Raw genomic sequence first — 72089 nt, 5'->3', positions numbered from 1 at the left:
CACTGAAGCTGAATATAGGGCTTTAGCACAAACTGCCACAGAAGTGGCTTGGTTACAGAGTATGTTTTTTGAGTTGGGAATTCCTGTCCACACCAAACCTGTGATTTGGTGTGATAACATTAGTGCAGTAGCTTTGGACTCTAATCCGGTGTTTCATGCACGAACCAAACACATCGAAATAGATACACATTATATCCAAGAGTAAGTACTAGCCAATAAGGTTGTCATTCAATATGTACCCTCTAACCTTCAAATAGCTGATGTCTTAACTAAAGCATGGTCTGCTTCACAATTTGCTGAACTAAGGCAGAAATTGACAGTTGTGAACAGAGCAGAGTTGTGAGCAGTAAGTCTTCATAATCTGCTTAGAAAACGATAGTTGTGAGAAGAGCAGAGTTGTGAGTAGTAAGTCTTCTTAATCTGCTTAGTTTTGTGGCTGCTTATTGACAGTTATGAGCATTCAGTTGCATTATTTGCTTATTGACAGTTATGAGCAGTAAGTCTTCATAATCTGCTTGTTGACAGTTGACAGCTGTGATTTTAGTTCAGTTGCTTAGTTTTGTGAATCATACAGATGATTGTTGTAGTTTGACAGTTGATAGTTGTGTTTTTAATTCAGTTGCTTAATTTTTTTAATCATACAGATGATTGTTGTAGTTTGAAAAATGCACAAAGGAGAATGCAGTTCTGTGGTATTTCAGTCAGACATTTCAGTTTAGCTATACTTTGCTGTGTTGTAGTATTTCAGTTGGACATTTCAGTTCAGCTGTACTTGGCTGTGTTGTGGTATTTGTAGTTTGAAAAATGCACCAAGGAGAATGCAGTTCTGTGGTATTTCAGTTGGACATTTTAGTTCAACTGTACTTGGCTGTGTTGTGGTATTTGTAGTTTGAAAAATGCACCAAGGAGAATGCAGTTCTGTGGTATTTCAGTTCGACATTTCAGTTCAGCTGTATTTGGTTGTGTTGTGGTATTTCAGTTGGACATATTCAGTTTAGCTGTACCTGGCTGTGTTGTGGTTTTTGTAGTTTTGAAAAATTCAGAAAAGAGAATGCAGTTCTGTGGCATTTCAGTTGGACATTTCAGTTCAATTGTACTTTGCTGTGTTGTGGTATTTTAGTTAGACATATTTAGTTCAACTGTACTTGGCTGTGTTGTGGTTTTTGTAGTTTTGAAAAATTCAAAAAGGGGAATGCAGTTCTGTGGCATTTCAGTTGGACATTTTAGTTCAACTGTACTTTGCTGTGTTGTGGTATTTCAATTGGATTTTTCAACTCAACTGTACTTTGTTGTGTATTTTTAAAAGTGCACAAAGGAGAAAGCTGTGTTTCAGATTAGTTTGTGACATTTCAGCACAGTAATGGACATTTCAATTTAGTTGTAATCTATTGTGTATTTTGAAAGGTGGAGCAGTTCGAAAAGAAGAATGTTGTGTTTCAGATCTGTTTATTTTATTGGAGCACAAAGGTGCAACAGTTCAGTTTTTTTTTTCTTGATGCAAAAAGAAGCTCAACACTTAGTGCAATACAACAGTTTTGCTGCAAACAGTTAGTGTTTGGTTACTGCAAAAAGAAGAAGCATTTCTTTTAAAATGCTGCAAATGTACAATACAACAGTTTTATGTTGCTGCAAACAGGGACAAAAGCATCTTTCTGTATCAGGATCCCTCTCACAGCCTTCTGGAACTTGATTTGAAGGGGAATATTGACTAGATTTGTTCAGAATTGCTCTCACTACTTAATGGAGCTTGGTTTGAGGGGGAATGTTGACTAATGTGTCAAGAGGTTACAATTGTAATTTGAACAACTTTGGCTACAATTGTAATAGTGTGTCGTTTTACTCTTTCATTACTTAGCTAAAGTAACTTTACTCTTTCAGTGTTACTTTACTCTTTCATTACAGATTCATATATAGCGATATTGCTGTACTTATTCATTTTAAATGAAAAACAGTCTCTATAGACCGTCTGCTCTAAATTCACTCTCTCAAATTTCATCTTCTCATTTGTTCTTTGTTATTTCGACACTTTTTATGTTCCTAAATAAAACTAGTAGGAAGAAGCATCATTTCATTGAAGATTCTTCATTCTTTAAGAAATTTGAGTTTCTGAAATATAATATTTAAAATTATTTTTTAAATAAAATAGAAATAAGTATATTTCAAATTTGCAGGATTTGCTGTTCCAACCGATAAGGTTGTGGCGTTGGCTTCAGCAGGTTGACCATTTTTGCTCTAATGTTTAATACAAAGTCATTATTGTGGTGTTTTTATTTAACAAAGATATGAAATGGTTTTATGATATTTATAAGAAATAGATAAGATGTCATGCAATTGAATATTTCTATAAAAATATTAATTAACTGGTTTAGGGTAAGATCTATAAATCAATACTAGTTTGAGAACAGATTTATTTGATTGGAAGGTTGGTGGTACAACTGAGTTTAGACCTGGTTTTTTGCACTTCTCTATTGTTAGAACTCAATAGAATAAAGAATTAGTTCTTTGAGGGAACTAGACCTCCTAAGAAGAGTGTTTTTAACAAAATCGTTCAATGCCTTTTATTATCGAAGTCTTGATTTATATAAACAAGAGTTACAACGTTAAAAAACAAACTTCTTACTATAAAGGAAAAAAAAATTATTATTGTTTAATTACATTATCACTTATCAAATATAAGATAATAGTCTAATTCAAAAGTTAAAAATTGAATTTGGTAATCAAGGATTTTTTGCTCTAATCGACGGCATATTTTGAGGTGTATCGGATTCTGAGACTGGGATTGGGACAGCGGGACTATTTGAATCTCCTGCATTCATAGTAAAATCAGCGGGACTAGGACTAGGATAATAGTTTTCTTCCTCATTGAAATTGATGGGAGAGAAATATCTATCCATTGTAGACTTGTAGTTGAAAAAAAAAATGATGTAGAAGAAATAAAAATTAAAGAAAGAGAATTGGAATATGGAAATTGGAATTTGGAAAATTGGAAATATGAATTGAAAATTGCAAAAACTAATAAAAATTAAAATAAGAGCAAATTGATAACAAAAATATTAAGAGAATAAATGAATAATTGAGAGAATAGAGATTAGAGAATATGAGAGAATGAGAGAATTTGAGTTGTGAGAAAAATATGAGAGTTTAGGACCAATTTATAGAAAAAAATAGGGAAAGAAAATGACGAAAAAGACCCCTCCAACGGCTATAAAACGGCTATATTTCAAGGGTAAAAGTGTAATTGAAAAAAATAAAAAAGATTTACATTTTTTTTTTTTTGGGCCAACCCGGCGGGTTGGCCATTGGCAACAGCCAACCCGCCAGCAACCCGCCGGGTTGCGGGCCTCTTGCAAAGAGGACAAATTAGCAACCCGCGGGCTGCCGGGTTACCATTGTGCAACCCGGCCCGCCCGTGGGTTGCTGGCGGGTTGGGCTAAGGCGGGCCGGTTTGAGCCCTCTTTTTTACGGGCCGGGTTAGGGTTGGCCCGCCTAACCCGGCCCATTTTTTCCACCTCTAATCCCTATTAATTAGGGATTTTATTCTATCATAAACAATAAACAATAAATAATAAATAAATAAAATCCTAATTTCGTGCAAAATGTAATCTTCATTAAATCAATTCTATTTAATTTTAGCCATTTAGAATTTAAATATAGATCAAAATCTGATCTTACCCCTTGCAATTTTCATAAAATTTACACTATAAAATTTCAAGTTATGGAAACTCTCACAAAAGCCCCAAAACTTTCAATTTTGTTAAACAGCCCCTTGGATGAATTAACAAGACAATTTTCCAAGGGCTGTGTGTTTTGGCCAAAAATCAACCTTCCCGATATTGGATTGAGCAAAAATTTCATCAACATGTTAGCAAAATTCAGGAAAAAACATCATCCATAAATTTTAACATTAAGGGCATCAAGTAACCAAAACACAGAACATGGTTACAGAGGGTCCCAAAACGTCATTAAACCCTTATTAGCATTAAAACATCATAATCAACGGGTCTGATACCACTATTGGGAAACTTTGTGAGGATTCAACAAGGAGAAATGAATAGCAAAAGCGTCGGTAACTTTTTCTTACTCACTCTTATTTTGTATTTCGTGTTCTTTATATTCATATATGATTTGTGGAATTGTTTTTTGATATATATATACATGCATGTGTTATTTGTATAAAAAAAACAATAACACATCATATATGAATATAAAAAACACGGAATACAAAATAAGAGTGAGTAAGAAAAAGTTACAGACTCTTTTGCTATTTCTTTCTTCTCGTTGAATCCTCAGAGTACCCCAAGTGTGGTACCTCTAAATCAATACACACAGGATCTCACACTGATGGGAATTATCCCACTACAATGGAATCAAGAAAACTTCTACCTTGGGATGGTAGAGAATATTGGTGGTTAGGATTTTCTTATAATTTTTCTCTTTTAATCTTACGTATAATGAACCCTTAAGCCTCCTTTAAATAGCCACTCAATATTGGATTAGTAGGTTGTCCCTGAAATATCTTATTCCAGTTTATGCTATTCTCTGATTAATAAACTAATAACGAAACATAGGCCCATTTGAGTGCTAACCTAATTTGAGTCCAAGTTCAATTATTAAATCCACTTATAAAGCCTCCTTATTTGGACCTAATTTTTAATTAATTAATTAAATTAATTGATCAACAATTAATTAATTTATCCAATTACAAAAAAATACCATTTTCTCAAAATCTTTGAAAATAAAATTCTTTCAAGAACAAGTTCAGGGATATATGTAATTTAATTAAATATAGATGACTTAAAGTAGTGTAGAATAATCGTCATTTTATTAATGATAAAACATTATAAAGTTTATATAAATAAATATTGCCTTAAACCTTACCTCTATCATTGATTTTAGAGCACATACACTAATTGACAAGTCTAACTTAAACACTACTGTCCCCACCAGGTGGTGAATTTTGAAAGGTCCATAATATCTCGTTGAAAGTTTATTTTGCCTCCTTGATATGGATAGTTGCCGATAAGCTTGCCATCATACACCTTTTTCATTCTAGATTGAGTCCACTGGACGCTTTCCTCGATCTCATTAATTACTTTTCTCTTGCTAATTGCCTTGGTTGTCCTAGGAATATAGGTTAGAAGAGTGGGGGTGGGGGTTGTTGGGGACTTCTACCATACATCATTTCAAAAGGACCATGCTTAATTGTTGAGTGCCAACTAGTATTGTAACAATATTTCATCCATGTGAGCCATTTGAACCACTGTTTTGGCCGAGAGCTAGTAAAACAACATAGTTACATCTCTAAGGTTCTGTTGACACCTCACTTTGTCTATCGTTTTGCGGGTGGTGGCTTAAGCTGAAGTTAAAGGATGTGCCATTCAACCTGAATAGTTCCTTCCAAAATAAGCCTGTAAAAGTTGGATCTCATATACCATATAACTGAAAATTATTATCAAAGAATACTTTTGCAACTCTACAATGGTATATAAGATTTACATGGAATTTTATAAATTAACCAAAAGAAAAGATAAAAACACTGCAGTTTTGAAAAGTTAACCTCGATTAAAATTGTAATTTCGTTATTATCCTCACCACTTTATTACTTCTTGATATTGTCATACATCTTCCAAAGGAAATAATGTAAATCCAAATAACATGGAAAAACAGAAAAGTAAATGAAAATGAAAAATCAAATCAATAAATGAAATCTTTTAAGCAGTAGCAACACTGTGGAGGACGATTGTCTCAACAGTAAGTCCGGGTCCGAATCCAAAGAGAACTCCCCATTCAAGACCTTCTCCTGTGGTCTTTAATCCACTTTCAGTTGATTTCCTTCTCATTTCGTCCAAAATAAACAAGACACAGGCGCTTGACATGTTACCGTACTCGGAAAGCACATGTCTTGTGGCACCTAACTTCTCTTCCTTAAGGCCCAATTTGATTTCAACTTGATCCAAAATTGCCGGACCACCAGGGTGTGCAATCCAGAAAAGTGAGTTCCAATCTGAGATACCCAAAGGCTTGAATGCCTCAACCAAACTCTTCTCAATGTTCTTTGAAATAAGCCCGGGAACATCTTTCAAAAGGTGAAATGTAAGCCCAACTTCACGGAGATGCCCATCAATAGCCCCATCGCTATCAGGCAAAATTGTTTGAGCCGTAGAGACTAATTCAAACAGGGGTTTCTCGACTCCAGGCACTGGGTCCGAGCCGACAATGACAGCAGCTGCACCATCGCCAAACAAAGCTTGACCCACAAGACTGTCAAGGTGGGTGTCACTAGGACCACGGAAAGTAACAGCAGTAATTTCGGAGCACACAACAAGGACACGAGCACCTTTGTTGTTCTCGGCCAAGTCTTTGGCAAGGCGAAGAACCGTGCCACCAGCAAAGCAGCCTTGTTGGTACATCATGTAACGTTTAACAGACGGACGAAGGCCTAAGAGCTTGGTGAGTTGGTAGTCAGCACCAGGCATGTCAACACCACTAGTTGTGCAAAACACCAAGTGGGTGATTTTGGATTTGGGCTGACTCCATTCTTTGATGGCCTTGGTGGCTGCTTCTTTGCCTAGCTTTGGGACCTCAACCACCACCATATCTTGCCTGGCATCCAATGATGGTGCCATGTATTCACAAACACTTGGGTTTTCTTTCAAAATCTCCTCAGTCAAGTACATGTATCGCTTCTTGATCATGGATTTTTCACCTGAAATATATGACAAAACAAGATCAATTGAAATGTGTTGAATTCTAATTTTACTAGGTTGGTGTTATGCTGGTATCTGGAAAAGGTTAAAATAATTTTATATAAAGTAATAAGTGTAGCTGTATAGTTTCCGTCATCGTAAGTGGGTGACAATAATCTGTCCATATGTTTTCAATTTGTTTTGAGCGAATATTGGGTTAGATATGAGAATTATCCCTATCCAAAGTACATTAACCAAAAAAAAAAAAAAAAAAAAAAAATCCTTTGCCTATTTTAGTAGATTCAACTACCTAGCTCATTTATATTATAATCTTCTCAAACAATTATTTCAGTGTATTTTGTCCTTTCTCGAAAAACTAATCATAAAATTGACTAAAAGAGATTAAAAAGGAGAGAGCCAAAAAAACCCTCAAAGATCTTATATCAATCTCTCTACTATATGCATGCAAACGTGCAAAAGCAAATTAATAAGGAAATGATGGAGAAATTATAAGGTCTGATAACTTACACATGCGTTTGAATTTCTCTTTAAGCTCGGTCTTGTGCTCACTATTGGTGATGTGGAAGTAATAATCAGCATAGGTGCTTTGATCAACACAGTTCGAAGGAGTTGCAGTTCCGATTGCCATGACGGTGGCCGGACCTTCCGCACGTTGAGCCTTGCGAACATTATCAACGCTCACCATTTTCACTTTCAGGTAAGCTAGGGAAAGGACTCAGTATTCTGCTAATTTGCTAAGGAAATTAATAAAAATGAGTGTTGTGTGTCAAATGCTGTTAATTTTGTGAGTATTTATAAGAAGGGGAGAAGGGTTGGTAGCTGAGTATTACGTAATATTTCTCCAGTCTTGTTTGCCGCTCTCAAACTATTTCATATGTTAAGGTCATCAACGGCAACTGGATAAAAGACCCAGCAAAAGGCTTGTGACTTATCCCATTAAAATCCTAATATGAAACAGGTATATGATTCAAAGAATTGGTCAGACTCAGCCATAGATGTCAATTCCAAAATTGCATTAATTACATGTGGTTCTGTCATACTATTAATTTATGGGTTTAAGAGAAGGTATTCCTTGTTACAATTTGACTATTTGACTCGTAAGCAAGAAGACAACTGGATCATTTATTCATGTTTTTAAATAAAATAGTAGGATGAAGCATCACTTCATTGAAGATTCCAGAGTGTATAAGAAATTTGAGTTCCTAAAATATTAATATTTTTTAGATAAAATAGTAATTTGCTGTTCCAACCGTGAAAGTTCTGGCATTGGCTTCGACAGGTTGACCTTTGAGGCATTGGCAGTGTCTCTGGATCTCTCGTCCATGATGTACTTACCTCAATCTCCTCTTTCATATATAGTTTTATATTTTAGGCTGTTTGAGATTGTTTTAAAATTAAATGTCATTTCTTTTATATTTTGGATTAAAAATATGTGCAGCCACATGCGCTCAATTGATTATTTTATAATATTTTTGAAGCTTTTCAAATATTGGTTGCTTCAAATTTTTGTAAGTATGTATATTTATTACGCTTATTTATTAAATGAGTGTGATCACAATAAAGGTTGGACTGGAAACGCGTTTTTGACAGAAGAAAGGACAAGGACAGACAGAGAGTGCGTCGGGAACTGAAACGGCGTCTGATGGCGCCGTTTCAGCTTTGAAGGATGTGAATTATTCCAGAGAGACGCCCGCTGGCTATGGTGAATGAAAGTGAAGAAATATGGCGGAAAAAAAAAATGGAAAAATCAAAATAAATGAAAATTAGGGGAAAAGAAAAAGAATAAAAGGCTGGTGGAGCTGAATGATTTTAGTGACCGACAAGTGAACAAAGATGACTATCGTTTAGACAATTGCTGATATCATTTTGGCGACTGGTAACGAAGAATGATTGAATTTACTTACGTGATGGAGATTAAGGCCTTGTTTGGGGCTAATTGTTTTGTTCATTGTCGGATTAATTTCCCTAAATAGTTTATGTAGATACGATCTCCAGCACATTGACGGCAAATTGACGACGTGGTATTCATATGGCATGTTGTATACATATTTTTTTAATTTATTTTAATATTTTTTATTGCAATAATTTGTATAAAGATGTATGAATAGATAATGATAAAATCACATTAAGTTATTGTTGATGCAAAAATACACAAACTTGAGTGATCCGATCGACCTTTGTCGGAATCACAATTGATGTGTGCGTGATTAGAGATAACTAGCAATATGTAAATGAAAAATGTAGTAAAATGAATGGCAAGAAAGTTTTTAAAGTGGTTTGGCGAGTTGCACTTTTAAGCCTACGTCCACTGTTTTTGTATTTGCTGTGAGAGTTTACAATGATAGTCCTAGAATAATTTGCTAACCCCTTTCTCATCATTGGAGGAGGTTTATATATAGATTTCGTACAAAGGAAAGAGCAAAAATAAAGGGATTACAAATAAGTTTGAAATGCAACTCCGATATTCTCGCGAATGGGCACTATGATTGTGCAAAGACTATTGTCAATCTGATCCTTTCCGAGATACTCGGGATCTGAAGTTATCTGTAAATTGGTTGAATAACTATAAGGATTGGTCGTGACTCGCTTGTGCTAGGTCGAGCTACAACTCGACGAGCTTATGTTAGGTCGAACAATCGGTAGAGTCGAGCTGATTCTGGATCGAGCTATAATCTCACAATTCTCCAAGCTTGAAGGGAAAATCATACATAACAGTTACTTATACCGGTATAAGGTAAAAATACATCAAAAAAAATTATATCCAATTCTATAGAATGATCTAAACACTAATACCAACAATCAAAAACTTAATTTTACTATAGTTCCATAAAAGATTTCCAAGTCAAGTATGTCTCATTGATTTTCATAAATTATTAGTATAGTTTTAAATCTATAAAATATATAAAAAAAAAAACCCATATATATATATATATAAACACGAGCAAGGGTTTTTCAATTATTGCATCCATCCAGTTATATCTTTGCCTTGTTAGTAAGATTGGTTCCTTTGGAGTGAGGATGCTTGGACTTGGGAGGAACTTAACATGTGTCGAATTAGTCTTCTCTTGGCTCATTGCAGAGGCTGGGCGAGGTAGAGTGTCGACCACTAAATTCTTCTCCCTTGGAATTTGATAAATTGTGCAGGATTTGAACTGTTGATTTCACTTGCCGGAGATAGGATATCATTCTGTCCTCATTTGCTTGATATTCCTCGGTAATCTAGTGGACTACAAGCTGGGAGTCACTATAAATCTTGATGGACTCTGTCCCTATTTTCTTGGCGAGGCGAATCCCCATGAGCAATGCCTCGTTCTAGCCTCTTGTTGGAGGCGGCAAACCTGAACCTGACTGCGACCTTGATCGGGTTTCCTTTGGGACTTTTGAGCAAGAGCCCAGCTCCTGCCCCCTTCTCATTTGATGACTCATCTATATACAGAATCCATTGCCATAGACCGTCAAGCTTTGACTTCTACTGTTCGCTTTTCGCTAAGGTGCTTGCCCTTGGCGAGCTTACTTCTCCTTTTGGCTGATAGGAGAATTCTAAAATTAAGTTCGCTAAAGCTTGACCTTTTATTGCTATTCTCGGGATGTACTTGATATCATGCTGACTCATTTCCATCGTCCATTGGATCAATTTGCCCGATGCTTCGGGCTTTTGCATTATCTTCCTCAATGGAAAGTTTGTCAACACATGTATAGAGTGCACCTGAAAATAGGACCGTAGCTTCCTAGCGGCGATGACAAGTGCATAGGCGAGCTTCTCCATCTTGGGGTATCTTGTCTCTGTGTTGAGTAATCTCTTGCTCACATAATATATCATCCATTGCACTCTCATTTCCTCACGTACTAGAGCCGTGTTGATCGCTAACTTAGATACTGATAAATATAGTAGCAGCGGCTCGCCCTGGACAGGCTTTGATAACAAAGGAGGTTGTCCCATATTTCTTCAATTCCTATAAGGCTTTCTCGCACTTCTCTGTCCACTTGAAACCCTTCTTCCCCTTCAGGGTCTCAAAGAATGGTAAACAACTGTCTATGGCTCAAGAAACAAACCTGCTAAGTGCGGCCACGCGCCATATCAAGCTCTGAACGTGCCTTATGCTGGTTAGGCTTTCCATGTCTAGGAAAGCTTGGATCTTCTCTGGGTACTGATTGACCAGGAATCCCAAAAACTTTCCCGAGCTTACTCCAAAAGCACACTTCAGAGGATTCAGTTTCATTTTGTATTTTCTAAGGATGTCAAACATTTCCCCAAGGTGCACAATGTGACTTTCAGCGACTTTTGATTTGATGAGCATGTCATCGATGTACACCTCCATTGTCTTACCGATTTGTTTGGCAAATATCTTATTCACCAAACGCTGGTAAGCCGCTCTAGCGTTCTTCAAGCCAAACGGCATAACCCTATAACACCCCTCGATTAGTAATAAATGAGTTATGTTCTTCATTGGGCTGATACATCGGAATTTGGTTATATCCCGAATATGAATCCATAAAGTTGAGTAGTATGTTCCCATCTGTCGCATCTACTAACTGGTCAATTTGGGACAGCAGAAAGTTGTCTTTGGGACAGGCTTTATTTAAATTTGTGAAGTTGACACAAGTTTGCCACTTGCTATTCGACTTTTTCACTAAGACTAGGTTGGCGAGCCAGTCTGGGCATTTCGCTTCCCTGATAAAGTTGATGTTCAGAAGTTTGTCAACTTCATCTTTGAGCGCTTTAGAGCGCTCTGCGTCCATAGATCTTATCTTTTGTCAGATTGGTCGAGCTGTTGGGTCGATATTCAACCTATGACACATTACCTCAAAGCTGATCCCCACCATATCGCGTGTACCCATGCGAATACGTCGAGTTTTTTTTTTTTTTTTTTTTTTAGAAATCCCACCAGACCGTTGGCCAATTCTCTAATCAGACTGCTGCCAATCTTTAAAACACGAGTTGGGTCTTCCTTGTTGACAGATATTTCTCGCAACTTTTCTGTTGGCCCTATTGCAGGCTCTTCTCTATGGATACGAGGATCTAGTATCCTCGAGAGATCCGCATGCGGCTCGGACTCTACAATGACCATGGTTCTCGGGAGCGGCCATTTTAGTGCAGCATTAATGACCCAGTTGTAACATTCCCAATATTCTTTTCTACAGCTTCTGATCATCGCAACCCACCTAGAGTCAAGAACCTCATTGCTTGGCAATGCACTGAAGTGATTGCACTCAAATTATCTAGGATCGGTCTTCCGAGGATGACATTGTATGTGGTCGGGTAGTCCACCATTAAGAATTCTGCCATCACCATCATGACCTTTGGTTCCTCCCCCAAGGTCATGGGCAGGCTGATTGTTCGCTTAGGAACTAGGTTGTCCATGGTGAATCCATAGAGCAGCGATGAGCACGCCCTTAAGTCTTTCTCTGTGAACCTCATTTCTTGGAAGGCTCCCAAGAAGATAATGTTCATTGCACATCCATTATCGACCATCACCCTTAGTACTTTGGCGTTGCCGATCATGACTGTGATTACAATTGTATCATGATTGTGGCGAGGAGATTCTTCACACTTTGCCACTGTGAATCCTATCACCTCGCTCTCTTGTAAGGGTCACTTCAACGACTTCTGTTCACGGCTCATTACTTGGGGGACCGAGTCTGTTCTAACCTCTCAAGCATATTGCTCGTGAGAGCGCCTTAAGTTCCCTGCTCTGTCGGGACCTTGTAGATCATGCCTACTAGAACTTCATTGTTGGTGTTGGTCGGGGCTTGCTAGATCTGGTTATTCTACTCGCCAGTACTTTCGTGAGCTTGTGCCTCCTTAAAAAATTCTTTTAAGTGACCCCTTTGGATCAGATCCTCGATGACATCTTTTAAAACCCAACACTCATTAGTGTTGTGTCGGATGTCTCGATGGTATCGACAATCTTTTTGTTGATCTATTCTACATGGGGCCCCACTCATTCTTTTTGGAGTGGGCAGTCTCTTAGCCTCAAGGGACACTTCATATATGTGAGCTATGTCGTGTGTGAGGGGGTGTATTCTGCGTACCGCAGAAAAGGGTGCCTTTCCCCACGATTTTCTGTCTTCTACCCCTTGTGGAACTTGTTTCGATCCCGATCATTATGATCTTAGCCTCTTCATTTATCTGATAGGCAATTTTGTTGCCTATCCGGGGCTTTTTGTGACAAACTTCTGGCTAGGGTAGCTAGTGAGCTTTCTACTCGCTGATGCTTTGCAGCCATTTGGTAAAACTTTACAAGGCTCACATGATCTTCACTTTGGAGCTCTTTCCACAGCTCCATTTGCGGCCTTATGCCTATGATTAGCAAAGTCTGGATTGACTCTTTGGGTGCATCCGCGAACTTTGCTTGCTTTTTCTAGAACCTCGTTAAAGCCGAGGTCAGTGTTTCATCTCTTTCCTAATAAATGTTGCTCAAGTAGTTGAGCGGTATTGTAAACTGTCTCTTTGCATGAAATTGTTGTAGATGCAACGAGGAGAATTGTTGCCAAGAACTAATGGAGTTTGCCTTTAGTCGTTTGTACCACTTCTTGGCATCCCTAACCAATGTGACCGCAAAGTAGCAACACTTTGCTAAATTATAGACCTGGTGCAGTTCCATCAGGTCATTAAAAGTGTTGAGGTGGTCTTTGGGATCTCCTTTCCCATCAAACTTACTTTTTGGTGCCTTGAATCCTTGGAGAAGTGGGCTTGGCGAACTTCCTTTGTGAATGGGGGGCTCACTATCTCTTCTACAGCATTGTTCTGGCTGCCTCTTAGATCATCAAGCATCTTTTGTACCTGATCTAAGTCTTCGTTGTGAGGATTGCCCTGACTAGCTCTGTTAAGTCTTACCTTGAGCAAGTGAGTTTGCAAATCCGTTGCTTACGAGCCCCTTCCGTTATGCATATTGATGTGCAAAGTTGAGTCATGATGGTTGGGTTGGTAGGTGCTATCAAGCTAGTCAATGCGCTGTTTACGACGTTGGTTATAATCGGAATGTCGGTCATTTCCAGATTGGCGCAAATGACTCACCTCGTGAGCTTGCGAGGTCTGAGCCTACCTTGGGCATGGGTTAAAACCGGCACGCTAACTCTAGGGATACCACCAGGCAGGTTGAGCGTTTTGTGGGCGACCATTACCATCATTTTTCCCTTTAGCTGTTTTCCTGGTTGCCTCCCGAGGTTAGTTTGCCTGCAGGACTTACACTCGTGAGTGTGGTGTACTCTGTGATGTTGGGGGTGTCGGTTGCCCCTCGATGTCGATGAACCAGACCGGTCGCCGACTGAATTTTGACTTGTCGGGGTGATATTTGTGAAGCGTCGCTGGTCAAGGTCATATGAGTTGGTTACTGATTTCTTAGCTCAGTCATGTTTTGTTGCACCGCCTATGCAATCATTGTTTTGATTATTTCCACCAATTGGTCGTTCTCGGGATTTATTGCCCCTACTCCCTGGTTATTTGTGGCTTGTTGAGTTGGCGGTACTGGTGGTCGACGCCTAGAAACATCTTGTTGCACTTCCTGGTAGGTGGTTTCCATGTTGTCGTGGTTTTCGATATTGCATGCACCATTGTGGTCTTGGAGTGATCGGGTTACTATGATTGCTTGCCGAAAATTCTGAGATTTTGGTGGAGGCCTTCCTTCTAGTGCCAAAATATTGATGCAAAAATACACTGACTTGATTGATCCGATCGACCTTTGTCCGGATCGAAACTAATGTTTGTGTGATTAAGGATAACCAACAATAGGTAAATTGAAAATACAGTAAAATAAATGGCAAGAAAGTTTTTAAAGTGGTTCGGCGAGTTGCACTCTTAAGCCTACATCCACTATTTTCGTATTTGCTGTGAGAGTTTAAAATGATAGTCTTAGAATAATTTGCTAACCCCTTTCTCAACGTTGGAGGGGGTTTATATATAGATTTTGTACAAAGGAAAGGGCGAAAATAAAAGGATTACAAAAAAGTTTGAAATGCAACTCTAATATTATTGTGATTGGGCACTGTGCTTGCGCAAAGACTGCTGTCGATCTGATCCTTTCCGAGATACTTGGGATCTGAAGTTATCTGTGAATTGGTTTAACAACTATAAGGATTGGTCGCGACTAGCTTGTGCTAGGCCAAGCTACAACTCAACGAGCTTATGCTAGGTCGGATAATTGGTAGAGTCGAGCTAATTCTGGATTGAGCTATAACCTCGCAGTTCTCCGAGCTTGAAGGAAAAATCACACACAACAAGTACTTATACTGGTATAAGGTAAAAATACATCAAACAAAATTATATGCAATTCTATAGAGTGATCTAAACACTAATATTGACACTCAAAAATCAAAAACTTAATTTTGCTATAGTTCCTCAAAAGATAGCCAAGTCAAATATGTCTCAATGATTTTCATAAATTACTAATATAGTTTTAAATCTATAAAATATGAAAAAACCCATATATATATATATATAAACACGAGCAAGGGTTTTCAGCGTTTAAAAACCCGATCTGATCCAACCCGACCCTACCTGACCGATTGATCTGGTTCAACCGGGACCCGAGCCTTCTCTGGGTCGAGTTACAAATTTTCCTATTCATTGAAAACCTTAGAAATTAGGGCATCGATCCGTGAACAATTGAAGGCAAGAATGTTAGGGGTTTTGAAGAGTAAGTACTAATGAGTGGAATGGTGGCGATGGAGGTGATTTTCGGTGAATGAATCGACCAAAAATTGCAAAACTATGTCACTGGAAAAAGCCCGTTGTTGCTGATGATTGGAGAGACGAATGAGGGAGGTGTGAGATGAGTTTTGGTTAGGAGGCTAAGGGGAGTGTTTTTGTGGTGATGTGAAGTGTTGTAATTGCTGGAAACATGCTCAATTTGCTAAAGCTAACGATGGTGTTTGGGGTGTTTTTGCAAGATTTCAAACTTATATGGACTTATAGAATTTTAAGGGGTATTTTTGTTAGATTTCAAACATTTAGACACCAATTTGACCCACCAGTCAAACTAGTTAAACCGGTAAACCCACGACCCGGCCACTTTATCGGGTTTTACCCTGGGTTGGTTTTTAAAACACTAGAGTTTTTAACATTTTTCTAAAATTATATTATATTCTTTGACAGAATTATATATGTAAAGTTGTGACGTATTATTAGACGTAAATAGTCAGACGTCCCTACGTTATGCCTCTAATAATTCAGAATATGTGAGCGTTGCTTAAGAATTGTTACACGAAATTAATTGTTTGGTGTTATTTCACAACAGAATCATTGACATAGAGAAACTTTGAAACTATACAAGAAAGATATAGAAGTAGAACATGTATAGAGAAACTTTGAAACTATGTAAGTAAGATATAGGGTGAATAATGAATTATTATATGGCTGTGTTTGCTTACGTTTTTATTTTCACTTACTGGTTTTCATTTTCTCATGATTGATGGTTATCAGTTGTGTAGGTTGTGGGTTTTGTTATTTTCATTTATTCTTTTGTGTTTTCCAACAAATATGCTTAACACGATTTTAATTTCCAATTTTTAAAGTATTGTTTTTCTGACAAGCATATCAAACATATTTTCATTTTTTGAATATAATCGAAATAAATTATTTTAAACATTTTCAAGAAAGAAAACATAAAAGCCAAATTAATAATAATAATAATAATAAAAAACACATTATTAATGACTTGTTTGTTTTGGAATTAACTATTGAGTAATACACTTCAGCCCAAATACTTATTTTAAATTTTTTATCCCAAATGATATGCTATCATATATGCTTTCACATGTAATCAATTTATTTACATGTCACTTGAATATAAATTTTGGGATGAGTTTTGACAAGAGTAGTATTACTGATTAACTATTACTGTTTATGTATTGTTTTATTTATCATCTAATTTTATTACATGGGCGTTTCATACAATGGCTGTGTTCAATTATAATGCATCAATTTACAATTCTAGTAACCTTGTCGCGCTGATGTGTGGGAAAAGTGAACCCCCTCAAGGTGATAAGTGAAGATGGATTGGAGAAGGTCAATGCTAACTAGGTGTGGAATGTAATTAGGCCATGTCAACACATTCGTTATATTTCAATCTGGAGGCCAATATTAATTGAGTAATACTGTTTAAATCTACATCTCAAATCATGTTTTATCTTATTTGAAAATTTTATGTTATTCACCAACTCAACACTTCATTTAAATCTCAACACCATATGAAATTGCATATCAAAATTTTGAGATAATTTTGGGATGAATAATATAATTGATAATAATTTAGCACTACAATTCATTTGTCATAATTTTAAGGATACAAGGCAAGATCATTAAATTGTTTTAGTGTTTATTCCTTGAAATTAAAAATTAAGCTACCAATATATAAGTTTAAATTTTAACCAAAAGAAAAGAAAAAACACTGGCATTTTGATGCCATGATGAAAATAATTCAGTCATTAAGATTACAATTTCATTATTGGTTTTAGTAGAGGGAAATAACATAGACAATAAAAAACTCAAGGATAACGAAAAATTAAATAAACAATAGAAATCTTTAAGCGGTAGCAACGCTGTGGAGGACGATTGTCTCAACAGTAAGTCCAGGCCCGAATCCGAAGAGAACTCCCCATTCAAGACCTTCTCCTGTGGTCTTTAATCCATTTTCAGTTGATTTCCTTCTCATTTCGTCCAAAATAAACAAGACACAGGCGCTTGACATGTTACCGTATTCGGAAAGCACATGTCTTGTGGCACCTAACTTCTCTTCCTTAAGGCCCAGTTTGATTTCAACTTGATCCAAAATTGCCGGACCACCAGGGTGTGCAATCCAGAAAAGTGAGTTCCAATCTGAGATACCCAATGGTTTGAATGCCTCAACCAAACTCTTCTCAATGTTCTTTGAAATAAGCCCGGGAACATCTTTCAAAAGGTGAAATGTAAGCCCAACTTCACGAAGATGTCCATCAATAGCCCCATCACTGTCAGGCAAAATTGTTTGAGCCGTAGAGACTATTTCAAACATTGGCTTCTCAACTCCGGGAACTGGATCAGAACCAACGATGACAGCAGCTGCACCATCACCAAACAAGGCTTGACCCACAAGACTGTCAAGGTGGGTGTCACTAGGACCACGGAAAGTAACAGCAGTAATTTCTGAGCAGACAACAAGGACACGAGCACCTTTGTTGTTCTCTGCTAAATCTTTGGCAAGGCGAAGAACCGTGCCACCAGCAAAGCAACCTTGTTGGTACATCATGTAACGCTTAACAGAAGGACGAAGACCCAAGAGCTTGGTGAGCTGGTAGTCAGCACCAGGCATGTCAACACCACTGGTGGTGCAAAACACCAAGTGGGTGATTTTGGATTTGGGCTGACCCCATTCCTTAATAGCCTTGGTGGCTGCTTCTTTGCCTAGCTTTGGTACCTCGACCACCACCATATCTTGCCTGGCATCTAGTGAAGGTGCCATGTATTCGCAAACTTTGGGGTTTTCTTTCAAAATCTCCTCATTCAAGTACATGTATCGCTTCTTGATCATGGATTTTTCACCTGAAATATATGATAAAACAAGATCAATTGAGATAATTTTATGGAAATTATTGTAAGTGGGTGGCAAAAGAAGATCAATAAAAATATATTGGATTTTAGTCTTATGAAGTTATAAATTTATGGAAATTGTTTTAGTCTCATTATCATGACAGATCATCGTAAGTGTAGCTGTATATTCTTTTTCAACTAAGTGGGTGACAATAATCTGTACACATTTATTATGTCCAAATGTTTTCACTGTAAACTCTAGAGTTTCAAGTGATGGGTTAGATATGACAGAAAAAGATTATTTTGCCTAGTTTAGTGGATCCAACAGTCTACCTCATTATTTCATTCCAATGATAATTCTTCTCAAATTATTATTTCCCAACAATCTTCCTTCAGTTATTTCCAAAAGAGACTTAAAAAAGAAAAAGAAAAAGAAAAACCCTCAAAGATCTTATATCAAACTCTCCAGTATATTCATGCAGACGTAAGAAAGCAAACTAATAACAAGATGATGGATAAAGTATAAAGTCTGATGACTTACACATGCGCTTGAATTTCTCTTTAAGCTCAGTTTTGTGCTCACTGTTGGTAATACGGAAGTAATAGTCAGGGTAAGTGCTTTGATCAACACAGTTGGGAGGAGTTGCTGTTCCGATAGCCATGACGGTGGCTGGACCTTCGGCACGTTGAGCCTTGAGAACTTCATTAACGGTCACCATTTTTCTCTTTCTCGTATTATATTTGCTAAGGAAATAAAATGAGTGTTTGTGTTGAATGCTGTTAGTTTGGTGAGTATTTATAAGAAGGGGAGAAGAGTTGGTAGCCGAGTATTACGTGATATTTTATCTCCAGTCTTGTTTGCCGTTTTGACACTATTTTAATTAAATGAAACATTTTTTTTTTAATAAAGAATAATGAATTGTTGAATGACATTTGTTTGAACATTTCAGACTTTTATAAGATTCCAAGGACATATATATATATGCTTTTTCAATAAAAGAACAAGCACAAGTTTGGTGACTTATTCCAATAAAATCCCAAATGATAAGAGGTAGATGTTTCAAGGGTGAATTTAAAGAATTAGTCAAACTCAACCTTATATATATGTCAGGTGAGACCTAAAATTTATTTAATTAGTAAACTAAATTCTAAAATTACATTAATTTCAGACTGGATTTCTTCGAGATGAGTATTTCATTCAAATTGGCTATTGACTGTAACGAAAAATTGGTAGGTGGTAAAGAGTTTGCGATTTAAATTGGTTACATTCAATGCACCTATTCTATCGTACTACATAAAAAATTATTGTTAAATAAAAAATTATTTAGATTTTTTAACTTCTTTTGTTTTTTTTCTTTTTTTAAAAGATTAAAATGATTAATGGCTCGAGTCAACTTGTGGATTTGATTGGACTAAATTAGTCGGCATAGAGCCGACAAATTGGTTAGTTCTTTCATACTATTAATTTATGGGTTTAGGACAAGGTCTTCATTTCTAAATTGGCGATGATAATTTGACTCGTAACTACAAGAAGACAGCGAGATCTTTTTATGTTCCTAAATAAACTAGTTGGATGAAGCATAACTTCATTGAATATTCCCGGTGTATAAGAAATTTGGTGGATTTGCTGTTCCAGCCTTGAAAGTTGTGGCATTGGCTTCAGCACGTTGCGTTAAAAAGTCAGTTGTTAACGCAAAGATTAATAGGTTGTCATGAATGACGAAGACTTGAGGCAGTTGTTAAGTTTTAGTGGTAGTGGATTCACTATAATTTTTCTCTCCGTGAAAACAAGAACTTTCAATATGTTTAATATGAAGGGAATTTTTGTAATTATGTTAAAAATAAATTCTTATTTAACCAACCTAGTGTTACGTTCACATGGAATATAAGGATGGATAAGCAATATCATCGACCCCTTAGATTGACCAAAGGGTTATGTTGACTACTAAAATGGGCCGATTAATAGTCCTCATCGTCATCTGGACTCCCCAAAGGGATAAGGTGGTCCCAAAATGCATATAGACTACTAAAATGGACTCAAATGGTTCAACTTAAAAACCGAGAAAGGTGTGTCTATTTGGAGAAGGCGCCTTCACGATAAGCCATATTAATTTCGAGTTGGATTAGGTTTCTTGATGTCTTTTTTATGGCTTTCATTTTTTCCTCTTATGTTTACTTGTTTGTTGTGGAGTGGATATTTCATTATGACCGAAAAGAAAAAAAGTGTTTGAGCCAACTGTTGGGTTCTAACTCGTCCTGATTTGTCATGCGGCTTCCTCAAGGGTATAAGATTATCCCACATGGGTTAGGTTCACCACTAAAGTGGGCCGTTTTAAAAACCGGCTAAGCTGTGAGTTGGGCCAAACACGAGGTTTTAATTCATCATATGAGCTCCCCAAAGAGGTGAGATGGTCCCACAATGCACGTGGACTACTATATGGGCCACCTTAGAAATTGGCCAAGGTGTGAGTTGGGCCAATTGTGGGGCCCTAAGTAGGGCTGGACGAGTTTGGGTACCTACCAAAAATTGAAGGAATCGAAACCGAAACTAAAACCAGAACTAGCCGGTTCCTTCAATTTGGAATCAAAACTAGAACTGATGGTTTCGGTTCCTAATTATTTGGAACCGGAACTTGTGTTACAGGTTTCGGTTCCACGTATTCAGGAAAATTACATGGTACCCCCTACTAGTTCAAAAAATGACAAAAAAACCATTAAAAGTTACAAATACCCCCACTTGCCAACTAAGAAATCTTTATTTGCCCCTTCTTTTTCTCTTAACAGCAACTAATAAATCTTGAGAATACATGGAAGTATTATTATATGTTACCCCCTACTAGTTTAAAAATGACAAAAAAACCATTAAAAGTTACAAATACCCCCACTTGCCAACTAAGAAATCTTTATCTGCCCTTTTTTTCTCTTAACAGCAACTAATAAATCTTGAGAATACATGGAAGTATTATTAATAAAATTGATAAATTTTTAATAATTCTTTTTGTATCTTCATTTTCTCGAAATTTTTAACATCTTTGTGACCTTACCATGTGTGTTTACAAATAAATATTGGAAAAAACATGAGAAAAACTTCCAATCAAATCAAATTATATATATATCTTAGTTATTAAAATTGAGGAAAAATTAATTAATTAATATATATATATATATATATACAACATTATTTATTAAACATTACGTGGTACTAGATCTTTCTTAGAAAAATTCTTATTTTTAGAAAAATAAATAAATATTTAGATATCAACATGATTAGTAATCTCACAATTTTATTTAAGACAAAATCCAAAGTGAATTATTTTTATCTTGAGAAAATGTATAATATGTAATATGACTGTCATGCAGTCATTAGAGATTTGGGAAGGTTAGGGGGAGGATTAGTGGTAAGAGAGATAAGGGAGCACGCACAATGCATTTTGTTTATATGACATGGAAAATTACCAAAAAAAAAAAAACCCACTCTTTAATGTTTTTCAAGTTAGTCCTAGTTCTTAGTTTCGATTCAGGTTCTTGACTACAGGAACTAGAATCGGAACCGCACAGTGCTTTTTTCAAATTTGTGGAACTGGAACCGACCCTGTGACAGTTGGTTCCGAATAGGAACCGAAACCGAACCCTGGGTACCTGTCGGTTCTGGTTCCTACTAATTCTTTTGCATACCCCTAGTTCTAAGTCATTATGTGGGCTTTGCACAGGGCTAAGGTGGTCTTACGATGCACGTGGATAGAGCTGGTCAAGGACCAGTCCCAAGCAGGCCCAAGAGTAATATTAGGACCCGGACCGGTCCTATGAGGCTAGATAATTTCTTTTCCCCCCTGATCTTTTTTTATATTTTAGGGGCGAAATGAAATTTTATAGGGGGTTTTTAGTATTTTTCAAGGGTAGACTAGTAAGTTTCTAAAAATTTAATTAATTTTAAAAAATAATAAATTAATTAATAGTTAATTTTAATTTTTAACATAAATTCACGTTTCACACATTCACGCTTCACAAATAAACAATTAAATAATTTTTTTTATTAAATTATTCATTTTCATCGTCAACAATATTTACATTATTCAAATCTGTATTCCTAAAGAGTTCGAATAGTTCGGGATCTTCAAGGTGCTGTTGTAGTCTTCTTTTTGCATGAGTCCAATCCCGTAAACATGTTATCACTTCAATCATCTCATCGGTTAAAGAACATATCATGTCTTCAACAATCCGACCACTCGTTGAAAATGTTGACTCGGATGCAATTGTAGAAACCGGCACAGATAAAATGTCACGTGCCATTTGGGCTATAATGGGGAATCGACTTTCATGTTGGTTCCACCACTGAAGAATATTCATATCATGTTGCTCCTTCATCGTCATAAAGGATAAGTCCACTTGTAGGTAGCGATTCAGCTCATTTGGTCCATGTATGTATGAGCTGGAGTTGCTCCTTCCGCCACGTTCCACATACGTCCACTTGCTCGATCCTTGACGGAGGGCTGCATTAAGGTTCAGATTATCTCTCCTGGACGTTCCACTTCCACTTCCACTTCCATTGTACCTGTTCTCATATAAAGAAAAAAGGCTATCCAATTTTTGTTTAAAGTTAGTCAAATAAGACGTATAATCATGTCCTAAATGCTGGCCTATCTTAGTAATTATACAGTTAACTACGTGTAATTTAAACCTATGATCTAGAACAAGGCCTAATCCATATAAGAATGGAATATCTAACCAATATCTCTCATATTTTTCTTCCATCTTTAAAACAATTTCCCTTAAAATGTTATTATATCTATATTGAGCAAAAGTTTTAGCAATTTGAAGTAAAATATCTAACACTAAATTAGTAGTTGGATAATAAATACCACTTAATGTATTAGTAGCATCATAAAAAATTTGAAGAAATGAATAAAAAAGTTCACAAACCCCCCAATCATCATAATCGACAACTTCCTCTGGATAGGTCTTCCGGTTGACGAAATCTGTAATTTGTTTCGCGGTTGGCAAAGCTTTTTCCAACATCAAGTAGGTAGAGTTCCAACGGATAGGCATGTCTGTACATAACTTCAAAGGTCGAACCGGTGGGTCCTCTTGCTTACAATATTTGACGTACTCCTGCCATCTTTTATTGCTACCGCCGACGATAAATCCGATAGCTCTACGCACCCTCTCAATCCTTGAATGTATAGTATCTAAACCTGCTTTAACTATCAAATTGATGATGTGACAAGCACATCTCTGGTGATAAAATTTGCCTTCACCAAGCGGATCCAATTTCTTTTCAAATAAAGATATTGCCGCGGTGTTAGCAGCTGCATTATCAAGCGTTAGCGCTACAACTCTATCAGTTAATAAATATTCTTGCAAAACTTCAAGAATTGTAAAATAAATAGTTTCAGCACTATGTTTTTCATATAATGGTTTAAAACCTATCAATTTTTGTTGTAAACCCCAATTATGATCTAAGAAATGTACTGTGACAGTTAAAAAATCGGTTTTTGATCTACAAGCCCATATGTCTGATGTAAGTGCAATAGATATATTCCTAAAATTTTGAAATTCGTTTTTAAGTTTATTATTTATTTTGTTATAAAATTTTAGTATATCTCTTCTACTTGTACTTCTACTAACAAGGGTATATGCTGGACAAAATGCAGTTTTAATCATGTGAATAAAATAAGGATTTTCAGATAAACAAATGGGAGAGTCCGTAGCAACTATGAATCTTGCTATTTCCTCTCATGCAACATGTGCATTGTATTGCCATGTTGAAAGAGTTGAGGATTGTAGATTAAAATTAAGTTGAGTTTGAATTTGTCTACCTGATCCTCTTGAAGATGTATCCGGCAACTGCATTATTTGGGGGTGCTTCTTCTCCACATGTCGTCGCATCGTCGAAGTCCCCTTCTCAACGCCAATAATGATTCCACAGAAAATACATATCCCACACGATTCTTCCCCCTCCCCATTTTTTTTTGGCCATTTTGATTTGGTGAAGTGTCGCCATACATCGGACATGACCCTCTTTGATGGTTGGGCAGGTTGGGTTATGCCTGTGCCCGTTGACTTGCAGCTCGCATGTATTTGGCTACACCTCATCCCGACCGAATGTGGTTGTGGAATTGCAGTTGCTTCCTCTAGAGGAAATGGTGAAAATGGATCGAACCCTTCCATTTCTTCGGTGGATAGAACGTAAAAATTATTTGGGGAAGCCATTATAAATTTATGATAAAATAATAAATAATTAAAATGAAAAGAAATTAAATAATAATATGAATTATGATGATATTGAAAAATAGAAAAAAATTGAATAATATAAATAAATTATAAACATAAATATAAATTGAATGAGAATTTGATTGGAGATTTGGAGTAGAGGGATTGAGAGAATGAGAGATTGATTGATGTGGAAAAAATGAAAGATTTTAGGGTTATTTATAGTGTAGTTGGGTTGGCATGTGATCATTGGCTGCCAACCAACGGTTAAAAAAAAATTATAACTGTTGGCTGCAGCTTGCAGCAGCCAACGGTTACTAAAAGATTTTTTTTTTTAACTAAAATTTGTAAAATTTTATTTTAACCCTTGCAATTTATGCTTATTTTAAAACTTATAGGAGGTTTTATGTAATTGTATAGGAGACTAAACTGAAAAAATCCAAAAAAATTTGGGCCTAGGCCTAGGACCGATCCCAAGCCCGGGCCTTGGAGGAGGGCCCAGTGGAGGGCCCGGGCCCTCCTCCTTAGGTTTGGTCCTGTTTTGGGACCAGGCCTCCTAGGACCGGGTTTTTGGGCTAGATTTTTTGACCCAATCCCGAATGGCCACCTCTACATGTGGACTACTAAGGTGTGATGCCTTAAAAACTGAGCAAAGTATGGGTCAGGTCGACTACAGGGTTCTAATCCCTTCTAATACATCATCTACCCAACCTAAAGGGGCATAATGCGAGCCTTTTAAATAATTCATTCTAATTCACCATTTGGGCTCTCCAAAGGGGTGAGATAGTTTCTTATTTGGGGGCGAGATGGTTCCATAAGCCAAGCCCTTTAAATCGACCAAAGCGTGAGTTTAGGCTAGGGATAATGTTTGGGGTTAGGTTGACTACTAAAGTGAGTTAAGGCTAGGGATAATATTGAGGTTTAGGTTGACTATTAAGGTGGGCTGCCCTAAAAACCAGTCAAGGTGTGAGTTGGGTCGACTATGAAATAGTGGCAGGGGTTAGTTGGAGCACTAAAGTGAACTTCTTTAAAAACAACTAAGGTGTGAGTTGAACTACAAGATAGTGTTGAGAGTTGCCAAAATGCTGACTATTGATTGTTCTCTAGGTCAAAAAGGTTGTATTGTGACAATTCAGCTGCTGTATTTTTTGTTAAATATAATAAGAGTGGAAATCGAAGTAAACATATCGACATTAAGTACTTAGCAATAAGGGAACACATTAAAGCTAAAGGAGTGCTCATTGAACACATACATACCGAGCAGATGATTGCTAATCCTCTAACAAAAGGCATGCCACCAAAAACATTCAAGGATCACGTAGTTCACGTGGGACTACGTCCTGCTTTGTCACTATAAGAGGTAATACTTTTATTCTCTGAAACTTTGTAATTTAGTTTGTTTTCTCTTTTAAGTTGTATACATTTTGATTAGAGACAAAAGAACATTTTGGAGGACCTGGAACAAACATTTGAGGTTTGTCCATAAAGTAATACTCCACATTTAAGCGTTTATTTAGAAAGAGAAAAATTGTATAGTAATACATGGAAGACAATACTTGTTTAAAAGGGACTTACCGTTATGATTTATGTAGTTTTTATTTTTCTGATTAAACATACAGAATATACAACTCCTATGTTGTGGATTATATAATAAAAGTTTAGACTAAGTGGGAGAATGTTAGAATTTTAATTATATTATAGTCCTACACTTTTAATATAATTATATTATGGTCCTACACTTTTAATATAAAGTGAATGGGTAACTGCTGATGTGGATTATAATAAAAGTTACATACAGTTGTGTCTCTTGAGCAGTTGTCTTTGATAGAAAGACAACTATATTTATAAAGGAGATTTTACAGGTCCCTATTTGATGCAATTAATTCATTTGATTCTCAAAACCATCGCTCTGAATAATTGTAGTAAGTGAAAAACTCTATATTCTGAAGTGACAAAAGCAAGAAGACTAAAACAACAATTGCTATGACTAAAAGTTTGTAAATTACTTTCGTAATATTTCACGAATACTTAACATGTTTATAATTGATTATATTATAAACTTTTTATGAATGTCAGAACAGAAATGTTTTTACAAGGTTGACTGCTAAATTGGGCCGCCTTAAAAACCGAGCAAGGTGTAAGTCGGGCCGACTACAAGATAGTGTCGAGAGTTGCCAAAATGGAACCCCTTAAAAATGGATCAGAGTGTGATTGACAGTTTGACACCAACCAAAGATCACATAATTGGATGGGGAGAATTTTATATCTCTTATCACGTAATAGACTAGCCTTTTGGGTCCCATGATAGTTTTATCAATTGTGTGAGTTGTGATATTTGTTCTTTTATGTTTTCCAACAAACTTGTTCAATGCGATTTAATTTTCGCATTTTCAAAATAATGTTTTTAAATAAACATGTCAAATGTTTTTCCTTTGAATACACATGATTTAAACCGATCATTTTTCAAAAAAAGAACAAAACAAAAAAGTAATTCNGGTCGGATGGACGTCGAGGAGCGGAGAGTATTGGCACTACTGTCCACCAGTTATGATATTTTATATTAAGTAGAAAGTTTTTAATATAGAGTACTTTGTATATGTAGAAAATTATATTTTATGAGTAAAGAAAAGTTTGAGCCCACTATCTGCCATACGCTATGTATGTCTATAATTTGCATAGTATGCATTATCTGAATAGTAGTAGAGAGCAGGTGTTACAAAGGGTTAGTTGGAGCACTAAAGTATACTTCTTTAAAAACAACTAAGGTGTGAGTTGAACTACAAGATCGTGTCGAGAGTTGCCAAGATGCTGACTGTTGACTGTTCTCTAGGCCAATAAGGTTGTATTATGACAATTCAGTTGTTGTATTATTTGCTAAGAATAATAAGAGTGGAAGTCGAAGTAAACACATCGACATTAAGTACTTAGCAATAAGGGAGCACATTAAAGCCAAAGGAATGCTCATTGAACACATACATACCGAGTAGATGATTGCTAAACCTCTAACAAAAGGCATACCACCAAAGATGTTCAAGGATCATGTAGTTCACATAGGACTACATCTCGCTTTGTCACTATAAAAGGCAATACTTTCATTCTTTGAAACTTTGTAATTTAGTTTGTTTTTTCTTTTAAGTTGTATACATTTTGGTTAGAGACAAACGAATATTCTGGAGGACCCAGAATAAACATTTGAGGTTTGTCCATAAAGTACTATTCCACATTTAAGCGTGTATTTAGAAAGAGAAAAATTACATAGTAATACATGAAAGAAAATACTTGTTTAAAAGGGATTTACCACTATGATTCATGTAGTTTTTATTTTTCTGATTAAACATACAAAACATACAACTCCTATGTTGTGGATTATATAATAAAAGTTTGGACCAAGTGGGAGAATGTTAGAATTTTAATTATATTATGGTCCTACACTTTTAATATAAAGTGAATGGGTAACTGCTGATATGGATTATAATAAAAGTTACATACAATTGTATCTCGAGTAGTTGTCTTTGATGGAAAGACAACTACATTTATAAAGGAGATTTTACAGGTCCCCATTTAATGCAATTAATTCATTTGATTCCCAAAACCAGCGCTCTGAAAAATTGTAGTCAATGGAAGACTTTGTATTCTGAAGTGATAAAAGCAAGAAGACTTAAATAATAATTGCTATGGCTGGAGGTTTATAAATTACTTTCACAATATTCCATAAGTATTTAACATCTTTACAGTTGATTATTATTATAAACTTTTTATGAATGTTGGAATAAATGTTTTTACAAGGTTGACTGCTACATTGGGCCGCCTTAAAAACCGAGCAAGGTGTAAGTCGGGCCGACTACAAGATAGTGTCGAGAGTTGCCAAATTGGAAACCCTTAAAAATGGATCAGAGTGTGAGTCACGCCAACCAAAGATCACATAATTGGATGGGGATAATTTTATATCTCTTATCACATAATAGACTAGCCTTTTGGGTCCCATGATAGTTTTATCAATTGTGTGAGTTGTGATATTTGTTCTTTTTTGTTTTCCAACCAACTTGTTCAATGCGATTTAATTTTCGCATTTTCAAAATAATGTTTTTAAATAAACATGTCAAATGTGTTTCCTTTGAATACACATGATTTAAACCGATCATTTTTCAAAAAAAGAACAAAACAAAAAAGTAATTCACACAAGATCAAATCGTCTAAGGTTATGTCACGTGAAGTTCATCTAGTGGATGGGTCAATCGTACGTAATGCTTGCAATCAATCCACCATTTCTTAGTCGCTAAGATATATAGGAAAAGTCAAATTGAACACCATCAAGATGATAGCGAATATGGCCAATGATAATCAGGCAAGGATCTAATCAGCACATCAACATTCTTTACATGTTATGCCATTGGTTGCAAGGGGCTCATGCTGACTGTTGGCTATAATCCCCATAAAATTATACCAATGAAAACGAATTTTAATATTTATTAACCAAAAAAAAAAAAAAACGCATAGGATGTTGATCATTTATCCATGATTAAAAGTAATTCATTCTTTAAGATTGCAGTTTCATTATTATTTGCATACATAACCATACATCTCTTGAGGGAAATTATATAAATCCAAATAACATGAGGAAATAGAAAACTCAAGGATAACGAAAAATTAAATCAACAATAAAAATCTTTAAGCGGTAGCAACACTGTGGAGGACGACTGTCTCAACAGTAAGTCCGGGCCCGAATCCGAAGAGAACTCCCCATTCAAGACCTTCTCCTGTGGTCTTTAATCCACTTTCAGTTGATTTCCTTCTCATTTCGTCCAAAATAAACAAGACACAGGCGCTTGACATGTTACCGTACTCGGAAAGCACATGTCTTGTGGCACCTAACTTCTCTTCCTTAAGGCCCAATTTGATTTCAACTTGATCCAAAATTGCCGGACCACCAGGGTGTGCAATCCAGAAAAGTGAGTTCCAATCTGAGATACCCAAAGGTTTGAATGCCTCAACCAAACTCTTCTCAATGTTCTTTGAAATAAGCCCGGGAACATCTTTCAAAAGGTGAAATGTAAGCCCAACTTCACGAAGATGTCCATCAATAGCCCCATCACTGTCAGGCAAAATTGTTTGAGCCGTAGAGACTATTTCAAACATTGGCTTCTCAACTCCGGGAACTGGATCAGAACCAACGATGACAGCAGCTGCACCATCACCAAACAAGGCTTGACCCACAAGACTGTCAAGGTGGGTGTCACTAGGACCACGGAAAGTAACAGCAGTAATTTCTGAGCAGACAACAAGGACACGAGCACCTTTGTTGTTCTCTGCTAAATCTTTGGCAAGGCGAAGAACCGTGCCACCGGCGAAGCAACCTTGTTGGTACATCATGTAACGCTTAACAGAAGGACGAAGACCCAAGAGCTTGGTGAGTTGGTAGTCAGAACCAGGCATGTCAATACCACTGGTGGTGCATAACACCAAGTGGGTGATTTTGGATTTGGGCTGACCCCATTCCTTAATAGCCTTGGTGGCTGCTTCTTTGCCTAGCTTTGGGACCTCAACCACCACCATATCTTGCCTGGCATCCAATGAAGGTGCCATGTATTCGCAAACTTTTGGGTTTTCTTTCAAAATCTCCTCGGTCAAGTACATGTATCGCTTCTTGATCATGGATTTTTCACCTGAAATACATGACAAAAGAAGTTCAGTTTAAATATATTGATGCAAAACGAGTATAGTATCATATTAGTATGGTAATATCTTGATTTAAAGCTTACTAGGTTGATGAGGATAAAATGATTTTATGGAAATTATTGTAGTGTTAATTATCATGATAGATCATCTTAAGTGTAGCAGTATATTTTTTTTTGTCTATTGAGTCGGAAATACAAAAAAATTCATTTTGTTTTTAAGGGTATACTGTTAACTTTAGAGTTTTGACTTTTGACTAATGGGTTGGATATGAGAAATATTTCTGCCCAAAATAAACAAAAAACAGAGAAAAGAAAAGAAAATGACTCTTTTGCCTATTTTGGTAGATACAACTATGCTATCTTATTTATTTCATTCCAATTATAATTCATCTGGAATATTATCTCCTAACTGTCTCCCTTCAATTATTTCTAAAAGGGGAAAAAAAAAAAAAAAAATAGTGTAATCAATTCTACCTAAAATTCATTGTATTTCACCCTTTCTCGAAAAACTAATTTATTAAATTAACCAAAAGAGATTAAAAAGAAAAAGAAAAAGAAAAACTAATTTATTAAATTAACCAAAAGAGATTAAAAAGAAAAAAAAAAAAAACCTCTTCTGCAAATTGATAACAAGATAATGGATAAATTATAAGGTTTGATGACTTACACATGCGCTTGAATTTCTCTTTAAGCTCAATCTTGTGCTCACTGTTTGTGATACGAAAATAATAGTCAGGATAGGTGCTTTGATCAACACAGTTGGGAGGGGTTGCCGTGCCGATAGCCATCACGGTGGCTGGACCTTCGGCACGTTGAGCCTTGCGAACTTCATCAACAGTCACCATTTTTCTCTTTCAATAAAGAAGGCGGTAAAGGGTTGAGTATTGTATTTTCTTAGGAAATAAAATGAGTGTTGTGGATTTGGATGATAGTTTTGGTGAGTATTTATAAGAAGGGAAGAAGGCTTGGTAGATGAAGACCACGTGATATTTAGAATAGCGAAGTCGATAATAAAATGTTATAAAAGCCCAACAACTTTCAGAGGCTGGCTGGCACGTGACGCGTGTGTTTGGTGTATCTAAACATTACTTGACTATCGAACCTCCACATGATCGGGAGTTTTTGTTTGTTCTCACTTACCAAGTTTCTCCAATCCAAATCAAACATTTCTTCTTCAATTAATCTACCCAATTGGACGGTTCTGATTGATTAATTACTAGTTTCATTAAGGGTAATTGGATAATTAACTCACAGCTCACAAGGTTAAGATATTTTTTGGATTTCAATCAAACCACTTTTCCTATAATCTCAATGGCACAATGTCATTTCAATGATAACTTAAACTTTTAATATAATATTGTTGGACCAGGTAACTCCATACATCGATGGCATATACATAATTTAGATATGAAAACCAAATGAATATAAATATAAATAAAATACAATACCTAACTTATAATTTGAATTTGTTAAACAAATTCATCAGCATTCATCACAATTAAATCATCTAGTGATGGTTGAGTTGGTATTAAATATTATTTTTTAGTTTTCATATTTAAATCGTTAGGTTACAAATAAATAATTATTCTAATAAAAAAATTAGGAATTAGATTGCAACAAATATATTATTAGTTGTAATTGAAAAATTCCGTATGAAGCTTGAGCTACAATTAATATTAAATCAGTCTCCACATGAATAATGAGTATTAATTTAAGCTCCAGCTTCGTCACAGTGGTAATATTTAATTATTTAATGCATAGAATGAAATTCTTTCTCATTTCAATGAACATACATTATATTAATTACTTGGTAAAAGATTGATTAATAAAATTGAATGACTATTATTGTGCTTTCATCTTCACATAGCTATCAACTTTGAAGCTTTTACAAATGTAATTTAACTCAACCTGAAATTATGATCATTAATAATTTTGGTTCTTTCTTTCCATACGTGTATTGTGGATAAGATGTCTTGTAATAATCTTTCACATTAATTACATAATATATTATAAATCACAACTTATTTTAGCATTATATATAAATTAAGTTGCTTTTTGTTGCAAAGAAATCTATGATCTTTTATTTATGACAAGAGCAAAACATATTGGTTGACCTCACACTTTTCTTTTAATGGAGACTTAAAAGAAAATAAAAATAAAATAAAAGAATGGAAAACCAAAGAGAATGGGAAGTCATTCGTAATTATAGAATCCTCTAAGCAATATCAACACTATCGTGCCTAATTTATTGGCGGTCAAATTTGTGCCACGTGTCCTTAAGGTGTGTCGAAGGCTGACAGCTTAGATCCTCCCACCTGTCGTCTCATTAGCACTTGCCTTATCTCAAGGTGATTACTGTCAAAAGCATGAGTTAAGTTGCCATTAGCATGACCCAGCTTGTTACAAGCATGAGGATTACTGAACCAGATCCTAATTAAGGGGATTATATGTGTAAGAAACCTCGTAACACCCATTCTCAACTAATATTAGATGAGCCAAGTATAAAAGGAGCGCCCACGACCTCTGTTCTAAAGGATTCTAGTATTAGTAAAGTCTAAGAGAAAAATACATTGATCTGTTCTAGAGAGAGTTTAGAGAGAATAGGTCACAAGAGCTGAATGTCTTTCATTTATCTTGCAAGTTTCCTTTTGTAACATCATTCAACCCTATAACACCTCTCAATAATAACACGAAAGTAGATGTAGGTTTGGTTTCCATACCATTGAACCACTATAAAACCTTTTTGGTTCTTTACTTTATTATGTCGTTTTAGCAAATTTGCTGGTTACCAGTTACTACGTGTACATCTTACATGATCCCTTCCGAGGCCGATTGGGTATCTCTGGTTGGTACGAATTATCTCATCAACAAACACTATGGAGGACCATAGTTTCAACAATAAGTCCAGATTTAAATCCAAAATATATTCCCCACATAAACTCTTTCCTGTAGTGTTTTGCTTGTTTATAATTGATTTTTTCTTATTTCGTCAAAAATAAAGAATACACATGCGCTTGACATATTACCATACTCAACAAGCACATAATTTCTCAGGCTTGAGGGCTAACCAAGCTGTATAATCTAGAAGATTGAGTTCCAATCATATATACCCAAAGGAAGGAATATTTTGATTAGGGTCTTTTCAATGTTGTTTGAAATGAGATTTGGGACATCCTTCCCAATGTTAAGCATAAGCCCATTCATTAGGGTTGTAAACGAGCCGAGCCGAGTTGAGTTTTTGACTTATCGAGCTTGGCTCGTTTGCTACAGGATCGAGCTCGAGTTCGAGCTCGAGCTTGTCAAGTCAGAGAAAATGAACTCGAACTCGAACTCGATTGAGTTTGAGTCGAGTCGACTTCATCTTCATCATCTGCATCCTCTACATCTCTCCATCACCTTCATCATCTGCATATCTTCATCCTTTTCTTCGTCTTCATCTTCATCTTCATCTTGTTTTCATCTTCATCTTCGTCTCCATCTCATCTTCATCTTGCAGAGCATCACACGCTGCTTCCATCTTCATCTTCATCTTCATCTGCATCTTCTTCCTCAACACAACCATTATATTGATTTTGATTTTGATTTGTGATTATGAATTTTTGCAAGAACAAATTTAGGGGTTAGGGTTTGTCGATTTGGGATATCTTATTTGGAGGTTTAATTTTGTGTTTTAGAAAAAATTACATCGGAGGGTTAAATGTTGTTTTTACAAATTTTTAAAACTAAAGAATATATATAACATTTCAATCCCCACAATTTATAAAAATATAACAAATGGAACCCTGCTTAGCCGAGCCACATCAGGCTCGCGAGCATACGAGCCGAGCCTCCCCATGTTCGAACTCGGCTCGTTTTATATAACCAGCTCGAGCTGAGTTGACTCGGCTAACCACGAGCCGAGTCATAAACGAGCTTCAGACGAGCCGAGCCGAGTCGGCTTGCGAGCCGCTCGGCTCATCTGATAGCCCTACCAGTCACCATGGACAATTTTGTTTAGGTCGTAGAGACTAGGTCAAAGATAAACTTCTCAATTTCAATAACCGGGTACGAACCAATTAAAAGAGCAGCCACCCCAGGCCTAAAGGTGGTTCCGCTCCTGTTAGCAAGTCAATTGGAAATTCAAACTCTGGTATCATAAAAAGCAAATATTTACGATGCCAAAACTATTTATCTGATCTTAAATTTGCATGACTGTTGTATTTATTTCAATATTTTTTATAAGTCAATTAGCAGCTGTATGACTTGAATATTCTCTCTTTCTTTTTTGGGAGTTGACATATTTTGATCGATTCAGTTTGAACCTAGTTAAGCTATTAATTTTCATTGAAATTATTAAGAAGGCTGAGTCTACAATACTGGGCGGTGAAGTCACAAGACTGGTATAAAGTCTCACGATTGAAAAACAGAAAATAATAAGAAAATCGGGAATCCTGAACAAGTCCCTTAAAGGGTAAAAATATTCTTAGATACCTTATCTATCATCATCAAGTAGCTATAAAATAATGTAATGTATTATATATATATGTTAAACGTGTTTTTATTTTTTTTATTCTTTTAATATTTTTTTCAACAAACTTTTATTATTTTCTGTTGTTTCTTTATTAAGTATTTCAGATTCATTGAAATTTAGTTATTCTGATGGGAGTTTTATTTTATTCAATTATTGGGGAGTTTCATATGATTTAAGATTGGTTTTATTACATCTATTTATGACCAACAACTATATTTTTACTATAAATAAGGAATGATCATATAGTGTTCAGACTCAGATTTTACTCAAAAGTGTTATATGCTATTGAAAATTTATTTTATAAACAATACCAAAAGACCTTTGCTATATAGCAGTTTAATTTAGGTTTCCATATTGTATCCTGGAGGTTAGACTGGCATATATTTGAGCTTGTTTTGCATCAGGATTTTTGTCCTAGAAGGCGGAATTTATCCTTAAGGATAATGCTTTGTAACATGTTTTGACTTTATTTGCATAGAATTGACGGAATCAAATTCAAAAATCCATTTTTCATCAATTATTTCCTACTTTTTCAACATTCTCACAACACACAAATAAAATTTAAAATGAACAGATGTAAACTTGTTTACTATCTTTAAGCGAATTTGATCGGTATCGAAACATTATATATATATTGTGCCAAACAATTGAATGTAATTATGTAAAAAATTATTTTCTATCTTAATATATAAACGATAGATTTTGAAGTAATTATCTATTTAATTTGATAGAGTTGTATTGATACATAATAATGAGCTTGTTTGTTTGTTTTTCAACTTATTAATTCGTACCCTGTAAGTTTATATACATATTTTTTATCGTGTATGAATATGAATCATCAGCTTATAATTGTCATCTTAACATCTCCCTATAAAATACCCTTATATAATTAAGCTTTTCAAATCTGTATCCTATAAAATTTCACTTAGATATCATATCATACAAATTCATGCTTTCAAATTTTTTTAATACTTAAGAAAGTTCAGATTTAAAAAAGAAATTAAAAGAAATAATCTATAAAGAAATAATTCTTACAAATGCATTGGAATTTCTCTTTCAGCTCAATCTTATATTTATAGACGTGCCTTGATCAAAACAATTTGGAGGATTTGCCTTCAGCACGTTGAATTTGCGGGATTCCCAGAAGTCACCCGGTCACCGTCTCTGCTGTAATGTCTATAGAAAAATTATCAGGAATTTAGCAATTTTTTTTTAGAGTTCCTCAGTTGAATATTCAACACTTTGTTTTGAAGAATTCAGATTTGATAAGATTCGGTACATTTATTTTAAGAATAATGTTTACATCAATACTAGCTAGTTCGTGATGATAATTTGACTCTAGTATGGGTAGGTGAAAACGAGTAATTTATATGTAGATGCGATGAATTCAAACCTCTCAACCATTACTCGGTAGTTTAACGGTCAATTAGAACTCTTGGGTGTATTATTTAAGAAGTCCTGAATTCGATTCACTTAGTTTGCTAATAGGTTTGGCTACTCTCAAGATTTACCTGACCCTTAACTTTGAAAAAATTAGTTGAGACGCATACAAACTGATTTAGACTCCGAAAAAAAAAAAAAAAAAAAAACAAAAAAAAAAAAAAAAACTCTCATCACTGTAAATGTATTGATTTCATTTATAAATTTTGATTATTTATTATATTAATAAACAATTAATTAAAGACTATAGGTCAAATAAAGGATTTGATTACACTCAATTGGTAGGTGAAGCCTAAAATTTACTAAGCTAAATTCAAAAAGTCACCAGTGGATAAGTTCTTCCTTAATATTAATTTATGGGTTTGGACAGCTTGACAAGTTACAAGACAAAAAGAACTTTTATGTTCCCAAGTAAACTAGAAAGGTAGAAGCATCACTTTGTTGAATATTCCTTTTAGTATATAAGAAATGTGATCAAAACAATTTGGAGGATTTGCCTTTTCAATCGCCATGGTTGTTGCAGCTTGACCCTTGGAGCTTCTTTTAAACGTCACTATTTTTACTCTAATGTTTAATACCAAGTTGTTGTGATGTTTTATTGAACAAAGACATTGAATTGGCTCCATTATATTTCTAAGAAATTGTTGACAAGTCATGCAATTGAATATTTCTCTAGTCCCGTTTGTCGTCTTGACATTTACATTAATTAAAATCCAACATTATTTAAATGAGTAATTTTTCCAGAAAAAAGGACTTAAAAAAGAGGTATAATTTAACACCATTCTAATTAAAAATTCATAAAAGGCCAAAATATCGTTCTACGACTCTCAAATGCTTGGCTGAAACTTCCAATTTCAAAGATGTTCTGTTTAATATATTAATTTGAAACAGATTTACATAAATATTTTTTTTTAAGATCTACCTAGACTTAGACCCGTTACCATACTTAACCAACACGACAAGTTTTCTTATGACAACATTCATCTATTATTATTATGAGAATTTAATTTGAAACTACGTGCGTAATTAATTTGTTAATAGTTGAATCATACTTCTATTAGTACATTTATAATAGATACTTTCAATTTTTGTCGGTTCAAGGATTCATACTAACCAACAACAACGATATTCTTAAACGATAACATCGTTGAAGGAACAATTTTTCTTAGAGAATTAACTACCATGTGAATAATTTTTTTAACTCACATCTAAGGGGTAAAGTTGTAAAAATAATATATAGCTTATATTATTTGTATATTATAAAATATATATGCTTATAAGCTCTCGAGCACTTTTTTCTCTTTATAAAAATAAAGACAAATCAACCGTATATTAAAAAAAGAAAAAAGAAACAGTCAAAGCAAAGGAAAACATATAAATATCGAGAGCTTCTAAGCAATGTTAACACTGTGAATGACCAACATTTCGTTAGTAAGTCCTAGACCAAATCCAAAAAGTAGTACTCCCCATTCCAGCCCTTCTCCCGTGGTTTTGAGCCAATCTTTAGTTGGTTTCTTCCTCATTTCATCTAGAACAAATAGTACCGTTACGCTTGACGTTACCATACTCACCAAGCACATGTCTAGTTGCGTATAACTTCTCCGGCTCAAGACTTAGTTTGGCTTGAATTTGGTCCAAAATTGCAAGTCCTCCAAGATGTGCAGCCCAAAAGATTGAGCTCCAATTAGAGATACCTAAAGGTTTGAATACTTCAATCAGTCTCTTCTCAATGTTATTTGCGATAAGTTCAGGAACTTCCTTCCAACATGAATTAAGAACCCACCCTCACGGATAGCTCCACAAATAGCCTCAAAGCTATCATGCACTAATACTGGGGCTATAGAAACTAATTCAAAGATGGGCTTTTTCAACACTAGCCACAGGATCTGCATCAACTATGAGAGCAGTCGAGCCATCACCAAACAAGGAATGACAAACAAGAACATCAATATTAGTTTCACTAGGGTCATGCATGCCAGCCAAATTTACCTCGGAGACCACAATGAGGATATGTGCACCTTTATTGTTCTCAGCTAGGTCTTTGGCTGTGCGTATTGCGTAGTGCAGTGCCACCTCCATTACAACCTCGTTGATACAACATAAGTCGCTTAATAGATAAGTCAAGGCCTAATAGCTTGACAATTCTATAGTCAATCCCAGGTAAGAATGCACCTATAGTGGTGCAACAAATTAAGTGACTGATTTTGGACTTGGGTTGGCCCCATTCCTCTATTGCCTTATTCGCCAGCTTCTTTGCCTAGCTCTGAAATTAGTACAACTGCTTTATCTTGTCTAGCATCCAATGAAGGCGTACTGTATTCTCGCAAATATGGGTTTCTTTCACAAACTCGTTAGTTTTTTTATCATAGTTTTATCACCAGAAATAATTGAAATGTCTTGGTTATTTTTTTTTTTTCCCATATATTTTCCATAACAAATTTTGAATATATATAACGAAATCACTTTTGAACTTCTATTTAAGAAATGATCCCTTTTATTTATTTATTTTAATTTTTACTTCCTTCGAATCTTCTTTTTAGGAAATATGATACGTATATATCGCATGCATTCTCAAATCTAGAGTACACAAACATTATTATTATTATTATTATTTTTGCAAATCATTTTAAAGAACTATTTGGTAAAGAATATCTAACAAACCTAGAATCTATTTAATATCTATAAACGAGATAATAGAATGGCTATAAATTCAGAAAGTTATAAAGTAACTAGCAGATAGGAAATATTATATTAAAAAGGAAAAATAGAAGCATTTCTTACACATGCGTTGCATTTTCTTTTTAAGTTCGGTCATGTGCTGGCTATTGGTTATATTGAAATAAATATCTGGAAATTTGCTTTGATCAAAAAAACTTGGAGGATTAGCCGTTCCAATTGCAACGATTGAGGCAGTGCCTTTAACACTTTGAGCCTTGCGAATTTGATACACGCTAACCATTTTGCCTCTCAAACAGCTATTCTGGTTTTTGAGTTATATTTTTCCTGTTGGTACGTAACTCCTATGTATATATATTTTTCATCATGCATGTTTTACACGCATGCACTTCAAAAATTAAAAAAATGCAATACATAAGAAAGCTTGTAAAGTAGTTGACATTTACAATATATTGAATGTAATAAAAATGATAAATGAATAGAAAGTATTTTATTACCAGAAAAAAGGGTCTTTCTTGATAGTTAGCTGCTAACAGTTTTCAGAATTCTTGAAAGTATCTACAAATAGTAAAAATTTGGTTGATTTTTGTTTCTTCACATAAAATGCCTGTAAAAGGAAATTCAAACCCACAAATATGAAGAAGTCTAAGCCCAACAAGAAGTGTCGAAGGGCCCAAGACCAACTCTACCCAAATTGATGCCCGCTAACTAAAGAAAAATCCTACCAATGTTATGTTTACTGTGAACAAAGTGGTTATTATCTATTTAAAGTTTCACCATTTAGGGCCGTTTGGATGAGGTTAATATTAGATAACTAGGATAATATTTTTTAAATTAAGCAGATGATGATGTTTGGTTGGTTTGTAAAAAATTATTCTTGGAATATTTTATGACAAACAATAGCAATTGGGGGGTATATTGTCGAGAATCTTAATGCCTAGGGGGGGTCCTGGGCTGTTATTAAAACTTACCTTCGCTAATACAATTTTGTTTCTCATGTTGCCCTTAAACAGTTGAGCATTTAGTCCAAATTAACCTTATATTTGTTAACACCTAATTTACTCATGCAGACACTTTTGTCCTCGCTTTTTAAATTTTTTGAACAACATTGCCCTTGTTATTGTCATTATTTACAAAAATGTCATTATACCCAAAACTAGCCACCACCACCAGCCACCGTCGATTGCCGCCGTAGGATGCCAAAAGTCGTCATAATGACGTATGATCGGTCGTGCGCCGGTGAGGCTATTTTTGACCATGGATTAGCCATGGTCGAAAAAGGCCAGATGATCTGGTCGTTTCACTGCCAAAGACCTGGCAATTTCACAACCAAGTCTGTGGCATTTCACGGCCACATTTTGGCCGTGAAACAGCTAGATATGTGGCATTGCCGGCATCACAGTCAAATCTGTGGCATTGCCAACAGCCGCCAGTGGTGGTGGTTGGCTGCTGGTAGTGGCTTGGGGTGGATATGGGTATTTTTGTTAAGTTTAAAATGTTTTTGGTTCCTGGAGTTATGGGTGTTCAAAAGCAGTTAATCAAACTGATTAACCGTTTTCTAAACCGAACCGATTTTTCGGTTCGGGAAAATTCTTGAACCAAACCGGTTTGGAGGGAAAACCGGTTTTTCGGCTAACTAAAAAACCGGTTTTCCCTTTTTTTTTTTTTTATAAAACTTAAATTTTTTTCCTAAATTAAATTGTAAATATAAAGAATATATATCCAAATAAAAATTAAACATTCATACATATCCATTGACCACTACTAACAATACATTAAAAATTGATACAAATAAAAGTCTGAAATGAAATTATTTTTTTATTTAATATATAATATATATATATATATATATAAAATCGGTTAAAAAAACTGGTTTCGGTTAACCTTTTTTTATTTTTTCCCGAACCGGTAACCGAATCGAAAATCCGCTTTTTTGAATTTTTTGCACCGTAACTGAACTGTTTTTTCAGTTAATTGGTTTTTTGGTTCAGTTCGGTTTTTGCATTTTTTTGAACACCCCTAGCTAGAGTGTTTTTGCTAAATCTGGAAAGTAGGGGGTTAAAAGAAATTATAAAAAAAAATAATAAAAAATATTGTTATAAAAATATTTAAAAAGGAGGGCAATTTAGTAATATATATAACATATCCAGCCATTTATCCTTCCAACCAAACATATTATTCACCAATTTATTCGAACCAACTAAACACATTTTTTAAATATTCATAGTAATATTTAAGGTGATCTTTTATTCGGTTAATATAATATCCTCCTATAATAAAACATTATATGATTCAAACGGCCTTTAAGGTAGGTTTAAGGTTTCTTTAACTTCTTTCCTAATCACTTATTTCTTAAGTAATTATTTAAAATGTGTTTACATAATATATTTTTTTTAAGGATTTCAAAGGTAAGCATTTCTAGCTTTTAGAATTCAAAATCAGGTTTTAAAAGAGTCACTTAGCCCTGAGATTAAACATAAATTCTAATTTTATTACATGTAAATTATATTTTTTTGTATGAATAAATTATAGAATTAGATTAGATTAGTAAAATAATAATAAAAATATTAAAAATACAAAATCCAAAGACTAGTCAACAGAGTCGTAGCCTCGTAGGCCAACTACCGGCAGTGCTGGCCGGTCACTGTCATTGGATAAAATTTTCCAGTGAGTGAGAATACACCGCCAACATCATTGGGATCCCCGATCGACGATCTATGCGGTGATGCTGGAGATTTGTTTAAAAAAATCGGAAATTTGCCGCAATAGTTTGGGAAAGTTTTGTTGAAACTCTCCAGCTTGTTGCGGTGCAATGCCAGCTGATTTGGGCAAACCGCTGACATCATCGAGTAAATTGCTGGCCGGCAATCTCAATGATGGCGGCGGTGCCATCTCACTCGTCGAAAATGACTCTTCCAGCCAGTCTTTTTTTTTTTTTTTTTTTTCATATCTCATTTCCTAAAATCAAAAGTAGTTTTAAACTTACACAAAACAAACACCTACTAGATTACTTCTAAAGTCAACCCACAAGAAAACTACGACAATTCCATGCTAAATCTTAGTATGTTGGATATTTGTGTTCCAATAGTATTTTATTTATTTATTTTTTTAAGTTTTCAAAAATAGTTAAATAACTGAGATATATGAATTTTAAAGTTAAGTTTTATAATGATATTCATGAATCTTTTTATAAATAATTCATTAATGAATCTTATAATTGCAAAACTTTAATTTTAAAAATAGTCATTAACCACTGTTAGGGCCAAAAATCGTCTTGGGCTTGACGAAGCCCAATAACGAAATAAATATGTCACGGCCTAAGGCCTCAACCCAATCTCGATTGGGCTTACGCTTAAAATCACCTTGCGACTTACCCACTCTATGAGTTTGGCTATCCTATAAGTTAAGCTAAACTGGGTTTCAGCCCATTAGCCTGCAACAATCTATAAATAGGAAATCAGAATCTCATTCTATTTCCTCTTCTACTAAGATTTCAAATCTTACTCAAACTATTAAACTTGATCTGATAAGGTCAAGAAATCTTATCTCTTTCATGATAGGGATTATCTTCTAAAATAGGACTTAGTGTCCTACTAAAATTCCAACTCTTATTTAAACTATTAAACTTAATCTGATAAGGTTAAGAAATCATATCTCTTTTATGATAGGGATTATCTCCCAAAAGAGGACTCAATGTCCTACTAGGATTCCAACCCCTTAGGTTCACTATAAAAACAGAGGCTCGCCTCTCATTAAGGCAATCTCCCACGTCAATCTACACTACTCAAACCATCTATTTGCTCCTAAGTTCTTGCTCCCAGAACCCGACGCCTCCGCCAAGACTCCTGGTAATTCTTTTTCTCTTTAATTCTTATTAAATCTCTTTCAGCCTTGCTGACTTGAGCGTCGGAGTGCCTACGCAAACACCACCTCGGTGTTTTCCGGAAGCTTCACGCTTCCCCTTTCATGTGCAGGTCTAACGATTGTCAGTGACCTCAACCTCACGGGATCCACCCTATTTTCATGACGGTAGATTTTTGCATCTACAGTTTGGCGCCCCACCGTGGGGCCCTGACAATCATCTGCTAACGATAACTTGCAACATGAGAGAGGCATGTAACTCCCTTCGATTGACATCGCTATCAGAAAATTTTATCACGATAAGAAAATTTTTCTTTACTTTTCTCCATTTGTTTTATTTATTCAGCACGTATATGATACCTTGGCATCAAAACACATCCCCCATATTCATAATTTGTTCCATGCATCAGTTGGAATATTCTCACTTCTCGTATGTGTTTAATTTCTTTTTGGAGGGTATTTCGTGGTCTAAAAACCCTTACATCTCATGGGCATGTTTTTGTTATTTAAAAACCCATCTTCCTCTCCTTCTCTAGACCCGCAAATTCTCCAACCACACACATGGTTCAGAACGTTAACGTCGCCTTCGTGTCAAATTACTAAAATCCCACAAACCTTGAATCAAACTCCCTCAGTCCATGGCACTGATAAGAAATAACACTGACTAGTTTTGACTTCCTGCCTTCAATGCCAAGATACCACTCAGCTCGTTCGAAGCAAAGTCAAACCGAGAATGAATGCCCAACTATACTGACTCCCCTTCAGAATCACCAAATCCCATTCCCCTTCCAATCCTCTTTCGAAACCACAAAAGCCAAACATTCCAAATACTAAGGTCCTTCAAAAATTGCTCATCCCGTTGTTCTATCCAGCATCCGTAAAAAACTACTCAAAGCATGTCAAAGCCTGTCAAAGCCATCTTCAGCAAACTCAAAACCCATATTTAAGACAAACCCAAATTTTTCTTCTTCAAAAGTCGACAAAAATCACCTCAAATTCATCCAAGAGTAGCCTAGAAGGTTTTAAGAACACAAAAAGAACAGAGAAAAACAAAACGAAAGAATCAGGAGAAATCACTGTGGAATCTCTGGAGAAATCGCCCACACCTTCGGCTAGAAAGAGTAAAACTTAAAAAGAGATAATAAATAAATAAATAAAAAGTTACCGGTTTTGAATGAATGCCATTGCCAAAGCATTATGGCATTTAATGCACCTTGGTTAAAAACGCCATGTGGCAAAATTTTGGAAAGGTGATTTTTTCTCATTATTTTCAGCCGCCTGCACAATGAGCCCATATTCCATATTTGTGCTCACATGCTTTGATCAGAGTTTTATTTGGAATTCTTTGGAAATCTAATTCGCTTTGCAGAATGCACAATGGCTTCACTCGGATCGGTCCGCCGAGCGTGCAACACATTAATATTCGTCTCAATTGGCCCTGCAACTCCCACTCAGCTCTGTCTCCATGTGGCTTTGATCACACTACAATAAGAACTCTCTCCACTCAGCTCAGCCAACCGAGTGGGAGAAATTAAAAATCGAAAGTGGTTCTCCTAGTCAACTTCATTTGACTCAGCAGTCAGCACACCTTCCCTACACGATATAGTTGGCCGAGCCGAGTGGATTCTAAGCTACCTTAGAACAAGGATATAATCCCTCAAATTATTTATACAAGTCCAGATAACTCCATTCGACACATACTCAATCACCTCATGTGGCAAAAGTATGCCCAAGTAATAACTATAAAAGTCGTCACTCGGCTCGGCTGGGACTACGACTCTACCTCTCTCTGGAACATCTTCATTCAGGGTTGGGGTTATTTCTTCATTCTTGCTGCGTGAGCTTTGCCAAGTGGGTCTGTCCAAGCTCACCCTCATACAACTCTTTGCTCGAGTACGACTGATTCGATGCATCTAAAGAGCCACTCGCCTGTAGACTAATGGTACTTTCGTATCACCTCCTTAAAAGTCAAATCAAATACTCCACTCGGTTCAGAAAGCACAGGTGGCAACACTTGAAGGGGAAAGGTATGTGTCATTATTTCCTTTTGACTACCACTCTATTTGGTTAAATCTTTCTCTATTCGGCCTATTACTTAAATACATGCAGCCCATTTTTCCATTTAGCTCACTCTTTATTTAGTCCATAACACATGCACATCATGCATATTAACTCTCCATTCGGCTCTTTGCTTAAAACATGCATGCCATGCAAGTCACTGCTCCAGCTTCAATCAAAAGGTTTCAACTACAAGTCGGTCACGCGGACTTGACCGCAAGCTCCATACAAGCTCTACCTGGCATACACCTTCAAATCGGCNTTGTCCTTCAATGTTGGTGCTCCACCTATTATAACTGACCTTAATTTTCGTATGACATCTATTTACATTTTTCCTCCAACGCCGTAAAATGTACTTTTCCAGAACGTGTGAAACCCTTTTATGAATCAACATCATAATGGCATGTCTACATAAAATCCCCCCTGAACTCAAACAAATGGCAAGTACAACGAATATCACACGAACTTTCTTCAAAGTATACCGCATACAGAACACGGCGACTATTATCTCCAAACCAAACATCTTCCAAAACTTGATACTCCTTGTATGAATCACATTTGTTCAGAAAAGATAACTCACAATAAATCTTCCCCGCAATCTCTTCTTGAAACTCTTTAAACTTTGCAGCTGTGTATGCACTTTGAAATTGTTTCTCGATGGGGTAATTAGTTATGCATGGTATCCAAGATTTGAAAGATCTAAAATCAGCCTCCCTTTCTTTTTCCACTTTAGCTCGCAATGCATTATCATAGTGTTCCACAAATTGTTTCAAAGTGGTTTTGGAATTTCCATACCCATCAAAAAATGCATGCATACTTTCACTACGTTGGGTAGTAGACATACCTGCCCAGAAAGTATCTTTAAGAAATGTAGGCACCTATCGTACTCTTTCTTTGTACAATCCACATAACCATGCATTCTCGTGAAGGTTGTGCACATCAACAAATTGGTTCCACCGCTCTTCGAACTCTTCACGCGTAAAGGAATCATACACAACATTTTGCAACTGAAACTTTATAGTTTCATATTCCTTATACCTTCTTAACTTTTCAGGCAGTTTCTTCGTTATATGCCACAAACACCACCTATGTCTTGTACCGGGGAAAACAATCTCAATTACATTTTGCATGGCCTTATCTTGATCAATGATTATTCCATTAGGAGCAACATCCATGCATTCAAGCCAGGAACGAAATAGCCATACAAATGTTTCAGTGTCCTCATGAGAAATTAACCCACAACCTAACAACGTCGAATGTCCATGATGATCAACCCCCACAAAAGCAGCAAATGACATGTCATACTTGTTCGTCAGATACGTTGTGTCGAAGGTGATAACATCACCGAATTCTTTATATGCNAATCTTTCTCTATTCGGCCTATTACTTAAATACATGCAGCCCATTTTTCCATTTAGCTCACTCTTTATTTAGTCCATAACACATGCACATCATGCATATTAACTCTCCATTCGGCTCTTTGCTTAAAACATGCATGCCATGCAAGTCACTGCTCCAGCTTCAATCAAAAGGTTTCAACTACAAGTCGGTCACGCGGACTTGACCGCAAGCTCCATACAAGCTCTACCTGGCATACACCTTCAAATCGGCATGCCCGATAAACGTACGGACACCTTCAAATCGGCCACGCCGATAAACGTACGGACACCTTCAAATCGGCCCTGCCCGATAAACGTACTAACACCTTCAAATCGGTCTTACCCGATAAACGTACTGACACCTTCAAATCGGCCCTGCCCGATAAATGTACGTACACCTTCGAATCGACCCTGATCGATTTACAATGACATCCTCGGATCAGCCTTGCCCGATCCACAGATTTACACCTTCGGATCGACCCTGCTCGATCCACGGATCTACACCTTTTACGGATTTACACCTTCGGATCGACCCTACTCGATCCACGGATTTACACCATCGGATCGGCCCTGTCGATCCACGGATTTACACCTTCAGATCGACCCTGCTCGATCCACGGATTTACACCTCAAATCGACAAGTCATCGACCCAATCCACACAATGATCCATCCGACCTAACGAGCTGCTATCACTAATCCGCTCAATCTGCACTCATTCGATTTAATCTACTCTCTAAGCTAAATACTCTTTAACTTAGAGAGTGGGGGGCTAACTGTTAGGGCCAAAAATCGTCTTGGGCTTGAAGAGGCCCAATAACGAAATAAACATGTCACGGCCCAAGGCCTCAACCCAATTTCGATTGGGCCTACGCTTAAAATCACCTTGCGACTTACCCACTCTATGAGTTGGGCTATCCTATAAGTTAAGCTAAACTGGGTTTCAGCCCATTAGCCTGCAACAGTCTATAAATAGGAAATCAGAATCCCATTCTATTTCCTTTTCTACTAAGATTTCAAATCTTACTCAAACTATTAAACTTGATCTGATAAGGTCAAGAAATTATATCTCTTTCATGATATGGATTATCTCCCAAAATAGGACTTAGTGTCCTACTAAGATTCCAACTCTTATTTAAACTATTAAAATTAATCTGATAAGGTTAAGAAATCATATCTCTTTTATGATAGGGATTATCTCCCAAAAGAGGACTTAATGTCCTACTAGGATTCCAACCCCTTGGGTTCACTATAAAAACAGAGGCTCGCCCTCTCATTAGGGATAATCTCTCATAGTCAATCTACACTACTCAAAACCATCTATTTGCTCCTAAGTTCTTGCTCCCAAGAACCCGACGCCTCCGCCGTAGTCCTAGCCTCCGACAAGACTCCTGGTAATTCTTCTTCTCCTTAATTCTTATTAAATCTCTTTCAGCCTTGCTGACTTGAGCGTCGGAGTGCCTACGGCAAACACCACCTCGGTGTTTTCCGGAAGCTTGACGCTTGCCCTTTCATGTGTGCAGGTCTAACGGATTGTTAGTAACCTCAACCTCACGGGATCACACCCTATTTTCATGACGGTAGATTTTTTGCATCTACACACACTATAAGGCAATGGAATCTCTATTGTCCTCAATAGTGAAGGACATTTATAAAACGTTTTAATGTTCTAATTTATAAACAAAACCAACATGAAATGAACCACGAATTTGAGATTCTTGCTATTGTGATCCATTATCAGTCCTATCCCATATCATATAGGGCGAAGTTAGGATGCTGACACTTGGGTCAGGGTGGGGGGCAATAACAGATTTAAAATTTAAAATTTTAATACAATAGATACATGACATGACTAAGTAAAACATTATAATAAACAGTTGAATTCATACTTAAAATTGTATATGCGCGGCCCTCCGCCCCCAAAATAAATAAATAAATCCTGTAGATTCTCACGATTGTCAATAATCAATGCAAACTTCCAAATTGAAACTTCATGCTAAACAATAAAAATTATGATTAAATAAAAATTTCAAAATTTAACAATACAATAAATAAATTATATAAGTTGAACAATATTGAAAAATTATAATCTTTCCTCAACTTATTTTCCTGCTTTTTAGTTAAAAAGTAACTAAACTTCTTTGTTCTATTTGTATACAAAATTCCACCCGAAAATATAGAAAATTTGAATAAATTATTTACCGTTTGTAATTTTTAATTGAAAGTTAGATAACCAGTGAACTCTAGATAGGTTAAAGAGAATGTGAAACAAATTAGTACTATCATTGGAAATGACCATATCGACACACGATCGACTAGATCTAGCTGGTCATACGTCATTCCAGCAACCACCGTCTAGCGGTGTGGCCGGCTATCGTCTTGGGTGGCTGGGGTATGCGCTTTAGTTAAATTTTAAACTTTTATTGTAGGGGTGTTTAGCTAAATTAACAGATGTAGGAGGTTAAAAAAAAAATCTAAATATTTGTTAGAAAATGTACCAAACAACTATTCTATCTTAAAAACCTTTTTCAAAAAATGTACTAAACAATTATTCAGCATTTTGTTGTTGTGATTTTCGCAAGTGTACGAAATCGTGCAAATAATAAAATGTAAGTATATGGATGTCGAACCCAAGGGAATTAATACTATCAATTACCAAAATAAACTATCATATTACTATTTGATTAATCCAAATTTTATCAAGCAAAATCTAAATTAAAATAAACAATTGAAATTGAATAAAAAAAAAAACTGAAAAGAAAACAACTAAATAAATCTTTGGTTTTAATGCAAGATGACTAGACTTAGGGCATAGATTTCACACAAACTCTTATTTATATGTATTAATAACTTATTCTAATTTCATTAAGCTCTTTCTATAGGTCAAACTTCCTAAATTTCCAATAATTTTCTCTTGAACAATTATCAAATTAACTCTTAATTACTAACCCGGATTATCTCTAATCAGATTTAAGCAATTGGAGATCATTATAGTATATAGAGTTTACCAAAATCTCATAAATTGTGGTAACCTATCTCTAGCGTTTGCTAAACCTATGGTTTTACTATTGTAGACCAACTAAGTATCACCTCTTGATCTCAACTTAGTCCTTTAATTCATTCAATTCTTAAGCCCTTAAGAATAAAAAACATTAGGCATAATAATAAAACTTAGGAAGAAATCTTAATAAAAATCAACATAAATAAATCAACACATAATCAAGAGATTGGGCTATATCTTAGCCCTAGAAAATAAAATTAGGTCATAGCAAACATGGAAGAAACAATCATCATTATTAAAATAATCAACATGAGTTTATAAGAAAGAAACAAGAAGAACTTCTTTATATTGCGAATCTAAAGCTCTAGAACTCTGACACTTTTCTTCTCTGACAGGTTTATTTTCTCTTATTCTCTCCAAAGAATCCCCTCAAATAATGCTAAAGACTTTTATTTATATCTAAAAAGGATTAAGGTTTCGTTTCCCCTTATTCTACTAAGTTTAAGACTCCTAAAACCCCAATTTCCTAGTCAAACACGGAAATAATTTTTTCAGTTTTCGTGAGTGTGTCGTGGCATGGTTGATTTTGGAATTTTTTGTGTTGCGGCATGGTGTCCAAATCCTCTTCTTCAGTTCAAACCTTGCATCATTCTTTAGCACTCTAGAGATGGTGATTTTTGAGCATGATAATGTTCAAATCTAGCCAAGTGATAGCATATTAAACGTAGCCCTTCGAATGATATTTCCAATGGTCCAAGAATCGTCTTAATCCGAGGTCTACAGCTCAAGTTACTGTCGAAACACCAAAGCATGTTCAAATTGGAGCATAATCTAAGATCTTCTCTTTATACTTCAAAACTCCAAAACTTCTTTAATTTAACTCCGATTCTTGATCCGTTTATTTTTACTTGTCGCTCATTTCGTTGCTGACATGATTCTTCATCCAAGGGTAACATTTAGCATTAATAACCTACAAACACTCAAACACACCCATGATCTCATAAAAGACAATTATGAAAATATTCAGTATGAAAATATTAAGCAAATTTACCAATTTAAGCCTAATTTCTCACAAATAATTCCCATTAAGTACTAAGTAAATGTGTAGTTTTAAGCTCTTATCATTTATCCAACTCTGATATAATTTTCAGATATTTTACCAAACACATTTTCAGGTTCAAATCCAATTTAATTTGATTCAACTCAACTCAATTCAACTTAAATCACTTTTTCAGAATAACATTTTTCAAAAAGTGTAACAAACTGGATACTATCCTTATATAGACAATTTTGCAAAAAAAATTGGGATGGCCAAAGTTGGTATTTTAATGAAATCAATATATAGACCTTAGAATCTAGTTTTTAAAACATGAAAATTCTCAAACAATAAAGATTGGCTCACAATGAATAATTTCCATGTAAAAATTTGTTGGTAAAATCTACTAAAAAAATTGAAATATAAAAGTAATTTAAAATAACATAGCTCAATATTTAAGCCTTCAAATACATCACTATTTTATTATATCTACATTAGGTGGATCAAATGTTTGGGTTGTTATGGCTAGTATTGCATTACATGTTGATGATTTATTCTGTCACATGATGATATCATGGTCAAATTATGAACTGAACATTTATACTTGTTTTTTTTTTTTTTTTTTTTTAAATAAAAAAATTAATTAAGCTTATTATATTATTCAATAAAAATTTTAGAACTCACCATCATACATTAAAACCTTAAGTAATGACACTTTGCTATAAAACTAGTATGACGATAAAGAGCCAGCCATTCCTGAACTCCGGAAGGCTATGCATTGCAAGAGAGGGTTACATTAATAGCCCAACACAAATATGTAAGTCATTCATCTTAGGCTCCTATAATAAAGATTGGTAATGCCCTTACTGATGTGGAATTGCTTTTTGAATTTTTATTCTTGTATAACTACTGCATTTAATGTGGAGATTATGATATGACGAGCTGTTAATGACATGACTATTGTGAACTTGGATTTTGATTTGTTTAAGGTCTGATATCTAATGCTCTATTTAATTTAGTGCATTCTGTATTAGTTAATTTCTTTAACCAGCTCTGTTACTGAGCTACATTTTAAAAATATGAATGCTCAATTAGGTTTATCATTTATTGCAATATAATTCTTTATAAATTATATTTTGAATTCTACTCATGACATGTTTTTAAATATGTAGAATCTGAGTTGGATAACTATGATTTTAACGATGATACGGAGCAAATTTCAAGAAAAATTTACATTCCAAATATATGCTAATGATATGATAGAAGAAAGGTTGAAGTGAAGGCTTGAAATGGCACCGCATTGGAGAGTTAGTGGAACATTGTCGTTTTGGGTCAGCTATGAGTTAGATCCTTACCGTTGATCCAACATCAATCCAACAGTTGGAGTTCGCTCTACAGGTCAATGATATAAAAGGGCGACAAAATTTTAGTTTCACCCATTCCTCTTTCAAAGTATTCACTATTGTTTGTGTTCTCTGTTAGGGTTTACGATTCTGATATGAAATTTGATTGTAACTTGAGTGATTCTTGAGTGGTTAGGATTAGTCATTCGATGAAGGGCGTAATTACTCTTGTTCTAGGAATTCCAGGGGTTAGAGTTTCTCTAGGGTCAAGTTACGAGTAGTTTCAGGTTGAGAGAGGGAGATTCTTGATCGAGTTCTTGCAAAGAGTTGTAATCGTTGATTCAATATTAATATATTAGTGCAGTGAGCTCCCTATTTTCGGACCTCAACGTGGACGTAGCTTGCTCAAACCTTGAGCAAGTGAACCATGGTAATTCTTGGTGTTATTGTGTGTGTTTATGAGTGTTTGATTCTGGATTGTGGCATAACAGTGGTATCAGAGCGATTGGTAACAAGATTTTGGGTTATCGGAGTCTCAAATTAGATCTTAAAATTTCTAGGCTTCTTGGGTTGTCAAAAATTTGGGGCTTTCTCAATTTTAAGGTTCCTCAATCTAATTAGGAGTCCGTAGAGTAGAAATCTGGGTGAATTAGTGTCAATTAGACAAAGGGAAGAAATCTAGGGTTTACCGAATCTTGAAAAATCAAGAACAGTCCTGAGTTCTTGAGTATATCAATCCACTAAATCAAACCTAAACACTTCACCATGATAAACACTACTACCTGAATGAAGATCACTCAATATGATGGGAAGATCGACTTCGGTAGTTGGAAGAAGAAGATGAAGGCACTTCTCTCTCACAACAAGGTCGATCTCGCGTTAGAAAAGGATCCCAAGAAGTGGTCTAAAGAGAAACTAAAGAAGAAGAAGGAGATTGACGAGGAGGCTTACAATTTGATTGTGATGAATCACTCAGACAGCGTGCTATAATATTACTCCGGTTTTGTGGGGCAAGCTCGAATCCTTCTCTGCTCTTCAATCTACACCTAATTTAGCTTTCCTTAAAGGTGCTTTATTTTCATATAAGATGGATAGCACTAAGACCATAGAGGATCACTTAGATGAATTTTTGAAAACAACCTTGATTATGAAAGGAACAGATCAAGAACTATGAGAGACCAACCTTGCTATGATATTACTAAACTCATTGACTGATGACTACTAAGCAGTCAAGAATGCACTCTAGTACTTAGGTACTATCCCTAGCTTGGACTTAATTGTAGCAGGACTTATAGCTAGGGAGTTAGAATTAAAGGTACATAAACGAAATGGTAGTAACTTGTTTGTTAGAGGTAAGCCTAATCTAGCCAATTGGGAAAGGGAAACCAATATAACTAGGGGTCCAAAAACAAGAAAAAGGGTAAAGGGAATAATAAACTAAAGGTTGAAACAAGAAAATGCTTTTTCTGTAACAAACCTAGTCACTTGAAAAAGAACTGTTTTGAATGGCTTAAGAAACAAAAACAGGGCAACACAGAAAGTAACCTAGCCTCCACTAAAAGCCTAATAGAAGAACCTAAGGTCCTTATAGTGTCCACTTCAGACAGTGCTAAAGAGTAGGTATTAGACTCAGGGTGCTCTTTCCACATGAGCCCAAATAGAGAATGGCTTTAGGAGTTTGAAAACTATGAAAATGAAATTGTGTTTATGGGGAATAACCATGTTTGTAAAGTGAAGGGCATAGGCAGTATAACACTTAGGCTTAGTGTTGGGGGGGGGGAGGATGGTGGTGTGGGTGTGAGAATTGATAAAATTGACTAAAGTTAGGTTATCCTTGAACTGAAGAGGAAACTTATCTCATTGAGAACCTTAGATGAAGCTGGTTGTTGCTACAAGGCTGAAAATGGGTGGCTGAATGTGTATAGAAATCAAAACTTGGTTCTGAAAAGGGAAAAAAGGAATGGTTTGTATATCCTATTTGTTGATTTTGTTCTGAATGTTTTAACTCTACTTTTGTCTCATCAAACCTGTCAGTTACTGAAAAATGGCACCTTAGAATGAGCCTTATGAGCTTGAAAGGGATGAATATTCTTAGTAACCAAGGAATGTCTGGTAAAGACTCAGTTTCCACCTTAGAATTCTGTGAGAATTGTGTTTTAGGTAAGCAACTTAGGGTGAGTTTCACGAAGGGAACTCACTTGGCCATTAGCTGCTTAGAGTATCTCCATTCTGATTTGTGGGGGCCTGAAAAGGTCAGGTCCAATGGTGGTAACAACTATTTTATGTCTATTGTGGATGATTATAGTAGAAAGGTCTATCTTATAAGAATTAAGGATCAAGCCTTGTCCAGGTTTAGGGAGTGGAAATTGCTTGTAGAGAACTAGTTAGACAAGAGAGTAAAAGCCCTAAAAACTGACAATGGGTTAGAGTTTGTAATGCTGAATTTGATAGATTATGTAGTGAGCAAGGTATCCTAAGGCATAGAACAGTAAAAAAAACTCCTCAGCAAAATGGGGTTGCTGAGAGGATGAATAGGACTTTGTCGGAAAAGGTAAGATGCATGTTATTCACCTCACGGCTACCAAATACTTTATGGGGAGAGGCCCTAGCCACTCCAGCCTACTTAATAAATAGAAGTCCATCTACTGCCATAGACTTTAAATGCCCAGAAGAGATATGGGCTGGGAGAAGACCTGAACTTAGTCACCTAAGAGTGTGCAAGTGTGTAGCCTATGCACACACAGTATGAGGGAAATTAGAGCCTAGGTCTACAAAGTGTGTATTATTCGGGCATCAATAATGGACCAAAGGCTATAGACTTTGGGATAGAGAATCACCAAGGGTCAAAGTCATTATAAGTAGGGATGTTGTGTTTAATGAAGGGGTTTTCCCTTGCAAAGCTACTAACCATGATGCAGGCAGTCCCGATACCTTTGAAAATCCAAATAACTCTACTAAAATCGCACAAATTAAGGTGGAGTCTATGCACATCAGGTTGATCCACCCCAACCTAAAGATGAAAAGCCCCTAGAAGCTCAACCAGGACCCTAACATGATGAATTAGAGCACTATCAACTTGCAAGGGACAGAACAAGGAGAGAGGTAAGGCCCCCTGTTTGATTTTCATATGCTGAACTAATTTTCACTTCTTTGCTTGCAAGTATAGAGGTGTTGAGAACAGAACCTGACTCATATGAAAAAGCTATGAGCTCCAAGGAGAATGATAAGTGGAGGGTGGTAATGGAAGAGGAAATGAGGTCATTAGAGGCAAACAAAACCTAGTCTTTGGTTCCTAAACCAATGGACCAGAAATTGATCCAGTGTAAGTGGTTGTTTAAGGTAAAAGAAGGTGTTTTAGCAATTGATCCCCCTAGATACAAAGCTAGGTTAGTTGCTAAGGGGTATACCCAACGCGAGGGAATAAACTTGAATAAAGTCATTTCCCCTGCAGTAAAGTACAAGACCATTAGACTGATGCTTTCCACTGTTGCCCATCACAACCTAGAATTAGAACAATTGGATGTAACAACTGCTTTCTTCCATGGAAATCTAGAAGAGGAAATTTACATGTTCCAACCAATAGGTTTTGTAGACTATAGGGGCCTAACCATGTTTGCCTCTTGCATAAGTCTTTATATGAACTAAAACAGTCCCTTAGGTAGTGGTACAAGAGGTTTGACATATTTATTTTGAGCATAGGGTTTACTAGAAGTAGATATGTTGTTTTTATTTTACTTTGAATGAGAACATGCCTATATATCTATTATTGTTTGTGGATTATATGTTGCTAGTTAGTAAGTCTAAGTCAAAGATACTTGAACTGAAAAATAAACTCAAGTCTGAATTTGATATGAAAGACTTAGGAAATACCAAGAAAATCCTAAGAATGGTTATAACCAGAGATAGGAAGAAATGTGAGCTAAAAATTAGTCAACAATCATACCTTAGTAAACTAATATCAAAGTTTGGAATGGCAGATTCCAAACTGATTTCTATGCCTCTTGCAAACCATTTTGTGTTGAATAAAACCCAATGCCCTAAAACTAAAACAGAATTGATTAAAATGGAAGTTGTCCTTCATGCTAATGTAGTTGGATCTGTGATGTATGTGATGATAAGCACTAAGCCAGATTTATCATTTGCCATTTCTTTACTGAGACGATTTATGGCTAACCCTAGCAGTGAGCACTGGGCTGCTCTAAAGTGGGTTTTAAGGTACATTAACAATTCACTTAATGTTAGGTTAGAATTTTGTAAAAGACATGCTTCACTTGACTTGGTTGGCTTTGTAGATTCGGATTCTGCAAGTGATAATGACTTAAGAAAGTCAACTACTTCCTATTATTTCACTCTCTGTGGAAACTGCATAAGATGGAAGTCTCAGCTTCAGCCTGTAGTGGCACTCTCATCGACTGAAGCTGAGTATATTGACATTGTTGATGTGTTCAAAAAGGCCCTTTGGTTGCAAGGTACATTATCTTAAGCAAGTCTGACTGAGGGGAAGATAATCATCTACTATGACAGCCAAAGCGCAATCCATTTAAGCAAGAATCCAATTTATCACGAAGGACAAATCACGTAAATGTTTGCTTTCCTTTTGTGAGGGATTTAATCACTCAATGAGTGATTGATTTGAGGAAGGTCTCCATTGAAGACAATCATGCTTATATGGGAACAAAGATTGTCTCCCCTGCCAAGTTCAAGTGCTGCTTGGACTTATTTTTTGTGAAGTAGGCAGTGGGGGAGTAGGAGCTATGAGGGACTTGGTTTGAGTTTGCTACACTAAAGAAGTTTCAAACCTTTAAAGTGGAGATTGTTGAAGTGAAGGCTTGAAACGGCATCGCATTGGAGGGTTGGTGGAACGTTGTCATTTTGGATCAGCTATGAGTTGGAACCTGACCATTGATCTAACATCAATCCAATGGCTGGAGTTAGCACTATAGGTCAACAGTATAAAAAGGCAACAAAATTTCAGTTTCACCCCATTCCTCTTTCGAAGCATTCACTGCTGTTTGTGTTCTCTGTTAGGGTTTGTGATTCTGATATGAAATTTGGTTGTAACTTGAGTGTCGATTCTTGAGTGATTAGGATTAGTCATTCAGTGAAGGGTGTAATTACTCTTGTTCTAGGGATTCCAACGATTAGAGTCTCTCTAGGGTCAAGTTACGAGTAGTTTCAGGTTGAGAGAGAGAGATTCTTGAGCAAGTTCTTGTAAAGAGTTGTAATCGTCGATTCAATATTAATATTAGTGTAGCAAGCTCCCCATTTCTAGAGCTCAATATGGACGTAGCTTGCTCAAACCTTGAGCAAGTGAATCACAGTAATTCTTGGTGTTCTTGTGTGTGATTTGTTGTTTCTTGTGTGTGTTTATGAGTGTTTGATTTTGGATTGTGGCATAACAAGAACATTTATTAAAAAAAAAAAAAAAAAAGTTTTCTTATTGTGTAGGACAGCTGAGTTTCTTCGGCTGCGTTTGGATGAGTATTTTCATCCATATTTTGAGTCAGACTTTCGCATAGTGTTTGGTTCAATATTTGATAATGGGTCTCACAATTCTATTCCTAACTTTCTGACAGTTTGACCGTTTGAATTTATTTTTTGCAACCTCCTTTCACGCTTCTCTTTTGACAGCTTATGACAATTTGAAATTTTTTTTGCAGCCTTCCTTTTCACAGCATTCTGTTTTCTTCTTTCACGCTGCTCACCTGTTTTTTTGCAGTCTTTTTTCACGTGTTCGTCATTTCTTCTTTCACGCCTCCTTCACTTCACTTGTTCAGTGTTCACCATTTCAGTTTGCATTACGCACGGTTTCACTTTCTTCTTCACTGCTTCTTCACTTTACCATTTCAGTTTACATTAGCAGCTTCTTCACTGTTTCTTCACTTCAGCATTTCAGTGAAACTCCGACCGTTCACCGTTAAGCCACAAACCGTCAACCCACAAACACTCCAATAGTTCACCACAACCACCGATGGACCACCACGATACCCCCGTCAAGCCACAGCCACTCCGATCGTTCACCGTTAAGCCATAACACCGTCAAGCCACAAACACTCTGATCGTCACCACACCCCCGACGGACCACCACGATACCCACCATCAAGCCACAACACACTCCGATCGTTCACCGTTATGCCACAATACCGTCAAACCATCAGATGGTTCATCGAAAATATTTGATTTTAGTGAAGGGAACGTTTTGGATTTTTTTTTTTTTATTGCAGGTTTGTAAATGTGTTGTACATGTTGGATGAGCGCGTCAATTTGTTTGGTGTTGGAGTTTGGCGAATGAGTTTAATCTATCCTTTTTTTTTTTTTTTTTTTGTTGTTGTTTTGTTGCTAGTTATAATATGTTGTACCGTGAATTTATTCAGAGAAGGGAAAGGGCTGTTTTGAAATTTTTTTTTTTTTTTTTTTTTTTTTTTTTTTGCAAGTTTGTAAATATTTGTCTGTATGATGTGGGTATGAATTTGTTTGGGGTTGGAGTTTGCGAATATTATGTTTTCTTTTTTTTTTTCACCTTTATAAATATGTTGTAAAGAGACAGGGGTTTTTGCGAACCAGTTAGCTTATGTGAAGACATACATCGTAATTGTACTTATTTCTATTTCAATTTTGCCATTGTTAGTACTTTTTTTCCTTTTAACACAAGTGTCAAAAAATTGTACAGCTTCATATGTTTCGTATGTAAAATTTTGTATGTAATGGATGAATTATTGGATAATTAGAATTATTTTTTCGGATTTCACTAACTGATATATTGTTTCTGTAGATTCGACGTCTTTCTTTAATCATAACAAACATTACGCTCATATGCATAGATGTCAGTATAATTTGCCTCAACGTCGCAGGGTTGATTACTACTTGAAGCAGAGGCGAAAGTTTCAATGTTTTTCCAGAATTGGAGTTCGTCATACACCCAGTTGGTCGACATTGTCTGTATCTGCCCCTGCATTGACGTCATCAAGCAGTGTCGGATCGAACGAGGTAAATTTATCTTGTTTACTTGATCACCACCACAGGTTAGTATTATATTTTTATGTGATTGGTGATTCGTATGGTGTCCCAATGTTTGTTGTTCCCTTACCGTACTGTCCTTAGATGAGTGATTCTTGGCCTGGTCTGCTGAGATGACCCACAAATTTATGGTCCTGTTATCTGAGCGGGCCAAAATTCGCACGGTACCGCAATAAAAACAGCAATTACTAGGCAATGTTGGACGACATATCATCAGTGGCTGGCAGGAGACTCAACGTCACACAATAGCCTCTAAGTTCTTTTGCCTGCGAAACTTATCAAGCATGGCGGAAATTGCTGCAACACACGGGGTTCGGTGGGATCACGAGTCCAAAGTCCAACGTGTCCCGTTGAGTTTGCAAGAATATGCAAGGTAAATTTTCATATTTTTTAACTATATATTTCAATGACACGAAATGAACGCTTTTTTCGGACTGCTAAATATTAATATATATTCTTTAACTTACCAGCAAAACCCACTGGCGCAACAATTTTACCACAAGGAACTTCCTCATAAGGAGCTTTATGAAATATATTTGAGAAGCAAACTGCCACTGGAAGATATGCGTACACATCACATCCCAACCAGTGGAGAACTCCAATTATTCCAATCCTGACGCAGTTCCCATGGATGGTGGGCACTTTGAACTGATCCTGATCGGACGACGGGGAAAAACGACCAAACACATCTGGCCATGGAAGAGCTAGAAATAGGAGGAACAGAAGCACTGAGAGGACAATCACTTGCGGATGCCATTTTTAGCTTGACGGATGAACTTGCGGAAGCGGACTATGGGATCGAGGGCTAGCAATTGTAGTGCAGATGAAGGGAAAGAAGAACACCAGGTGCTCCACTGATCCTTTTTTCCATGACAATTGTTTGACATCTTGACGGTCATGCAATTACCGACACAGTTTTACCTGCCTGTTGTCGAGTACTTATATGAAAATCTAGGTGGCGGGAGATATTCGTGAAACTCCCGCTTGAGGAAAAGCAACTGGATTTATAACAAATTTTCCAATAAGTAGATGACACTATATTTCCTAAGTGTTTGGCAACAATTTTGTATGCATCGTGGGCCGTTGTCATTACAATTACAATTTATAACGCTACTGTATGAACTTATTAATTGTGGTACTGTTTTATGTGATATTACATGTTTTAACACCGTTTTGGATTGTCATTAGAATTAAACATTCGCTGTTAATTTTGCTAAGTAGTACAACAACTGTTAATTGGTGATAAATGTTTTGAAAATGTGTAGGTTTAAATGGCGTCGTCTAGCCGTACAGAAGAAGACGATGTCTACAGATGAGAGGGACGAAGAAAAATACTGACAGATAGCCATTGCACTCTGCGGTTTTGCCGCTTTAGAAGCAAGTAGGCCTGAACCACGACATACATCCATATTAACTGGTCATGAGTACATGTTCGAAGTACTCAATGGTCATCCTGACAGGATCTATGACAGATGCCGCATGGACAAAAGCTGTTTTACTACTTATGGTGAATTTTGTCCGATCAAGGCAAATTGCAACCAACCAGGAATACGAGTTTGGAAGAACATTTATGATATTTCTAACAATCGTTGGAAAAAACGAGACAATCAGAACATGATGGAGGATTCGAACATCGGGTGAGACGATCTCTAGACATGTTGCCCCAGTTTGCGACCTATATGTGAGTTGAAGACAGAGTTTATCAGCCCACCTGACTTCAATGATGTTCCATGGGAAATATCAGCCACAGAAATATTACCCTTTCTTTAAGGTACTGGTTCATTATGTTTTCTATTAGTAGATAGTTAAGTTCGTTGTGCTATTATTTTTTATGTCGGTTAATATGAGTAAATTCAATTTTCATGATAGGACTGTATTGGAGCCATGATGGCACACATGTATACGCTTCGTTTCACGTGAATTTGCCGATAGGTACCAGAACACAAGGAACGAAGACCCAGAATGTAATGGCTGTATGCGACTTTAACATGATATTCACTTATGTCGTTACTGGATGGAAGGATCTGCGCATGATTCAAGAGTTTTAAATTCAATTCTTGATGATCCTAATTCTGGATTCCCCATCCTCCACCAGGTATAAGTATTTTCTTGACGTTTATAGCGTATTTGCTCCACTGTTGAGGCCTTGTAATTCAATAAAATGTCTGATATTATCACAGGGAATACTATTTGTTGTTATGCGGTTATCCAAATAGAGACGGGTTCCTCGCCCCTCATAGGCAAGTGGCTTACCATATTTCTGATCATCGCCGTAATCGAAGAGGGCCGCAAGAGTTGTTTACTACAGACATTCTTCACTCCGCAATGTTGTTGAGAAGACCTTTGGTGTTTTGAAAAGACGGTTCGTATTCTGAATGGAATGAACATTACCCGTTGACAACAGGGAAGATTGTTATGGCATGTTTTGTACTTCATAATTTTATCAGAATGCACAATATGGACGACCGTATCTTCGAACAAACAATATAATACAGGTAAAGACAAATATATTGTGATCGTCAAAACGGGACAGAATATGGCCGAAATGAGAAGGACCGAGTCTACCGCAACAACGTATTATAGACAACATGACGACTATACGGGATAACATAACGAATGCACTGTGGGCAGCACAGTGGACCATGTCGTAGTTGTTAATGGAGTATATGTGTAAGAATTTTGTAAGGGTTGATAATTAGTACTTTTGTCATATATGTATGAATATGATGTTTTTAAACAGTTGAATAGTACTTGAAATTAAATGGGTTTTGTTTTTTAAACTACGGGTGACAAATTACCAATAAAATATAGTATTATTAAATGTAACTTGATAAATATATATATAATACTACTTATTTTAACAAAATTCACAAAATATTATATTAATAATCATTTATAAAAAAATATATTAATCAAATATTCAACACAAATCAAGGTCAAAATACTCAACCAACACATATTCTAAAAATCCTATTCTCGTAATCATAACCCTATCCATATCCAATCCTATCCCCGAAATTATATCCAAATACTGAACCAAACGCACCCTTCAATATTGTTTTTAAAAAACCAATAATTCATTTTAGCAAAAGAGGCGAGAGGTCAGGAAGTTGAGAGAGAATTAGTGAAATGATATTTTTGTAATAAATTTAACTATAAATGATTAATCTTCATCCGAATTTTCAAAATCAAATAAAAGACATTTAAAGCATACACAAAGACACGCTATACGACAATAGAAAATGTTTTATTCATGAAGTAGAATTTATAAGTGTCATAACAATGTTACTTTCCCACCTCTCGAGCACTCTTTTCTCTTTATGAAATTGAAGACAATCAACCGTATATTAATAAAGAAAAAAGAAAAGGAAACAGTCAAAGGAATATCAAGAGCTTCTAAGCAATCATAACACTATGTCAGGGCCGTCTCTAGAACATTTGTGACCCTAGGCAGGAGTTATCTTTGGGGCCCTCTAATAATTAAACATATATTAAAAAATTATTTCATTTTTTTTTTTTTTTTTTTTTTTTGCCTTTTGAGATGAAAAATCACTAAAGGTAAACAGCAATCGACAGCTAATAAGGTTGGTTGGTGGGGGGTTTTGAGAGTTAGATGTTGGAGAAGTGATGGGTGGTGAAATGGGTGATTTCCAATGCCAAGATTGATAATAAAATCTTGGAAGTCATGGCCCAAAAGGTATCGAGGGCCAGCGATTGGCAGAGTAAACGGATAGGTATGATAGGGGTTTTGGTGAGAGGGCTGAGGGGGGAAGATGGTGGGGTGGAAGGCCAACAATGTCGGGTACATGCCAAAAAGGCTGGAAATGGCTGTAGTGTGGTGGAGTTGGGTTGGGAGATTCATCAAAAATTAGTCAAATCAGGGCTATCAAGTTGGGAAATGATAAAATGATGATTCGGTCGATTTTGTGGAGAAAATCGACCGAACCAAAATTGATAGAAATCATACAAACCACTGGCGACAGAAAGGGCTGAAGATGATTTATGTGAATGTCAATTTGGGGATTGATTAGGGGTGAGTAATTTGAGATATGTAAATGACTATTTAGCCTTCCATGGTTAAAAGAAATTCAAGTGTTTAATTTAGGGGTATAAACTAAATATATAAAACTAGAGGTACAAACTTGCTATTTTGTTAAACTTTGGGTGAGAATATATGTAAAAAGTTTATAAATTTGGGTTTTTATGGCTTTTTTGGAGGGGCCTTTTGGCTTAGATAAGAAATTATAAACCATTTTTATTTTTGTAAATATTCAAAAAAAAAAAAAAAAATTTATAAAAAATTTGGGCCCCCATTTTTTGGGGCCCTAGGCAGGTGCCTCACCTGCCTTACCCTTAAGCCGGCCCTGCTATGAATGACCAATGTTTCGATAGTAATCTCTGGACCAAATCCGAAAAGTACTCCCATTCCAAACCTTCTCCCGTGGTTTTGACCCCATCTTTAGTTGATTTTTCCTCATTTCATCCAGAACAAATAGTACAATACACTTGACATGTTACCATACTCACCAAGTACATGTCTAGTTGCTCGTAACTTCTCCGGCTTAAGACTTAATTTGGCTTGAATTTGGTCCAAAATTGCAGGTCCGCCAGGTGTGCAGCCCAAAAGTTGAGTTCCAATCAGAGATACCTAAAGGTTTGAATACCTCAATAAGTCACTTCTCAATGTTATTTGCGATAAGTTCAGGAACTTCCTTCCCAATATGAATTAAGAGCCCACTCTCACGGATACCCCCAGAAATAGCCCCAGGGCTCAGACACTAATACTGGGGCTGTAGAAACTAGTTCAAATGGGCTTTTCAACACTAGGCACAGGATCGTCACCAATTATAAGAGCAGCCGAGCCATCACCAACACAGGAATGACTAACAGAACATCAACCAGTCTCACTAGGGCCATGCATGCCAACCAAAGTTACCTCAGAGACCACAATAAGAACACGTGCACCTTTATGTTCTCAGCTAGGTCTTTGGCTATGCGTAGTACAGTGCCACCTCACTACAACCTTGTTGATACAACATATTCGCTTAATAGATAAGTCAGGCCTAATAGCTTGACAATTCTATAGTCAATCCCAGGTAAGAATGCACCTATGGTACAACAAATTAAGTGAGTAATGGTGGACTTGGGTTGGCCCCATTCCTCTATTGCCTTATTCGCAGCTTCTTTGCCTAGCTCTGATATTAGCACAGCTGCTTTATCTTGTCTAGCATCCAATGAAGGCGTACTGTATTCGCGCAATACGGGTTTTCTTTCACAAACTCGTTCGTAATATACATGTGTCGTTTTTTTATCAAGTTTTATCACCTGAAATAATTGGAATTCTTGGTTATATTGTTTTTTTTTTCATATATTTTTTATAACAACTCGATAATATTTGCAATACAAAGAGTATGTAGACAAAAAAGGGCGAACGACTTGTACTACCCAAGATTTATCGTAACGACAAGTTGGTACCCAAAAGGTTTGAAATGACAATAGGTACTTTCCGTCATGTTTGTTGTGATTTCTGTTTATTACTGTTTATTAATAGTGAAAAGACTAAAATGCCCTTAAAAGTTTGAATTTTAGTTTTTTATAAATTTAAAAATTCAAAAAACCCCCTAAGTTTACAATTTCACTAAATACCCCAATATATAAAAGTTTTATAAAATAACAAAAACACCCCCCCCGCAAGTGCCAGATTCCGGCCACCACCGCCGAATCTGGCCGGAAAGTTGCGTTACGACACAGACTCGTCGGATCTGTGTCGTAACGTGCCGATCTTTCCTTTTCCGGTCAGATCCGCCACGGATCTTGCCGGAAAAGGCAAGATCTGGCCGTCAAAGCAGCAGCCGATCTGGCCTTTCTGGCCAGATCCGTGGCTGATCTGGCCGAAAGGCCAGATCTACTGCCAGATCTGGCCTTCGACGCCGCAGATGGAGTTTTGCGGCGTCGACGGCCAGATCTAGCTGTAGATCTGGCCTTTTCCGGCCAGATCAGCCACGGATCTGGCCGGAAAAGGCCAGATCAAAGCGTTACGACACAGATCCACGGTCTGTGTCGTCCGCAACTTCCGCCAGATTCCGCGGTGGTGGCCGGAATCTGGCACTTGCCGGTGGGGGGTGTTTTTGTTATTTTAATAAAACTTTTATATATTGGGGTATTTAGTGAAATTTGTAAACTTAGGGGGTTTTTTGAAATTTTTAAATTTATAAAAAACTAAAATTCAAACTTTTAAGGGCATTTTAGTCTTTTCACTATTAATAAACAGTAATAAACAGAAATCACTAACAGAACATGACGGAAAGTACCTATTTGTCATTTCAAAACCTTTTGGGTACCAACTTGTCGTTACGATAAATCTTGGGTATGTATAAGTCGTTCGCCCGACAAAAAATCCTTAAAAATTTTCATCTAAGGGTGTCAAAGTTTCCTCCATCGATGATAATAATTATATAACACTACGTAGAAATTCACGCACTGAGATTTTCATTTACTTTTGTAAATGACATTGAATGTTTTAAATTTAAAAAACATGAAAAATATGCTCTCTTATCCATACTACTATTTATTTATTTATTTATTTATTTATTTTTTTAATATACATAAAGAAATCACTTTTGAACTTCTATTTAAGAAATGATCCCTTTTTTATTTATTTTAATTTTAGCTTCTTTCGAATCTTCTTTTTAGGAAATATGATACGTATATATTGCATGCATTCTCAAATCTAGAGTACACAAAAATTAATTTTTTTTTTTTTAAAATCATTTTAAAAACCTATATGGTAAAGAATATATCTAACAAACCCAGAATCTATTTAATATCTATAAACGAGATAATAGAATGGCTATAAATTTGGAAAGTTATAAAGTAATTAGCAGACAGGAAATATTATATTAAAAAAGAAAAATAGAAGCATTTCTTACACATGCGCTGCATTTTCTTTTTAAGTTCGGTCATGTGCTGGCTATTGGTCATATTGAAATAAATATCTGGAAATTTGCTTTGATCAAAATAACTTGGAGGATTAGCCGTTCCAATTGCAAGGATTGAAGCAGTGCCTTCAGCACGTTGAGCCTTGCGAATTTGATCCACGCTAACCATTTTGCCTCTCAAACAACTATTTTGGTTTTTGAGTTATATTTTTCGTGTTGGTAATTCCTATATATATATATATTCATCATGCATGTTTTACACACATGCATTTTAAAAATGGAAAAAATGCAATACATAAGAAGGCTTGTAAAGTAATTGACATTTGCGATATATTGAATGTAATAAAAATTAAAAAAACGAATAGAAAGTATCTTGCGACTAGAAAAATGGTCTTTCTTGACAGTTGGATGTTGACAGTTTTCAGAATCATTGAAAGTATCTAAAAATCAGTGAAAATTTTGGTTGATTTTTGTTTTTTCACCTATTTCAATTAAAATTGTAAACTAAAGATGTTGATTATTTTTTTAATTACAAGTCCTCCAAAAAACTTGATTACAATTTTATTTTATTATTATTATTATTTTTTTTTTTTGTAGCTCTTACAAAAGATAAAAAAACTACAAAACAACAACGTTATTTCGTGTAAAATAAACACCACAAATTATTATTTGTTCTTCGGTATTATTAAAAATAATATAATTTAACCTTTTATATAAAATAAAATGGGATAATAAAAATTTTCCCTGAGTTTTGTCTAGGAAAAGTTTAATCTTGTAGAATTAGAGGTGGGCAGGGACTAGACCCAACCGAACTTGAGTCTAGGCCCAATTGGGACTGATCCCAATGGGACTAGTCTTAAATGGGTTTGGGACTAGTCTTAAATGGGCCTGGGACCCATGAAAACTTTCAAGGCCAGGACCAGTCCTAGGCCCATAGGACAGGTCCTGGGACTGGCCCTATGGGCCTAAAAATTATCATTTACCCCCTAATTTTTTATCTATTTAGGATTTAATTAAAATTATGTAACGGGTTTATGTAATTTTTTGTGGTGATTTGTAATTTTTTTAATTAATTTGTAAATAAATAATTAAATATAAATAAATAAATGGTTAAATATTAATGACTTAATTCTTAATTGGTAATAAATTTAGGGAGTTTTTAATTTAAACTTTAAAGAGATAATAATAATTTAATTTTAACATAAATATAATATTCACAAAATCACACTTCACAAATAAACAGTTAAATAAATTTAATTTTATTAAATTATTAATTTACATCGTCAACAATATTTACATCTTCCAAATTTGTGTTTCTAAAGAGGTTGAGTTGTTTGGGATCTTCAGGGTGTTGTTGATCTCTTCTGTCTGCATAAGTCCAATCCCGTAAACATGTTATGACTTCAACTATCTTATTGGTTAAAGAGCATCTTCTCTCTTCAACAATGCGGCCACTAATTACAAAATGTTGACTCGGATGCAATTGTCGAAACTATCACAAATAAAATGTCACGTGCCATTTAGGCTACTGTAAGGAATTGACTTGCATTGTGGTTCCACTATTAAAGCACAACCATCTCACATTTCTCCTTCTTGGTCATGTAGGGCATGTCCATTTGTAGGTACCAATGCAGCTCATTTGGTCCAAGTTATCTATACAAGCTGCTACTTCCACCACCACCGCTACCGCATTCCACAAATGTCCAAATGTTTGTTCTATGTTCTTCATCAGAGTCCTGTTGCTTGTCTTTGCTAGAGCTTAATGCTCCATTGAACCTAGTCTGATACAAAGAAAAAAGGCTTTCCAATTTTTTGTCAAAGTCTATCAAATAAGAACTATAGTCATATTGTAAATTATGACCTATCTCAGCAACCATACACTTAAATACACTTAGTTTAAACCTAGGATCTACAATAAGACCTAATCCATATAAGAATGGAATATCCAACCAATATTTCTGGAATTTTTTTTTCCATTGTAACAATAATGTCGCACAAATCTTCATTATATCTATATGTAGCAAAAGTTTTAGAAATTCGAAGTAAAATAGCTAACGCGACATTAGTAGTAGGATAATAAATACCACTTAGTGTAGTAGTGGAATCATAAAAAACTTTAAGAAACGAAAAAAAAGTTTGCAAACTGTCCAATCGGATTTGTTGACGACTTCCTCTGGATAGTTTTTCTGGTTGACGAATACTGTAATTTGTCTTGTGGTTGGTATAGCTTTTTGTAACACATATATGTGGAGTTCCAAAGGACAAGCATGTCCGTACATAACTTCTTTGGTTCAATCGGCGAATCCTCTTGGCGACAATATTTACGAAACTCAGTCCATCTTGAATTGCTACCAACAAGGAATTCGATAGCTACGCTCACCCTTTCAATCCTTGAATGTATAGCTTTTAAACCTGCTTTAACAATCAAATTGATGATGTGGCAAGTACATCTTTGGTGAAAAAATTTGCCTTCACCAGGCAGATCCAATCTCTTTTCAAATAAAGAAATTGTCGAGGTGTTAACAGCTGCATTATCAAACATTAGTGCCACAACTCTCTCAAATAAAAATATTCTTGTAAAACTTCAATAATTGAAAAATAAATAGTATCAGCACTATGTTTTTCATATAATGCTTTAAAACCTATCAATTTTTGTTGTAAATGCCAACTATGATCTAGGTAATGTATTGTGACACTCAAAAAAATTGTTTTTGATCTACCAGCCCATATATCTGAAGTAAGTGCAATAAATAGATTCCTAAAATTTTCAAATTCTTTTTTAAGTTGATCTTTTATTTTATCATAAAGTCTTAGTATGTCTCTTCTAATTGTACCTCTACTAATAGGGGTAAATGCTTGACAAAAAGCATTTTTAATCGTTTCAACAAAATAAGGATTTTCAGATAAAGAAATTGGAGAGTCCGTAGCACATATGAATTTTTCTATACACTCTTGTGCTCTGACTGCATTGTATTGCCATGTTGAGAGAGTTGAGGATTGTGGATTAAAATTAATTTGAGTTTGAATTTACTTATCAGGTCTGGTTGAAGTTGAATCGGAATGGCGGGACTGTTTCATATATCGGGGGTGCTTTTTCTCCAGGTGTCACCATATCGTCGAAGTCTTGTTCTCAGCACGATAATGGTTGGAAAAAAATTGAATTCCCTGCACGTCTCTTCCCCCAACCCATTTGGCTTTGGTCGTTTTGATTTGGTGAAGAATTTCCATACCCGGACACGACCGTCTTTGACGGTCAGGTTGTGTAGTCACAGCTCGCTTGTGTTTGGCTGGACCTAGTTCTGACCGTTTGTGGTTATGAAATTGTAGATACTGTCTCTGGAAATGGTGAAAATGGATCGAACCCTTCCATTTCTTCTGTGGATGGAACATAAAATTCATTTGGGATGATCCTCTGAATGCATAATTTAGGGAATCTATTATAAATTTATAATAAAATAATAAATAATTAAAATTAAAGAAATTGAATAATAATATGAATAATAGATGAAATTGAAAAATGGAAAATATTGAATAATATGAATAAATGTAAATATAAATTGAATTGAAAAGAATTGGAGAATTAGAGTAGAGAGATTTAGAGAATGAGAGAATAGATTGAGAGTTGAGTTGTAAAGAAAATGGAGGTTCTTTTTTTTTTTGTGGGGGGCGGGTGGTGTGGTTGGGTTGTGGGTTTTGGTTGGGGTTGTTTTATAGTTGAGGTTTGGGGGTGGGGAGTGAAAAAAAAAAAAAAAACTTCCCCCTTTGGCCAATGGTCGGATCATTTCAATTTTTTGGTAAAATATCATTTTAACCCTTATTTTTACTTTTATTTCAAAAAAGTTAAGGGGTTTTTTTTTTGATATTTTTAGGGGTCTTTTTAAAAAAGGGGGAAAGGGTTTGGGCCCGGGCCTTGGAGGAGAGATCGAACCAGGGCCTGGGGCCCTCTTCCACGGTCCTGGTTCAGTTTTGGGATCGATCCTAAACCTGGGGTTTTGGGTCCAGTCCCAAATTCCCATCTCAATGTAGAACATTTTAGTAGCGATTTGGTCCATGTCAGTTACATTTTGGTCTTTAAACATAACAAATCTCAAGGACTAAAATATTACTTAAACCAAACCTTAGGAACGGTTACTTAAGCCAATATAAACATATATATAATTTTTGTAGTAAATGTACATCTTGGAGGGGAAAAAGGGAAGTGATTTTTGCATCCCATTCAATTTTTGTAGTATCACAATACATTACCTAGATCATAGTTAGGGTTTACAACAAAAATTGATAGGTTTTAAACCATTATATACTAAACATTGTGCTGACACTATTTATATTACAATTATTGAAGTTTTACAACATTATTTATTATTTGAGAGAGTTGTGGAGTTAACGCTTGATAGTGCAGTTGCTAACACCACGACAATTTCTTTATTTCAAAAGAAATTGGATCTGCTTAGTGATGGCAACTTTTTTCACCAGAGATGTGCTTGCCACATCATCAATTTGATTGTTAAAATAGGTTTAGAAGAAGCTATACATATGACGATTGATAAGGTGGGCGTGGCTATTAGATTCATTGCCGATACAAGATGGAATGAGTATGTCTAATATTGTCGTCAAGAGGAGTCGCTAGCTGAACCAAAGAAGTTATGTTGCAACATGCCTGTTCGTTGGAACTCCACGTACTTGATGTTACAAAAAGTTATGCCAACCGCAAGACAAATTATAGATTTTGTCAACCGGAAGAGCTATCCGAACAAAGTTGTCAACAATTCCAATTAGACAGTTTGCAGTATTTTTTATATATTTCTTAAAGTTTTTGACGATTCCGCTAATACATTAAATGGTATTATTATCCTACTACTAATTTAGCGTTAGATATTTTATTTCAAATTTGTAAAACTTTTGGTAGACATAGAAATAATCCAGACTTACATTTAATTATTTCAGAGATGGAAGCAAAATACCAGAAATATTGGTCAAATATTCCATTCTTATATGGATTAGGTCTTATTGTAGATCCTAAGTTTAGATTACATGTATTTAATTTTATAGTTACTGAGATAGGCCAGCATTTAGAATATGGTTAATATTCTTATTTAATAGAATTTAACAAAAAAAAATTAGAAAGTCTTTTTTTTTTTCTATCAGAATAGGTACAGTGGAACGCTTATCAGAGACGACCAACGGGAAACTGATGAAGACATTCATCAATAGGGATAGAGTATCTGGACATATATGGAACTTAGTACGGGTGGTGGTGAATGTAATAGCTCTAGCGCATACAGACATGGACCAAATGAGCTACAGCGGTATCTTCAAATGGACATGTCCTACATGACCAAGACGGAGAAACACTAGATAGATCTGCTTCAATGGTGAAACCAAAATGCAAGTTGATTCCCCATTGTAAACCAAATGGCACTTGACATTTTATGTGTAATAATTTCCACAATTGCATTCGAGTCAACATTCTCAATTAATAGCCGTATTATTGAAGATAGAAGATGCTCTTTAACCAATGAGATGGTTGAAGTCATTACATGTTTGTAGGATTGGATTCATGGAGATAGAAGACTACAGTACCTGCCTGAAGATCCCGAACTACTCGACCTCTTCAAAAAACAAATTACGACAATGTTAATTAATAATTAAATAAAAACAAATTTATTTAATTGGTTAAGTTTAAATTAAATTTGCACATTGTGAACATTAGGCTAAAATTAAATTATCTCTTTAAATTAAAACCATTATAAATAACCGTTTATTTTATATTTATTTACTAATTAATTAAAATTTTACAAATCACCCCTGATAAATTACAAAAACCCCTTTAAATAATCATTATTACCCCTAAAAATATAAAAAATTAGGGGGCTAAATGAATATTTACCAGGCATGCATAGGACCGGTCATAAACAGGCCATGCCCGGGCCTGAGACCGATTCGAGCCCTCACAAAAGTGACGGGCCCAAGACCCGATCACAATCAATTTGGGCCCAATACCTTAGGGACCCATCCCAAATTGGGTCTGATCCTTGAGCGTCCGGCCTAGGACCGCCTGGGCCCAACTTTGCCCACCTCTAATAGTGAAAGTTATTAAATAAAATTATGTGACCACAAGCTTTTCAAATTTCTAACCTATGTGAAAGTGAAGTGTTTTTTTTTTTTTAATTTGAGTATTGGACTTGCCAAACTGTTAAAAGTTGAATTGAATGAGGTATATTAATTTGGTAGACTCATGGGGTTTCTATAACCATCTAATTTTTGTAATTAGTGGCAGATTTTTCAAGAATGGGAGATACTTAGATTTCGTTAAACCTCATGAGTCATGAGCCCCATTGTCTACCTTCACGCGTGCTCTATCCAACAGGCCAAAATTTCCTGCGTTTGACTCCTCGTCTCCTCCTTATCTGAAACTCGCATACATCCCACGTAAACAGAACTCAGCAAAGGCCAAATTCATTTAAAATTTAATTTAATAAATCAAAAATCAAAATTTATATACAACGATAAGTTCTCATAGGCCACAACATAACATATCGCTCTCTCTTTAGAATTTAGATGTCTTCAGCGCAAATCTAGGGAACTTATCTCTGGAGTTTACTTGACCCTCGCTTTCATCTCAGTTTTCTTTGGAATCTTCTTTAAAAAACCATCTTGGGTTCGTTTTATTTTTTGTTTTAACTTGTTCTTTTGACACTTTTCAATTTTTTTTAATTGTTTTTGAGTCATGAATG

The 72089-nt window shown here is 35.7% G+C and overlaps 3 protein-coding genes and 2 pseudogenes across 4 annotated transcripts; all 5 read right to left on the bottom strand.

Annotated features, from left to right (window-relative positions):
• Window positions 1-5558: 5558 nt before the first annotated feature.
• LOC116107528 (chalcone synthase 1-like) lies at window positions 5559-7474 on the bottom strand. The gene is made up of 2 exons (XM_031393804.1): window positions 7215-7474; window positions 5559-6706 (listed from the first exon to the last, which is right to left on the bottom strand). The coding sequence occupies exons 1-2, from the start codon at window positions 7390-7392 to the stop codon at window positions 5712-5714; spliced, it is 1173 nt and encodes a 390-aa protein (XP_031249664.1). The 5' UTR covers window positions 7393-7474; the 3' UTR covers window positions 5559-5711.
• Window positions 7475-17124: 9650 nt separating this feature from the next.
• LOC116105827 (chalcone synthase 1-like) lies at window positions 17125-18947 on the bottom strand. The gene is made up of 2 exons (XM_031392230.1): window positions 18755-18947; window positions 17125-18225 (listed from the first exon to the last, which is right to left on the bottom strand). The coding sequence occupies exons 1-2, from the start codon at window positions 18930-18932 to the stop codon at window positions 17231-17233; spliced, it is 1173 nt and encodes a 390-aa protein (XP_031248090.1). The 5' UTR covers window positions 18933-18947; the 3' UTR covers window positions 17125-17230.
• Window positions 18948-28942: 9995 nt separating this feature from the next.
• Window positions 28943-33113, bottom strand: LOC116105809 (chalcone synthase 1). 2 transcript variants are annotated; one of them, XM_031392225.1, is made up of 2 exons: window positions 33105-33113; window positions 28943-30086 (listed from the first exon to the last, which is right to left on the bottom strand). In XM_031392225.1, the coding sequence occupies exons 1-2, from the start codon at window positions 33106-33108 to the stop codon at window positions 29092-29094; spliced, it is 999 nt and encodes a 332-aa protein (XP_031248085.1). In that variant the 5' UTR covers window positions 33109-33113; the 3' UTR covers window positions 28943-29091. The 2 variants fall into 2 exon arrangements, with proteins under 2 accessions (XP_031248085.1, XP_031248079.1); XM_031392219.1 differs by lacking the exon at window positions 33105-33113 and adding an exon at window positions 30766-30996.
• A 4326-nt stretch (window positions 33114-37439) lies between these two features.
• On the bottom strand, window positions 37440-39007 carry LOC116105838 (annotated as a pseudogene).
• Window positions 39008-61407: 22400 nt separating this feature from the next.
• LOC116106294 lies at window positions 61408-65524 on the bottom strand (annotated as a pseudogene).
• Between the last annotated feature and the right edge of the window lie 6565 nt (window positions 65525-72089).

The sequence above is a fragment of the Pistacia vera genome, unplaced genomic scaffold (genome assembly GCF_008641045.1).
Source record: "Pistacia vera cultivar Batoury unplaced genomic scaffold, PisVer_v2 Contig117, whole genome shotgun sequence".
Lineage (NCBI taxonomy): Eukaryota > Viridiplantae > Streptophyta > Magnoliopsida > Sapindales > Anacardiaceae > Pistacia > Pistacia vera.
This window is presented reverse-complemented; position numbering and strand designations above follow the sequence as displayed.

Bases quoted from the DNA above. Each gene is read 5' to 3' on its own strand.
- LOC116107528 (XM_031393804.1), bottom strand. From the start codon at position 7,392: ATGGTGAGCGTTGATAATGTTCGCAAGGCTCAACGTGCGGAAGGTCCG. The intron at 6,707-7,214 runs GTAAGTTATCAG...CATATATTTCAG, and splicing joins AGAGAAATTCAAACGCATGT to GTGAAAAATCCATGATCAAG.
- LOC116105827 (XM_031392230.1), bottom strand. From the start codon at position 18,932: ATGGTGACCGTTAATGAAGTTCTCAAGGCTCAACGTGCCGAAGGTCCA. The intron at 18,226-18,754 runs GTAAGTCATCAG...CATATATTTCAG, and splicing joins AGAGAAATTCAAGCGCATGT to GTGAAAAATCCATGATCAAG.
- LOC116105809 (XM_031392219.1), bottom strand. From the start codon at position 30,943: ATGGTGACTGTTGATGAAGTTCGCAAGGCTCAACGTGCCGAAGGTCCA. The intron at 30,087-30,765 runs GTAAGTCATCAA...CATGTATTTCAG, and splicing joins AGAGAAATTCAAGCGCATGT to GTGAAAAATCCATGATCAAG.